The sequence below is a fragment of the Brassica napus genome, chromosome C3, assembly GCF_020379485.1.
Source record: "Brassica napus cultivar Da-Ae chromosome C3, Da-Ae, whole genome shotgun sequence".
Classification (NCBI taxonomy): domain Eukaryota; kingdom Viridiplantae; phylum Streptophyta; class Magnoliopsida; order Brassicales; family Brassicaceae; genus Brassica; species Brassica napus.
In genome coordinates, this window is record NC_063446.1 from 66,517,849 (window position 1) to 66,578,796 (window position 60,948).

Here is a 60,948-nt window from a genome sequence, read left to right on the forward strand (position 1 = left end):
CTGATGTTGTCCTTGGTAACAGGGATCATCTCACCAGCTACGCTCCTTGCATATCCAAACTCATCTCTGTAGACACCATATTCATCCTTCTGTTCCCATCTGAACTTTCTGGCTCCATAGATGTCATACGCGCGATGTCCACATTCGTAACGTCTGTCGATCGATGGTGAAGGTGCCCTGTCGAACGATGTAAGAGCATCCTTGGCGATCGATGTTTGGCCTACTGGTTGGCACGATTGGTGTGAACCAATTTCTGTTGTGTCGGCCCTTGGATGTTCGTCTGGAACAGCTGGGATGTTGTCTGGAATGCTGCGTTGCTGCATAAACAAGTTATCTAGTCCATTGGCCAACTGAAGAATATCTGCTATGATCTCTCTGGATACTTGTAGAATTCTCCCATCCATAGCTCTTGCATGGCCATCTGGGTCCCTGAAAATACCAAATTCATCAGGAGTTAGAAAACCGTAATCAATACTCATATTCTTCTTAGTAAATAAAGAAAGTTTAGGTTTAGAATGAGAATCGATCGATGTTGATACTGGAGTATCGATTGATACTGGAGTATCGATCGATACTCCAGTATCAACATCGATCGATGGTAGACGTTTGTCTGCTGAATTAGGGTTTTTGGATCGAATGCTCTTCCTTGATGTTCTTTCTGATTTGTTTGTGGGAACATTCATCTTTTCTGCTATGGTGTCGTGAGAAGTAATCTAGGGTGCAAAACTCCTTATATAGGTACTGGTAAACCTACTTGGAATTGGAATATTCCCTTTTTCCTTTTCAAAGGCGGCGGCTTTAATATCGATCGATGTACCTGGTGTGGTATCGATCGATGCATAAGATCGTTTTGCTGGATGGGGGTGGGTATCGACCGATGCTGAGTAGACTCTGTCGATCGATGGTGGAGATGTGTTGTTGAAGGAATGTCTTGAATATCTTTCATCCTGCATAACAATCTCTATAACTCTTTCCTTCCAGTAATCCTCATCATACTCCTCAGTAGGATCCTCATTGGATGAAAGAATTATAGTCTCTACTGCAAAACTTTCATGGAGTCCACTGTCTGCCCAACTGTCTATGGAATAGTCATCACGTCCTTTTTTGTTGGGTTGTTGAAAGGGAAAGTCTGGATAAAACTAATCTGCTAATGTGAAGTGGTCTACTGGATGCTTCCCGTCGAGCGACGTGGGATAGTGTTCATCGGTCGTCGGTGACTCATTGAAATCGATCGATGATGCAATGTGAATATCGATCGATTCCGAGTACTCTATTTCGTACTCTGCTCCACAATGGCATGCTGCAATGTAGCCAAGATCATTTCCAAGCTCCATGAGGTTGACCTGTTGTCTCACAACTCGAACTAGGTCATAGTGGACGTCTGGATTTATCAGTGTCAGACACAATCTGTTGGTGTTCATGTCACATACAGCTCCTACTGTAGCCAGGAAAGCTCTTCCAAGCAGAAGTGAAGAGTTCCAGTTAAGCTTGATGTCCAGGACATGAAAATCTACTGGGACAAGGACATTACCAATCTGTACCTCAAGGTCTCTTATGATGCCTCCTGAGCTTCTTTCTGAAAGGTTCACGAAGGTGAAAGATTCTGATGAAGGCTCTATTTTAAGACCCAGCTGGTTTGCCATAACCCTAGGTAGTATGCTTACTGATGCTCCTGTGTCACAAAGTGCTTGGGGAAATTCAATACCCTTCACCACACATCGTATTGCGAACTTCCCAGGACCACTCTTCTTCTTCAATGTGATTCTTAGTTTCATCATTTCCCTGACATGATGAAACATTCTCCTAATGTCCTCCTCAGTCTCCGTAGTCTCTCTGAAGAATATCCACAACCGGTGTGTTTAATAAACTTCATCAAAAGGTTTCTCCACTGGGATTCTGAGAACTCTCTTAGTGAAACCATCCATCTCCTTCTCACTAGCTTCCCTCTTAAGGTTCTTAGGAATCTTCTCCTTTCTTTTCCTTAACCTTCTTCCTTCAGTTGCCTCATCAACTTTCATAGGCTCTGGTGTAGTGTCTGAAGGGTTCGTTGTAGGTTTTGGAAGGTTTAGGTGGTAGTCTGAGTGCGTTGATTTGGTCACTATCAATAGATGGTAATCGCACTCGGTAGGTGAGAGGTGCCCGTCGATCGATGGGAGGTGAGGGGGGTCGATCGATATCAGTCTCTCTCTGTCGGTCGACTGCTGGCTCATGCCGTCGATCGATTTTGACGTAGAAAGGATGTTTTTCTGCGAATTCCCCATGAGTCATGATCCGAACTGCACTATACTCCGCAGTCGATTCAGCAGATGACGTCGATCGATGGTTAGAGTAATCCGTCGATCGATCTTCGTCATGGTCTGTCGAGCGATGTGCATCCATTGACATCGGTCGACACCAAAGTGATCGGCCAAAACTCATGGAGCTTTCAACTTCAATGTCTCCTTCTCCAAGCTTCTCATGCTTCACCACTTGCCAGAAATCATCATCTATGATGCCATTTACGTGGTGTTTTGCTTTCTCAACTCCTGCCTCTCTAGCCAAGGCTTCTTGCCTCTTTACAGTGTCTCCAGTCTAAACCACTTGCATTTCAAGCTTCCTCACCTGAGTCCTTAAGGTCTCAATTCTCGTGTTCAGACTGTTGTAGGCGGAATCTATCTTCCCATTGAAGTCCACAGTGAGTTGTTGCTGTCCTCCCAGAACTCTGTCAAGCATTGCTTCAATTTTTCTTTCCTGAGTCTGTGGTGGTGGATTCTGGTAAAATGAGTTTCCATAGCCTCTGCTATTGTTGCTGAAAGGTTTCTGGAACTGTGAACTCTGGTTACTGCTCTGACCATTGCCATAGAAGTTTCTGTTTCCACCCTGGTATCCAGAACTCTGAAATCCAGTACCTCCAATGTAGTTCACATCTTCTTCTCATTCCATGTCTACAACTACTTCTCCTTCAGCTGAGCAGACATGCTTCCTAAGAAGCTCATGAACCACATCTAACTTTGCTCTAACTTCGTCCATCTGCTCTTTTCCTAGGGATGCAACAGACTTCTTCCTCCTAAAGTCAGTGTTCTTGGTGCTGCTGCTGTTTGCTAGATTTTCTATCAGTCTCAAAGCTTCCACCAGATTCCTGGTGTTGAAGTTTCCCTCGCTAGCTGTATCAAGAGCCATCTGATACCTCAAGGCGATACCTCTGAAGAAAGTGCTCAGCAGTTGCACTTCGTTGAATCCGTGGTGTGGACAGTCTCACTGGAAGAACTTGAATCTCATCCACGCATCTTTGAAAGACTCTCCAGTCTCCTGCGCGAATGTAGCAATTTTGCTCCTTAAGTCTTCAGCGCGTGCCTCATCGAAGAAGTTTCGCAAGAAAGCATTCTTGATGTCGGCCCAGGATGTTAGAGATCCTTTGGGTAGCTGCTTAAGCCAATGCATCGCTTCTCCAGTCAGAGAATACTTGAAGAGCTTGCACAATAGGTAGTCCTCGGGGACTCCATCCATACGAATAGCAGCGATAAGATCGTCGAACCTCTCTAGATGGTCCATAGGATGCTCGTGCGGTAACCCAGAGTAGGGTATCTGCGACACGAGTGTGTAGTACTGGGGCTTCAGCTCAAAATTCTGCTTCTGAATCTCTGGAAGTCAAATAGCTGACCTGTTCGCGTAGTACTCATCTGGACGATTGTAGTCAGCTAGTGCCCTAGGTCGAGCAGCCTCTTCTACAGGTTGAGCAGCTCCTGTAGCATCAGTATCAGGGATTACATTCCCCTGAGCGTCTAGTTTCTGACCTGTTGCATTACGCAGATGACCATCCTGGTCATACATGTTTCCATTCTCGTCCTGTCTGAGAATAACAATCGCAACCATGTTTCGCGACTGATGCTCGATCGATGTACGCGGTGTAGTATCGATCGATGTCGAACGATGCAGATCGGTCGACGATGAAGGTCGGGTGTCGGTCGATGGTTGGGTGTGAGAATCGGTCGACGTGAAAGCTGCTGCGTCGAGCGATGTGGAACGTTGGTCTTTGCGGATCGTTCGTTCCAAGTGAGCAGGATCTTCTGAGAATAGCAGGTGTTTGTCCTTGTTGCTTCTGGTATTGCTGGGCATGCACCTGAAAAGACAAAAAAAAATTTTGTGTAAGAATGGGGATAGAGAAAAGAATAAGAATTAATAACACTAAATCTAATGGCGATCAAAGCTCCCCGGCAACGGCGCCAAATTTGGTACCACTCAAATTACCCTAAGGAGTGAATTACTCTCTCAAATAAGAGGTTCACTTGCCATACTTAGGGATCGAATCCACAAGGAGCTAGGGAAACTATTAAATCTAGTCAAATTATTAATTCTAAGTGTTTGTTGTTTTATGGTTTAAAAGTAAATAGCAATCCTAATTGAGCAAGTCTATTGCTCGACTAACAAGATGATTGGGGGTGTAACTTACTGGAAGATATTACATGCATGGTTTCTATTCAGGTGTTGGAGATTATAATCCTATAGATGCATAACAGTTGCATGCATGATATATTAGAGCTCAACTCCTTAATCACTGTGATCAGCGATGGCAATGTTTCACTGGTTAACTAACTAGATCTTGGATCTCAACTGTCGTCTTTTGATCACAAGAAAGTGTCGATCGATGATCCTATAGGGATATCGATCGATACACCTTTCGCAATATCGATCAATTGTCAGAAGACAATATCGATCGATGCTTCTAGCTAAGCCCTAGGCGCCGGTTGATAATGCTCACTAGTCTCCTAGATCAGCGGTTAGCATCTCTCTAGCAATCCTAGCATGATAGATTAGATTCAGGACATGATGGTCAAGGATGCTTGACTCATGCTAATTCCTAGGTTCATGTTCTAGTTAGCAAGGCTAAAACAAGCATTAATGAACAATCAATCAATGAATATCACAACTTAGCAAATCTATAGTTGGGGGTAATCCCTCTAACCTATTTGAACCCTGAATCTAACAAGTGAACTACTCAGACATAGCTAAGCAATTCATGACACAAAATATAGATAAAAACTGCATAGAATAGAATGGATGAATCAATGGAGTTCCAATCACAAATCTCTCTATGATTTTCACTCCTAAAACTCTCTGCTGAAAATAAGAATACAATGGTGGCCAAAAGCTCTCTTGCCTCCTAACACTTAGGCAAGTATATAGCTATTAGGTTAAAAACTCGTCAGGGGTAATCTTGTAATTTGGTGAAGCCTTGGGTTTAAAGTTGGGTGGAACCAAGTCGCGCATCTCGCGTCTCGACATCAATCGATGGTACAGGATGTACATCGATCGATCATAATCTTCAATCGTCGAGGTTTCTCTTCTGTATCGATCGACGACACTGGATGTGCGTCGAACGATTGCTTCTTCTTCGTAACGACCTCTAATGGTCAGCTCGGATGAAATCTCTTTTAAGCTTCTAAATGCTCCACAATCATCACTTTACTCCAAGATACTCCTGAACCTGAAAACATACCTATTAGGATAGAATATATAATATATAGATAGTAAAACACTTATATACCATGGATGAAAATGGGTCAAACCCATGGTATATCACTTTGTCACTTGATCCCAGCTGACCCTTGCTAAGTGATGGCTCTCAATGTTTCCTTTCCACAGAAAAGGTAAACACAGAGAATTTATTCTCTTTATGCACGCCTTAGGAAGCACAGAAGATGAGCACCAGAAGTTCGTTATTCCAGCAATGACCGTCTTGATCAGTAAGAGACGTCCCGCAAAAGATAAGGCTCTTACACTCCAAGAACTGAACTTCAGTTTCACTTGTTGAATTAACACTTCGCAGTTGGATAACAGCAGTTTCTTTGTGCAGAGTGGAACTCCTGAGTAACGTGCAGGCAGGGTACCTTGTGGCATTCCAGTTGTAAACTGTATTAGCTCACTTTCAGCATCGGTTAGTCCAGACGAGAAGAATTACGACTTCTGAACACTTACTGCCAAGCCTGATCGAAGCTCAAATCCTTGAGGACCTGCAGGACGGCTTAAAGAGACTCAATAGATCCATCTAGGAAGATTAAGAGATCATCAACGAAGCAAAGATGGGTCATTTTGGCAGCGCCACAGCGGTGATGATAGTTAAACTTCAAGTCTGTTGCAGCATTGTTAAGCATAAGGGAAAGGTTTTTGAGAGCAATAACAAAGAGATATGGAGATAGGGGTCTCCCTGACGCAGACCTCTACGGCCTTTGAAGAATCCATGCACTGCTCTGTCATGTCCCCGATCCTAGATAGGATCGTCCAGACAGGCCATGGTCCGAGGAGACGCACCAGTCAGGTCTAAAAGACCTTAAGACAAGCGTATCATGGCCAAACTGAAGGTTAAGGAAGGCTAACAGCTGAGACTTAACCAGGAAACGATGGAGACAAGTTTAAAGGAGCTGGACGAGTGATTAGGGAGCTGGACGAGTTCTGGTTCAGGCTCAAACAGCTGGAAAGAGTGTGAATCCAGCTCATTCAATCTTGGCCAGCTCACGGGAGCTGATTAACTAGCTCACTCAGCTGGGTACAGTTGGGGGCCAGCTCATCTCAGCTTGTAGGAGTGTTCCGGTCTGGACCAGTGTGGCAGGGTCCGAGCGGTTACCGGGCCGTGCCGACGGCTCTGGTGGGACGATGGGGCCATGTGCTTTGGCAAAGGGCCTGGGGGATGGTTTTCGATGGAGGAAACTGCCAAGGGAGCAGTTGGAGCGGTTAGGGACGGTTCTGGGCGGTTATGGACGAAAAGGCACAAAGGGACAAGTGTCAACTCCTTGCCCAATCGCTTGTAACTGACCGGCCAGGGCAGTTATTGGCTCTCTCTCTCTATATATAAACAGACCCTTGGGGTCGATTTTGGGCATCAAATTCCCTAGGGAAAACCATGAAGAAATCGTGAGAGAAAGAAGAAGAGAGAGGGGCCGGCGACTTGAAGAGGAACCGGTTGTGGTGGTGTTTGATCTGTTCCGGCCAAGCTCTGATCGTGTGAAACAAGTTCTGGAAAATGGATACCATACAGAAGGAGAAGGAGAAGGAACCAGCGCCTGGAAAATGAACCCCTAAGGTTAGTGGCTTGGTTGCAGTCCATTGGGCATAGCCGGCGCCAAACCGCCTGAGTCTATGGCCTGATCGGATTGTTGGTTACACCCATTTCCACTTTCTGATTAGTTATCTTATATCCTATGTGATTGTGGTATAGTCTGATGGATCAGACACTATGGTACTGAACCATGGCCTTGGCCGGTTTAGGAATGAAGCCCTTGGCCTTGGCCGGTTCAGGAATGAAGCCTTTTGCCTTGGCCGGGCTGATCATGATCAAGATCTATATGTTCTGGATCGATTCCTTGGAATCTGATTATGGGAATCTCTTAGTTGAGAATTATCATGAGTTTTAGTGAATTTTATTTAGTTTTTAGATCACTTTTGAAATCGGCCAGAATTGGGTCTAAAGAGAAATTGAATGATTAGTTATGGAACCAACCATGCAATGATAGATTCTTGTGTTAGGTTATCTGATCATATGCTTGTGTATTGTGGTTGTGTTTGGTTCAGGTACAGACATGGACCGTGGTAAGGGAAAGGCACCGTGAGGGCTCCAGCCATGAGAAGATGTGTGGTGATTGGGTCATTATTGATAAGTGTGAAGTATTGATAGCCTATTGTGCAAACTGTGAACTTATGATTGATTAAGTATTGTAATGTAGTAGTATGGACGAATGGATGATGTATGGATCTCATTTACTATCTATGAAATAACTATTTGCCTTTATTTGAACATGATTGTATAAACATCCGCCGCGGAACCTTGATTAAGTATAAGTAAATTGTTACACTTGAATTGAGAAGTAAAGAAATCAACTACGTAGAATGGATAGGTAAGCCGTGGTCTGATTGGATTGAGGAATCCAGGATCGGGTCTTACAAGTTGGTATCAGAGCATGCTTGATTCTAGGATTTGTTTGGGTTATTGGTTCACCACACATCGGCTGTTGAGACTCACGGTAAGGTCGTTCTTGTTCCTTGTGTTGATTGCAGGGTTTAGAAGACTTCCTAAGAAGTTTTCTCTTAGTCTTCTGTATCAAAAATATTTCACATAATTGGAATTTTTGTTTCCATATATAAAGAAAAACTACATATTTTTTTCTTGCTGTCAAATGGCTGCAACAAAAACACTAAACTTTACATATTGTTTTCTTCCTGTTTCTCATTCTAAAACTCTCCAACCTCTCTCTGATCTCTTTGAACATCAAAACACTAAACTTTAAATCCATTTTTCATTTTTTCTTATGTCTTCTCAGTAATTTATCTTTTTTCTGCAGGTTTTTTATTACATAGTTCTCATCTTTCACTCTTTCAAAGGTAGATCTATAAATTTTGGATATTTATTATTGTGTGTTTTACATATTAGATTCTAAAAAGTTATTGAGTTAACCTAATGTGACTGTTTTGTTTATTATTTAACAATACAATTATATTTTTGAAGTTTTTCACTTTTTTGAAGCCATTTGAATGTTTTTGAACTTGCAGGTTTTTCAGATCTGAGACAGACTTTGAAAGACTTTTCAGAAGACTCTCGGAAAACTCTTCAGAATACTTCTAGGCAAGTCTTCTAATGAATTATATGTTAGAAGACTTTCCACAAAGTTTTCAGAAAGTCTTTCCACAAATTTTGGATATGTATTTTGTGTGTTTACATATTAGATTCTAAAAAGTTATAGATTCAGTCTAATGTGACTGTTTTGTTTATTATTAAGCATAAATTTTTTTTTTTGAAGTTTTCTCGGTTTTGAAATCATTTGAATGTTTTTGAATATGCAATTTTTTCAGATCTGAGTCAGACTTTAGAAGACTTCTCAGAAAAATCTTGGACGACTTTTGGAAGACTCTGTTCTAATGCATTTTATGCGAGAAGACGTCCCACCAAGTCTTTTGGAAGTCTTCCAAAGCTTTGTGCCCAAAATGGTACAAATTTTGGATATGTATTTTGTGGGTTTTATATATTAGAATCTAAAAAGTTATAGATTTAACGTAATGGATTTGTTTGTTTAATTTAAGCATTAACATTTTATTTTTGAACCTTTCTGCGTTTTGAGGCCATTTAAATGTTTTTGAATATGCAGATTTTTTTCAGATCTGAGTCAGACTTTGGAAGACTTCTTAGAAAACTCTTGGAAGACTTTCGAAAGACTCTTGGAAGACTTCTTCGAAAGTCTTCTAATTTATTTTATGCTAGAAGACTTCCCACGGAGTTTTCGGGAAGTCTTCGGAAGTCTTTTGCCCAAACTGGTACAAAAGAATGATGTCAAGTGGAGTGGAGTCCAAGTTATCTAGGTTGAGGAATGATATCTAGCTCCATGTGTAATATTTTGTTTTTGCTTTGTTTTATGATTTGTATGTGTACTATTTTAGTTGTGAATTCTTTTGTAAACTTTGAAGTGATGTTAATCGAAAGAATTTGGTATATATGTTCATGTTTTGCAAAAAGTACTTGACATTATTGAAGTTATTGATAAAACATAACAAAAATACTTTTAACCATTCTACCCACCCATAACAAAACACAACAACTCAAAAAATTAGTCAAATTTATTAAAACTAAGAGAGAGAGACTTCATAAAAAACTTAGTCAAATTCACAAAAGATCAAACTTGAATTTTATATGAAAGATGAAATTTTAAATCTCATGTAAATTAAAAAGTATATCTTACGATCTAATAAGACACATTAAACCACATGACTTGATATTCTTGAAATTATTTAACACTTTTGAACTTGAAGTTATTTAACACTTTTGAAAGTTAAAAGCATACATCAAACCAAAAGATCTAACATAGAAGACTTCCCCATATTAGTTAGAAACATTAGTAAACATAAATATTTGAAATCTCATAATTATCACCAAATAAGTTATGGATTTTTCATTCAGGAGCCCAAATATAGACTAATACACATGAATAAAATCTAGAATAAAATCAAGAAGTCTTCTCATTAATATTAATTTTTTACTATTATTTTTTAATTGTAAAAATAATCCACGCGGACTTCTTGCGACAGTGAAAAGACCTCGGGAAAACTTTCAAAAGACTTCTATAGAAGTTTTTCCCGAGAAGTCTTCTATAAAAAGTCAAATTTCTGACAAACTTTGGTCAATTGCAAAACTAACATGTTTATCTGAGAAGACTTTTCAAGAAGTCTTCTTTGAGTTTTTCAGTTTTTTCTTAATAAAGGAAAGTTAGAAGACTTCTAGGGAAGTTTTTTTGATGAAGAATGTTAATGCAGTGAGGCCAGAGTAAAATGTAGAAATAAACAAGACACAAGTTTTTCTCTTTTCGAATTCACTAGAACAAGAGAGTCTTACACCAATCTTTTCTATTACAAGAATCCTTTAGGATTACCCCAATCCTAAGCTAAAACTCACCCTAGAGCCTAGACTTTTGTTTATCAGAATCTTCCCGATCCCGAGCTAAACTCCCCCTGAATCTAGACTTCAATCTTCCAACTTCTCGAAAGTACTTCACCAACTACGTCAGCACCTAGCACAGAGCAGTGACACCAAAGGCTTGATCACACAAGCACCAAACAATGATCTCTCGACTTTTTTTTTCTTTTTTCACAGACGACTCTCATCATAGAGGCACGTCCTCTATGTATACATAACCAGAACTTGCTCTCCAAGTTTTTCCAAAAGCAACTTAAGCAACTTTCCTTTTTCTCCCAAGGAATAACTCTCTTGCCTTTTTCTCTTCAAGTAATATCCATTACACTTAATGTAAATCTTCCAATAAACATATTGCTTCTTCTCCAAGCTTAACAAGCCCACGGACATCACAACATACAAACTTCAACTAAGCCCATCTTCATGACACACGCATGTACTACCTCCTGTAGTACTTCACGAACTGATACAGAATATACATATTCAGAGAACACATTTATCGAAGTCTTCTGAAATTCTTCCCGAAGTCTTCTGAAATTCTTCCCGAAGTCTTCTGAAATTCTTCCCGAAGTCTTCTGAAAATCTTTCCGAAGTCTTCTGAAAGTTTTCGCAAACAGATTTGAGATAAAAAAACAATTTCATACCTTGAACATGTGAGATGACTTGCTTAGCTTTTCCAAGCACCAAGAACTTCACTACAAAAGCTACCAAATCGTTAATGACCACGAATCATGAGCTTCAACGTCTCTATGAACCTTACAAAGCTTGGAATCAAAATCTTGGTTTTTTGGATGAATTTGAAGATAGGGTGAAAGAGATGTGATTTGTGTGCATAAGTAATGAGATATGCAGAGTAAAAATTGAAACTTTGGTGCATTAAGAACTTCAAATTGTTTGTTCATTGTCGTTAGTGTATTGATGATAATGACAATATTGTAAATACTTTGTGAAGATGAGGATGATAAGGTAAAAAACTTATTTAAGAAAAAATAATAATTATAACGGCATTTTCGTGAATAGCTCTAACTTCTAGGGTGAATAGGAAAAAAAAAAGTTTCAAAAAAACATGAGTTATTTTTGTGTTTGACTTAAAATTTTAGATCATGTTTCAAAAAAAAATTAAATAAAATATTTGAAATAGTATAAACCAAACATTCTAAAATTGAAAACAGTATTTGTGTTACAAATGACTTAAAATATATATTTCAAACTATGCGAGATGTGAACTTGAAAATTAAAATTATTATTTTCTTTCGATCATGACCAAATTGATAGAATCAAACTTTTCAATTTTTGAATATCATGAAGTTTTGAAAAACTAATTGATCAATGAACTTTCAAAATATTAATGACTCGGTTTGTTTAGGAAACTTTGATTCCTCAACACTTTTTCTAAAAAAATTCTTAATTTTATCAAAAATAGCATATATAAATTTTACAAAAATGTTTTTATTTTACTCGAAAAAAACAAAACAAAATAAACTAATCTTAGTTTAGCATAATTAGAACAAAAACAGTTCAAACTAAATGCAAAAAGAAATGATGTAATCAAATATACCTAAAATATAATAACTAAATAATCTAAAATATTATATTTTATATTATTCAAAAAAGGTTTTTTTGTTTTAATGAATACAAATTAAAAATGAATATAATTTATAAAAAATGAAAACAAAACTATAACCAACTATGAGTATTAATTTATTTGTAAATATTTATAAATGTGTGTGTGCTTTTAAAAGATTAATGATCATGTTTATTTATGCAATTTCATATTAATCACCACATTAGAATTTTAATTTTTTTTCTAAATAATATAAATTAAATTATAAATAATTACAAAGATATATTTTAAATCTAAAAATAAGAACCAAACTAAATGCAATAAAAAGTTACCATGTGTTAAGTATTAGATTAGTATTGTGAAAGCTTGAGTTTATTGATGTCTACAGCTCTCTATTTATACAAGTCGAGATCAAGAGATAGAGTCAAGTCGACCTTATCTAATGCTCGTAGTTATCTACAAGATAAATACAATCAGTTATCTTAAACTATGGTTATCTTGATAATGATACATCATTATCCTAACATCCCCCCTCAAGACGGAGCACGGTTAGTGAGTCTGATCTTGGAAAAGAGAAGTTGAAACCGGTTCCTTGGTAGCGGTTTGGTGAGTCCATCAGCGAGCTGGTCCTTTGACGACACATGTGACACTCGGAGAGTACCATTCTGAACTTTTTCCCTGATAAAATGAAAGTCAAGGGCAAGGTGCTTCATGCGAGAATGGAAAACAGGGTTTGCACTAAGATAAGTGGCCCCAACATTGTCACAATAAATCGTCGGAGTGGAGACGAGTGGAATGTGAAGCTCTCGAAGTAACGAATAAAGCCATCGAACCTCCGCAGAAACAGCAGAAATAGCTCTATATTCAGCCTCAGTCGAGGATCGCGCTATGCCTGTTTGTTTCTTTGCAGACCATGATATTGGGTGTTGGCCAAAGAATACCACGTATGCACCAGTAGAAGTGTAATCATCCTTGTTGCCACCCCAATCTGCATCGGAATAAGCATGGAGGGAGAGAGAACTGTGGCGTGAGAGAAAGATGCCAGAGATATACGTGCCAGCCAAGTACCGTAGTACTCTCTTAGCCGCCATCCAGTGAATGTCTGAGGGTTTGTGCATGAACTGAGAGAGTTTGTTGGCAGCCAGGGCAATATCTGGTCGTGTGAGGAGAAGATACTGCAAGCTGCCTACAACGTTTCTGTATTCTGAAGGATTATCCAAGATGGTGCCATCTCGTATAGAAACGATGTAGAAGCACACATAGGAGTTGGAACTGGCTTGGCATGTGTCATGTTGGTGCGATGAAGGAGATCAGCAATGTACTTTCGTTGTGAGAGGTGGATGCCCTGAGACGTACGCATTACCTCAATGCCTAAGAAGTATAGCAAGTCATCAAGATCTTTAAGTGAGAATCGCCGAGACAGGGTGCTGATGATATCACAAATTCGTGAGAGGGAGTTGCCAGTAACCACAATGTCATCAACGTAAATTAGTATGAAGATGACAATGCCACGATCATGCAAGAAGAACAGGGACGTGTCGGCCATAGAGTTTTTGAATCCAAGGCTAAGAAGATATGTTTTTAACTCTGTGTACCAAGCACGAGGTGCTTGTTTGAGGCCGTAGAGGGCTTTGTTGAGTTTGCACACATGATTCTGTTTATCTTTGTCGGAACCCTGATGGCTGAACCATGTATACAACTTCATTAAGAGTGCCCCGAAGAAAGGCATTGTTGATGTCGAGTTGCTTGAGAGGCCAGTCATATTTTGCTGCAAGACCAAGGAGAAGTCGGATTGTTGGAGATTTGATGACGGGGCTGAAGGTCTCATGGTAGTCTATTCCTGGACGTTGGTGATATCCTTTTGCTACCAGTCTGGATTTCAGTGATTTCTCAGTCCCATCAGGATTATATTTGTACCTGAAGATCCATCTGTTGCCAACAAGATTTGTCGCTTCTTCAGCTGGAAGTAGATCCCAAGTGTTGTTAGCAACCTAAGCATTGAACTCTGCACTTGCAGACTTGCGCCAGCGGTCATCAGCCAGAGCCTGAGTGATTGTCTGTGGCTCGACGTATGGAGCAAGTTCCGTTGTCAAACCATACTTTGGATTCGGCTTCACAATGTTGTTTCGAGATCTTGTTGTCATAGCATGTTGTGTTGGTTGAGAAGTTGCAGCAGTGGGAGCAGCAATGGAAGTGGCCGGCTCTGTTTGTAGAGCAGGTTCAGTTGTTGTTCGAGTAGCCGTTGTTGATGCCGGTCCAGTTTCTGGTGAAGGCTTCTCCACGAGTACTTGTTGCTGACCCAGAGGTTCCACCGTAGGGACCCACGCCAGCTCCTCTGCTGCTGGAAAAGAAGAGACATTGGCACTTAGAGAAACAAAGGGAAACTTATTTTCAACAAAAGTTACATGTCGTGAGACAAAGACTCGAGAAGTGGAAGGATCCAAACAGAAATAGGCACTTTGAGTGAGAGAATAGCCAAGAAAGACACAAGGAGTGGAACGTGGTTCCAGTTTATGTGATGTGTACGGTCGCAGCCATGGGTAGCAGAGGCACCCAAAGATCTTCAGCTTAGAGTAGTTGGGTTTAGTTCCAAAGAGCTGAGTGTATGGAGTGTCCATTGAGAGTACCTTTGTTGGCATCCTGTTGGTCAAGTATACTGCTGCAGCAAACACATATGTCTAGTATTCAGTGGTGATGGAAGCATGAGTAAGGAACGAGAGACCTGTCTCGACAATGTGTCTGTGTCGTCTCTCAGATAAGCAATTGTGCTCCGGTGTGTGTGGTGGTGTTGTGAGGTGGGATATGCCGTGCTGCGCAAGGAATGGTCGGAGTGCAATGTATTCACCGCCATTGTCACTGTAAAGTGTTGTGATTTTTGTCTGGAATTGATTCTCGATAAGCTCCTTAAACTTGATGAATGTGGCTGCAATCTGGGACTTTAGTTTCAACGGGAATAACCACATATATCTGGTATAGTGATCAACCAAGATTAAGTAGTATTTGTAGCCATCAAAAGAGAGAGTGGGAGAGGACCAAACATCTGAGAAAAGTATTTGTAATGGGCGAGAGGAAGTAATAGAGGTTTCATGGAATGGCAATTTATGACTCTTATTAATGGAACAAGCATTGCAATGAAAAGAATTTGAAGAACGACAAGAAAAACCAGGAGAAAAACAAGAAGAGATATGCTGTAAAATCGGAAAAGCCGGATGTCCTAGTCTGTGGTGCCAGTCTGAGGACGATGATTATACAGCAAAGAAAGCAAGAGGAGTGCTGATAGACCATGGATTTTACCTATTATTGGACATGGTTTATAAGTGTTTTAAGATACATTTACTACTATATAGAGTCTATTTAGAATATTTACAGGTCCAGGTACTATTTGCAAGGAAATGATATATTTGGAGCTATTTGGAGATCTTTTGAGCTTCGCTGGAAGCAAGAGATGGTCGACGGTCGCAACTCAGTATCGACCGACAGTTACCACCAAATATCGATCGATGTTTGGTCCCTCGTATCGATCGATTATGAAGCCATCCGAGAATTAATGACAAATGAGAAGATTTCAAGTTTCACAAAAGTCTTAATAATTACATCATTAGTCCATGGCCGCCTGTTAGGCTATTTATTAGAGTTTTGTATTATTTTAGAGGCAGATTGGCCTAGGGACCTTTTTAGACCTAGTTTGGAGGAGGCAAGAAGCTACCATTGAAAGATGAGAGCTTAGGATTGGAGAGATAGACCATCTACTGCAAAACAGAGAAGATCTTGAACTCCCTTGCTTTCATTATTTCTGTTACTTTTACTGTTTATTTTATCTAAGTATTATTCAGACCATCATAACTATGTGTTTCATGAATATGTCTGAGTAGTCCTTACTGTTAGATTTAGGTTTCTCAATATGTTGATAAATGTATTACTGACAACAACAATTGCTAGGGTGTTTAGAAATATAATTCTTTCATCTAGTTATGCTTAAAGCTAAGTTTAGGATTGATCACCCTTTAAACTTAGATCTTAGGATTAATTGGGATCAAGTCATTGCTTGACTCAATAACTGAAAATAACTAGAATGATCTAACTGACTAGATACAGACGAGAGTTGGTCTAGTGAGTTAGAGAATACAAATCAAACATGTATGTAAAGCTTTCTGGAAGAAGTATCGATCGACGCAGCGATAGCCCTGTCGATAGATATTTTGAAAGGTGTATCGATCGATATTCACAAAGAAATATCGATCGACCCTTTCCCGTGATTAAAATACGAGAGTTGAGATCCGAGATCCAGATTAGATGATCAAACAGATTATACCTTTGTTTGAATTCAAGAACAATTAATATTAATAAACACCTAAATTTCCTAAATTAAGTTTTACTTAGCATACCTGAGAATATACATGAATCTAGCTACTTCAACCAACTGTTAACAACCTCAAAACAATCAATCGAGCAATAAACTTGCTCACAAATCCATTTACTGTTTTTAAAACCTATAAATCATTCAATCTAGATTTATTTCAAGACCATAATCTATTGTGTAATCCTAGAGTCTCTGTAGATTCGATCCCTAAGTACTACATCCGAACCTCTTATTTGAGAGAGTAATTCACTTCTTAGGGTAATTTGAGTGATTTCAAATTTGGCGCCGTTGCCGGGGACTCTTTCTTATTACCATTAGATTAAGTTTAGAATTTAATCTAGATTTTGTTACTAAATTTGCTAAAAGTTTTTCTCTCTTTTCCTGCTGACACAGGAGCTTCAAGATGAAAAACATGGATTTCGGCCGGACATTGATCGACGAAGCGAGAGCAATATCGAGCGACAAGTTGACAGAAATATCGGTCGACGACGAACATCAAACATCGATCGACAGCACCCCTCCAGAAGCATGTAAGTATTCTCTTACCGATGATGCTAATGAAAGAGTAGTCCTAGGAGAACCTAAAGGTCAACTAAGCAACGCAAAAAACCAAATTATGAATGAACAGGGGACTGAAATCCCTGTTCAAATTAAATCTATCTCAGAAAGAGATAATGAATGGAAATTGTCTTTGCAAGACTACTTAAACCCTGGAAGGACCTATTCCAAAAGGTCCGCAATTAGACTGCCAAAAGATGATACCAAGAAATCCGGGAACAGTCCCGAATACTTAATTATGGTACGTCAAAATCCTTTCCGTGGGACCATCCCAGAGCGACCACACGATCACATCGAGTATCTAGAAGAATTGATGAACGATGAATACAATTGTTGTAAACTCTTTCCATTTTCCTTAGAAGGTGACGCCAGAAAATGGCTAGACCAAATACCAACAGGATCTTTGATCTGTTGGAAGGAGATAAGGAGTGCCTTTATCAATCAATTTTTCGATGAAACGCACTACTGAGATATAAGGAAGAAAATATCCACTTTCCATTAAGGTCCACGGGAATCATTCAGAAACGCAAGGGAGAGATTCAAGAGCTACCAACTTGAATGCCCCCACCATGTCTATTCAGAGCCACAACTAATTAATACCTTTTACGGAGGTATTAATCTTCATTACCAAATTACGCTTGACACAGCCAGTGAAGGGAACTTAAGTACCCGGAACCCTGAAGAAGCGAAGCGTTTGATCAAGAATATAGCTACGGGTAGATCCTCTTAAATGATGGACGAAGAGTTAGGAAGGAAAGTTGACTCAGTTGATGAGTCACCCTTACTCGAAATTAAAGAACATCTAGACTCACCCCATCCTGCTCTTGAGGGACAGAACCAATTTGGGATTTACCAAATTGATGATGATACCCTATCTGAACTCGAACAGCAAATAGATTTCGTAGATAGCCAAACCTTGAAAAATAATTACCTTAACCCCGATAGCTTTACCCAAAATTATGATGCTACTGTTGGATCACGCCGAGGCAGAGCAAAATTTAGGCTAAACCAAGCTTTCTCGGGAAATCGCAAATTGGCCACTGACCTGAACGGAAAGATAGACATAATCTTCAGTGAACTGATGAGGAAGTTTGACGTTTTAAATGAACACATTAAGAGACTGGACAGTCAGGTCGCGGAAAACGCAACCGCTATCAAAAGAGAGACATGACGTCTCCCTGGGCGGATTGACGCGAACCCGAAACGCCAAGTTAATGCCGTGTTATTAAGAAGCGGAAAAGACCTCATTTCGAGGGCGATAAAAATCAACAACACAGAGAAACATGTTGTAGTTGAGGAAGCCGGTGAAAGTAGGCCACGCCCTATAATCCTCGATGATCCCAACACCAAGTCAGAAATACCTCGAGAAAAAGAGCGGCCAATCACTGAGAAAGAGGCCATCGACCTCGAGGAAGAAGAAGGAGGATTGGAAGAAGATGTCGATATCGATCGACAAACCACGGTGAATATCGATCGACACTATGGAAACAATGTCGATCGACTCTCGACTCCTACTGAACCAGCCGTAGAAAGAGTGTATAGGACTCTACCACCCTTCCCTCCTAACAAGACGCAGACTAAGCGAGAGCTAGACAGAGCGATCTGCACGAAAGCATTCGATAAGATCACGTTGGAAATGCCATTGAGTGATGCGATAAAAGTATCTCCTTCGATAAAAAAATATGTAAAAGATATGGTATCCAACAGTTTTCCAGCCGCTGAGCTCAGCGTCATGATGGTTTCAGAGGAAGTAAGTGCAATAATCCAAGTCGAGATCCCAGTCAAGAGACCCGATCCGGGTAGTTTTGTCTTGGATTGCAATATACTAAACAAAAATTTTCCTCGATCCCTTTGTGACCTAGGTTCTAGCGTGAACCTCATGCCACATTCTGTCGCAATATCCCTAGGATACGACAAGTTCAAACCTACCAAAATAACTTTGGTTCTGGCCGATAGATCCGTTAGATTGCCTGAGGGAATGCTTGACGACGTGCCAATAAGAATTAACGGCTGTCACGTTCCAACGGATTTCGTAGTATTGAAATACCAGAATGAACCAAAGGATCCCCTTCCTAGCTACTGCATGTGCGATAATTGATGTCAAGGAGGGTAGGATATGTCTAAACAATGGAAACATTCCAATGACTTTCGACATTGATAACCTGATAAGGCGACCCTTGATCGATAAACAGATTTCCTGCGTGGACGATATCTATGAATTGGCTGAAGAATCTTTTATGAACCTGTGCTCAGACGACGCCCTGGAGAAAGTACTCACAGCTAGTGAAGAAGAAAGTTTCAGTGTCGTTAGTAGAGCTGAAGAGTACACGCGACTAATGGATGCGAGCATGGAAACAGCAAGCGTTGAAGACATAGAAGATGACGCTTCGGAAATCAACGTCGATCGATATTTAATAAAAGTTGTCAGTCGACAACCATCCTCCTTGAAGGAATGGGATCCCGAAAAGGCACCAACGCTTGAGTTAAAACAGCTGCCCGCTGGACTCAAATATGTTTTTCTCTATAAAGATTCATACCTAGTAATCGTGAACGCCAACCTCACAAACGGAGAACTTGGGTTGTTATTAAATGAACTACGCAAATACAGGAAAGCCCTCGGGTACTCTCTCGAAGATATTCCTGGCATTTCTCCAGATCTGTGCATGCACCGGATTCACCTAGAAGACGGTTCGAAATCGTTAGTGGAACACCAGAGGCGACTGAACCCGAACTTGAAAGAAGTTGCTAAAAAGGAAATAATTAAACTTCTGGATGCTAGAGTCATTTACCCGATTTCGGATAGCAATTGGGTTAGCCCCGTGCATGTTGTACCAAAGAAGGGCGGAATCACTGTGGTGAAGAATGACAAAGACGAACTCATTCCATGCGAACCGTTATTGGACATCGAATGTGTATCGATTATAGAAAGCTAAACGCTGCTACTAGAAAATATCATTTCCCTTTACCTTTCATTGATTAAAAGTTGGAAAGATTGGCAAATCACCAATACTACTGTTTTCTTGATGGATACTCTTGATTTTTCCAAATCCCTATACACCCTGACGATCAAGAAAAGAGCACCTTTACATGCCCTTACGGAACATTCGCATACCGCAGAATGCAATTCGGTCTTTGTAATGCACCTGCCACCTTCCAACGATGCATGATGTGAATTTTTACTGATATGATAGAAGACTTCATGGATGATTTCTCAGTATATGGATCCAGTTTCAAAAACTGTCCCGATAACCTATGTAAATTTTTGGCAAGATGCGAAGAAAAGAATCTCGTTCTAAATTGGGAAAAATGCCACTTTATGGTTAACGATGGAATCGTCCTATGACATAAAGTATCTGCCGCTGGTATAGAAGTAGATCGGGCAAAAATTGAGGTAATGACCGGTCTGCCAGCACCCACAAACGTCAAAGATGTGAGAAGCTTTCTCAGACATGCCAGATTTTATAGGAAGTTCATACAAGATTTTAGCAAAATCGCTAGACCTCTCACCTCCCTCCTCTGTAAAGAAGTTAAATTTGACTTCACACCACAGTGCGTAAAATCCTTCGAGGAAATAAAGAAAGCCTTGATAACCACCCCCATCGTGCAAGCACCTGACTGGAATTTTCCCTTCGAAATAATGTGTCATGGGAGCGATTTCGCTGTAGGAGCAGTTCTAGGCCAAAGGAAAGACAAAAAGCTGCATGCAGTTTATTATGTCAGTCGAACTCTCAACGAAGCACAAAGAAATTACGCGACAACAGAAAAAGAATTGCTCGCCGTGGTTTATGCATTCGAAAAATTTCGTCAATACCTGGTCGGTTCGCGAGTCATCGTCCACACTGACCACGCCGCAATTAAATACTTGATGCAAAAGAAAGACGCAAAACCACGACTCCTGCGATGGATCCTTCTACTTCAAGAATTCAACATCGAGATCAAAGATTAAAGAGGAGTAGAAAACGGAGTTGCAGATCATCTTTCCCGGATAAGAATAGAAGACGATGTCCCTATCGATGACTTCTTACCAACTGAAAACGTTTACCAAACGGAATCGTTCATCGGGAATGTATGTCTCACTCAGAGGATCTATCGATCGATGATAACGATCCAATGTTGATCGACTACGACAATACCAGGTCGATCGACGACGACGATAATATGTCGATCGACACTTCAAATATTCTGAGCAAAGATACTAATCCCAAAACCCACACCTTCGATATAAAAGTTAATGTAGCACACAACAAGCTGTACCCTGACCGTGATTCCCCCGTAGATAAAAGTCTGCATCAAGGAGTACATGTAGTCGGACAAGGTTCAAAGGACAGACCATGGTACGCTGATATAGTAAACTATTTAGCTGCCGACATAGAACCCGAAGAGTTGAGGGGGTACACAAGCAAGGAATTTTTAAGAGAAGTTACGAGATATCACTGGGACGAACCATATCTCTACAAACACTGCTCTGACGGGATGTATAGACGCTGCATCGCCGATACTGAAATACACGATGTTTTATTCCAATGCCATGGATCCGATTATACTGGGCATTTTGCAACCTTTAAAACGGTATCAAAAATTCTTCAAGCAGGATTCTGGTGGCCAACCATGTTCCGCGATGCTCATGCATTCATAGCACAATGCGACAGATGCCAACGAAGGGGAAAAATCAGTAAAAGACACGAAATGGAACAGAAAACTATTCAAGAGGTAGAAGTCTTTGACTGTTGGGGAATATATTTCATGGGACCTTTCCCTTCTTCGTACGGAAATAAATACATCCTAGTCGCTGTTGACTATGTGTCAAAGTGGGTCAAAGTGGTAGCTTCCCCAACAAACGACACATTTGTAGTCACTAAGCTTTTCAAAAGCATTATCTTCCCGAGATTTGGAATACCCTGAATAGTCATAAGTGACGGTGGTTCCCATTTCATCAACAAATTTTTTGAAGGACTACTCCGTAAGAACGGAGTACACCATAGAGTTGCTACACACCCGCAGACAAGTGGGCAGGTAGAAGTCTCAAATCGACAGATCAAAGAAATCTTAGAAAAGACCGTGGGCACATCTAGAAAAGATTGGTCTAGAAAATTGGACAATGCACTCTGGGCCTACCGGACTGCCTTCAAAACCCCTTTAGGAACCACTCCATTTCACCTGCTATATGGAAAATCATGTCACTTACCAGTTGAGCTGGAACATAAAGCAGCCTGGGCCATTAAATTATTAAATTCAACATCAAACCAGCTGCCGAAAGAAGGTTCATGCAGCTTAACGAACTGGACAAGATTAGACATTTAGCCTATGAGAGTTCATAGATATACAAAGAGAAAATTAAAGCGTATCATGATAAAAAGATCATTTCCAGACACTTCGAACCAAATGATCAAGTGCTACTGTATAACTCTCGGCTAACGTTGTTTCCCGGAAAACTCCGATCTCGTTGGTCTGGTCCTTTTATTGTTGTGAATGCCAATCCTTATGGAGCCATTACGCTTACAAATAATAAAGGAGATGAATTCACGGTAAATGGCCAACGAGTAAAGCATTATTGGGCTAAACCGCCAAATATCAAGCCCATAAACTTAGGCCCCCTTCCCGATAATTAGAAAATTCGAATATCGAGTCAAGCTAAGGACTTAAAATAAGCGCTGAATGGGAGGCAAACCATTATTTTTAATTTTAGAATTTTTAGAATTTTTAGGATATAAAATATATTAAAAAAAACACACACACACACAAAATTATCGGAAAACAAAGCCTCTGTCGATCGACAACGACAGCTCGTAATCGCTCGCCATCAAATGGAGAGACACAGGCTCACTTAAGTCGACACTTAAGTCGACATTCGCATAAACCCGAAAACCCTACGAAAACATTCCCATCTCTTTTCTCTCTAGTCTTTCACCCAAATCCGACGATTCTTGCACTCGATCCACTCGAATTTCAACCATCTCTCCGTTTAGATCACTTAACTCACGCTTCATCATGGTATGAACACGAAATTTTCTAAATTTTTGTTCTTCCTAGGGTTGAAATAGAAATTGGATTTGAACTGAGATTTTAGAGCTTATATCGATCGATTTGTGTTTAAGGAACAGTATAATAGGGAATGATGATCGATTTAACGGATTTTCTGAACCATGCAAATCGAATTGCATAATTGAGTTTTTGCAGGTTTTCACGCATGAGATATCGATCGACAACTATCGGTCTTATCGATCGATTTTCTCAAAGGCCTGTCGATCGACATCGAGACATCTCTGTCGATCGACAACAACAACTTAACCATTGAACTTCACTAATCTATTCTTGTCAATGAACTTTGTTTACAGACTGACGAGAGCCGAACGAAGAGGAGATTCGACACCAACAGCCCAGCTCCTGTCCGTGACAGAGACCTTGACCGAGACAGCCCGAAGATGACCTATTCCACTCTTTGACCACTTCGAGGACACACGAAAAGCGGCGAAGAGCTTAGCATGCCACAACCGTGCGATCGAGGACGCCTGGGACGACTACGACAGCATATTCTACAACGCGTGGCGGAAGGTTTCAATAGAACCAACGCGATTCGTCGATCCAGACGTGGTCCGAGCATTAGGTATCCGATCGGACCTCGAGGACTTGTTCGTTGAGTTGGGTATGGGAAACTTTGGTACTCACCCACAGGTTCTCTACCCGGAACTGGTCTGTCAGTTCATGGCCACCGTGAACGTCTACTATGCCAACAAGAGGGCAAAGAAGGCTAGCGAGGGCGTCCTGACTTTATTCATCCGCGGCATTCGCTACAGAGTCCCTCTTTTGACTCTCTGTATGCAGCGCACCTCACGAGCGCAAAGTGGCTCAAAGACGACCGCGACTGGTGCTTCAGGGATGTGGACGGCATACACCTGGTAAGGCTCCCACTTCAGTCACTTACGGACTTCGCCCATGGACTTAGCAGCATTCATTTCCGACCTGACCCTCGCCGAGTCCGAGCGCCAGCAGCCCAGCCGCGCCGCTACACGGTCCAGCGCCCTGGGGGACCACAGCCGCATCGGCCCAAGGAAGCACCACTGCATTTCCCTCCCATGCCAGACATGTCTACACGTCCTGAGGGAGACTTCCAGTGCGTCGTAGTCGATGCTCTCACTGCCATCTGGGCTAGAGTATCGAGATGTCGCTGTTCGAGCAAGAGGAGTGTGCAAGCCAGCTCACCGTCAGCAGCAAGACCGTCCCGCCAGCACAGAGGAACCTCCAGCGACGAGACCACTGATGAGGACTAGTCATCATATCTCTATCCCTATCTACTTATAATTTCCTTTTATTTTTGAACTCTCAGGATTTACTTTCGAACTTATTATTCTATGTTATGACTTGAGTTTATTTATTTTGCTAATCTTGCATGTGTTTGGATTGTCTAACAGAGCTAACCTAGCTGACTGATGCTAATTCTATGATGAGTTAGACACATGGATACGTTGCAGCTAGCTGTGGGAACCGAAATTTGCAAAGTCGATTTCTGTTTAAATAAGGAGACTAGGAAAACCCTAATTTCCCAGAGGTCCCGGATATCTGCTAATACCACACGCCAAGCAATCAGAACACGAAACGAGAACAGTAATAAAATAAGAAATCGAAAAAGAGAGCAAGATAGTTCTTATTCCGAATCTGCATTTGTGCGTTTACAACAAGGTAAGTGCCTGGGCTACCAGAGCTGTCGGCGAGATTCCTAGTTCTAAAACCCTAAGACGGCAAAAACCTAATTGAGTCGCAGCTCGAATAACAAAAACGGAAAATTTCCTAAAATCGCTCTAAGTGCTAAGTTTTATGTGAAAAAGTCCTCTTACCATGCCTCTCGCCTAGGACTCTTTATATACTGGGTCCAAGGTCGGTTTACGCTTTTCCCCTTCTTCCCTTAAGCCGCCATAGCATAAAAATGGAGATATTCCATTTTTTCCGATCTTCGTAATTATCCTCAAAATTTCGTATTTATCCGCGGAAACTTGACATTTATCTTTCTTTGCAAACCAAGCATAAACCGTCATGCGGCATACGGGCTGTTGGTCAAGAAATCATAAGTTGGGCCTCGAGTCATGTCTTAGGTCCCTTTGGGCCGTCTTCCGACTCGAAGCGTTTATTACGGTTTCTTTCGATAAAGAACTAACTTTCCGCGGTTTTTACGGTAAAGTTTGATCGATAACTTAGAATGGCGGGGGGCGTGAAATGGGTTCGCTACGGTCTTCGGGAGATAGCATCGAAGGGTAGTCGAGAATGCATGGACTAATGTCGTATCGACGTTTCAGAAGAGCTCGATCGCTACGTAGCGACCGAACGATCGCTACGTAGCGACCAAGCGGAACATGCGTTCGGTTGCTGCGTAGCGACCCTCTTTGAGCTTTTGTCCGATGACTCGCGTTTCTTCTGCAAATCTTTTCGTAAAGAAGAATCTATTTCGAAAAAGTATTTGTCGAAGAAGGTTTCTACGTTTTCTTCTTCGGAGATTTTGACGTTAACTTTGTTACAACCGTTTATAATCCCAACACTAGCACAGACGTTTTCTGTCACTGCACTGTCGATCGATATCGAGATGGTTACGTCGATCGACATATATGCAATGAGATCGATCGATTATGGGGTGTACATATCGATCCTCGAGACAGAGGGTAACACATTCTTTTCTCTTGTCTAACATCTAACCAATATATATTATTTTCTAACCAACCAATCTTAGACTAATTATCACTGGGGACATTGAGATTTAAGTCTGGGGGTTTACTGATATTTATTTATTTATTAGTCTTATTAAAATATTTTCAAAATTAAGTTATTATTGAGTCAAGAAGGAGATTATGAACTTATAGATTTTGCTAGATATCTAACCACTCTTTAGCACCATTCTAGACTTACTGATTGCAAATAATACTAAAGATACTAAAGTTGATCAACCTGTCAACTTTCTACTCTTGCTGAGATTGTTTTGAAGGAACCAAAGCTGACCTCCAACACTAAACTTGACACGGCTGCTTGTCTTGTGGTTTGGTACACATGGGATCGGATTCTTCAAACAAGTCTGGAAGGTAAAGCCTTGTGTATATAGATTTATCACCCTTTCTCTCTCTAATTTTTCTTTTTAAAATTATAATATATATATATAGAGATTTATTAGGAAGGAATTCGAACAGGACTTGGTGGCTACAACCATTAAGGCTTGCTTCATAAGAATTTCATAGGTAAAGGATTAGAACAGGACTTGGTGGCTACAACCATTAAGGTTTGCTTCACAAATAATCCTAGGATATAGGTCAAAAAGAAATGAACAGGACTTGGTGGCAACCACCATTAAGGCTTGATTCATGGAAGTCTGTCCAATCTTGGTCAATGATCTGCATATAAGCAGATTTTGACCAAGAGAGAAATTAGTAGAGAGAGAGGATATGAACTAATGTTTACCTGCAGGTCCAGATACTTGTTTGAGAATTCTTCCATCCTGTGATCGATACTCCCAAGGTAAAGCATTCACTTTTATTTATGCTAAGAAATGAGGTTGGTAGAGGGGAATGAAAGACAAGATTTGCTAAGTTGTTGGTTAGATGAACTTGGTTGTTAAGGTATGATATGGTATAATGTGCTTGTGTGATTAGGATTTCTCAGATGTGGATTGCAATATTGCAGAAGTGGTGATTCTAAGTTTTAAATCATGTGAGTCTCTGCTGTTTTTAAACCTCTTTCAGAGAGACTGTCTGTTTGTTTTGCTTGAGGACAAGCAAAAGGGTAAGTCTGGGGGAGTTGATAGTGAATTTTACCTATTATTGGTCATAGTTTATAAGTGTTTTAAGATACATTTACTACTATATAGAGTCTATTTAGAATATTTACAGGTTCAGGTACTATTCGCAAGGAAATGATGTATTTGGAGCAATTTGGAGATCTTTTGAGCTTCGCTGGAAGCAAGAGATGGTCGGCGGTCGCAACTCAGTATCGACTGACAGTTACCACCAAATATTGATCGATGTTTGGTCCCTCGTATCGATCGATTATGAAGCCATCCGAGAATTAATGACAAATCAGAAGATTTCAAGTTTCACAAAAGTCTTAATAATTACATCATTAGTCCCTAGCCGCCTGTTAGGCAATTTATAAGGATTTTGTATTACTTTAGAGGCAGATTGGCCTACAGACCTTTTTGGACCTAGTTTGGAAGAGGCAAGAAGCCACCATTGAAAGAGGAGAGCTTAGAATTGGAGAGATAGACCATCTACTGCAAAACAGAGAAGATCTTGAACTCTCTTGCTTTCATTATTTCTGTTACTTTTACTGTTTATTTTATCTAAGTATTATTCAGACCATCATAACTATGTGTTTCATGAATATGTCAGAGTAGTCCTTACTGTTAGATTTAGGTTTCTCAATAGGTTGATAAATGTATTACTGACAACAACAATTGTTAGGGTGTTTAGAAATATAATTCTTTCATCTAGTTATGCTTAAAGCTAAGTTTAGGATTGATCACCCTTTAAACTTAGATCTTAGGATTAATTGGGATCAAGCCATTGTTTGACTCAATACCTAAAAATAACTAGAATGATCTAACTGACTAGATACAGACGAGAGTTGGTCCGTAAAGCTTTCTGGAAGAAGTATCGATCGACGCAGCGATAGCTCTGTCGATCGATATTTTGAAAGGTGTATCGATCGATATTCACAAAGAAATATCGATCGACACTTTCCCGTGATTAAAATACGAGAGTTGAGATCCGAGATCCAGATTAGATGATCAAACAGATTATACCTTAGTTTGAATTCAAGAACAATTAATATTAATAAACACCTAAATTTCCTAAATTAAGTTTTACTTATCATACTTGAGAATATACATGAATCTAGCTATTTCAACCAACTGTTAACAACCTCAAAACAATCAATCGAGCAATAAACTTGCTCACCAATCCATTTAATGTTTTTAAAACCTATAAATCATTCAATCTAGATTTATTTCAAGACCATAATCTATTGTGTAATCTTAGAGTCTCTGTGGATTTGATCCCTAAGTACTACATCCGAACCTCTTATTTGAGAGAGTAATTCACTCCTTAGGGTAATTTGAGTGATATCAAGTGTGTGAGTCATTGGTGGGCCATTCATATAGATTGCCATTAACTGGCGCGGTCAGAACCGGTGTCCCCGTTGGAAGGTCCTTCACCTGAAACATATTTGGAAAGAATTCCACAGAGGCATTTTTAGTTTTGCAGAACCAGTTAACAGAGATCAAATTCTTTTGCATAGATGGAGCATAAAGAACATCATTAAGATTAAAGTTCTTAGATGGAGTTTGAAGAGAGAGTGAACCGGTGTGTGTGATGGGAAGATTGGCTCCATTCCCAACCACTATGTTATCTGATCCTATGTATGGCATGTGTGCAGCCATGTTGTTGAGGTCAGTCGTAACATGGTGTGAGGCTGCACTGTCCATAAGCCAAGCATCAGGGTGTTGGTTTGTCATGTACGTTGCATTGGCAAAAGGTCGCCACTGAGATTGTTGGGCGTTTTGCTGCATTGGGTTGTTTGCTATGACTCTGAATGATGGACACTTTTGAGCACTGTGTCCTTGAACTCCACAAGCCTGATACCGTCCCAGGTAAGGACGAGATGGACGAGGAGAATTACCGCCTTGTCTTGGGACAGAGGATGGTCGCCAGTTGTTGTTGTTGTTGCGATTGTTGGTGTTGTAGTTGTTGCTTTTGCTCGCGTTGTTGTTGCTTCTTACGGTGGTGTTAGCAGTGACTGGAAACGCTGGTGTTGTTGGTTGATCACAGACAATCATAGCTTCGTGGTTGAGAAGTTTCTCTGTGAGTTCAGAGAAGGAAATCAGGTGATCCCGGCCGTTGATCGCATCAACTTCAGCTTTGTATTCCTCTGAAAGACCCGCTAGAATTTGTTCTATCAGATCTTCAGGGTCAATTGGCTTGCCAAGGAGTGCTAGTTCATCTGTTTTAGTCTTGATGAGACACAGATACTCACTTATGGTTTTTGTACCTTTGGTGCAACTCTTGACTTGAAACTTTAATTGTTTGATGTGTCCTCGAGTTGGTGTGCCAAAGATGAGATTGAGTGTGCTCCAAACTTCATGAGTGGTTGTAGCACCTGCAACGAGTGGTTGGACTGGAAGGGATATAGCACCAATGATGGCACTGTACAGGAGCCTGTCTTGACGTCTCCACGGTTGATACGCCGGGTTAGGTTCTGCGAGTCCATTGTTGATGATGACTGCCTCTGGAGTGGATTATGTTTTCTCGAGAAAGGTGTGAAGTTCGTGCCCTTCAAGGAGTGCTTGAATTTGTCTGCTCCACATGAGGTAATTGGTGTTTGTCAAGCGTGTAACGTTTGACATGTTAACTGCAAGTAGTGAGTTTGCAGGATTTGCTGGATCATAGACTGCGGTGCGTGTAGCAGTGGCAGTTGTGAGAGAGCTGCTTTGATCAGACATGTTTATAGTTTTTATGTTTGCGTGAAGAGAAAGAAAGAAAAATTAGGCGATTTAGATCGAGAATTGTTCTGATACCATATAAGATTAGTATTGTGAAAGCTTGAGTTTATTGATGTCTACAGCTCTCTATTTATACAAGTCGAGATCAAGAGATAGAGTCAAGTCGACCTTATCTAATGCTCATAGTTATTTACAAGATAAATACAATCAGTTATCTTAAACTATGGTTATCTTGATAATGATACATCATTATCCTAACTTTAAGTGTCTAACAACACTAAATCAGTCATGGCTCATTTGAGAGAAATATATTCAACTTAATATACTTAAACAATCTAAATTTTAAAAATAAAACAAAAATTTTTGAAATAAAACAAATGTTGTACCATAAGCAAGAAATATGATCGTAGGATCATACCAGCCTCTGTCGAAAACAAACTTCCGGTTGAGAAAAATATTCCTAATTGAAAATACGAAGATCTCACTTCAAAAATATATAAATTACACAATTAATATAAGAGATTTACCCAAATCATTTAATAAAAAATTTTCAACTTAAAACCAATTTCCGGTAAATAGATTGGCTTAAGTCACTTATATATTACTTACATTCCTTTCATATTTTGAATGTGATATCTTTCTCTAACACTTCTTTTACGAACAAAGCTTAGGTTCACCATTAGGGTAAACCTTTAAATTCACCTCAATTTCTAAAAGACCAATCAACATGTCATGTAGATTATTAAATAAAAATAATAATTTTTTTTGAAAAAAAATAATTTAAAAAAAGTGACGTCAATTTTAACGACGCTAACGCCGGTAGCTAAACCCTAAACTCTAAACCCTAAATTTTAAATTATAAACCCTAGACCCTAAATCATAAACCCCAATCATAGAAAACTCAAAACCTATATCCTAAACTCAAACCCTAGACCCTAAACCCAAACCGTATACCCTAAACCCAAACCATAGACCACAAAACCCAAACTGTAAACCCTAAATCCAAATCCTATACCCTAAACCCAAATCCTAGACCCTAAACCCAAACCGTAAACCCAAACCGTAAACCCAAACCTAGACGCTATAGGGTTTACGGTTTACAGTTTGGGTTTAGAGTCTATGATTTGGGTTTAGTGTATAGGATTTGGGTTTAGAGTCTATTGTTTGGGTTTAGGGTATATGATTTGGGTTTAGGGTACATGATTTGGGTTTATGGTACATGATTTGGGATTAGGGTTTAAGATTTGAGTCTAGGGCATATGGTTTAGGTTTAGGGTCTAGGATTTGGATTTAGGGTATAGGGTTTAGATTTAGGATTTAGAATCTAGAATTTATTATTTAAAATTTAAGACTTAGCTGCCGGTGTTAGCATCGTTAAAATTGACGTCATTCTTTTTTAATTATTTTTTAAAAAATTAATATTTTTTATTTAAAAATCTATATGGCACTTTAATTAGTCTTTAAAAAGTGTGGTTGAACCTAAGTTTTGTTCTTCTTTTATATATCTTTTCTTACCTTGAAATACATCAGAGACAAACATGATGAGAGTAGCAAACGTTGTAGCACAGTGTACAGAACAAGGACGTAGATTCTGAGAAGTATTCCGACACAAACCATAATCTGTGAGACCAACAGAATTTGCTTGTGAACTTTGGAAACTTGGGAGACAATAGTAACAAACCAAAAATGTTGGTAGTATACAAGAGGTTTGGTTATCTTGTGCCCTGGATTCAAACCACCTTTACAATTAAAAAGTTAATTTTTTAAAACTAGAATATCTAAAACGCTGACTCCTCGGCCTAGAAATAAAACAATTCAAAAAGGGGAAAGTTACATACCGGTCTTCGAACATGTTACCGATATAGCTTCCAGTGACCATGTTTAAAGGAAGAACTATGAGAGAGAGACAAGCCAAGAAGATCGCAACCGAGCTTGTTGATCAACCAAAGTAGTAATGGTGATGACAATAGATTCAAAGAGAAGAATCTCCATTGCATACTTCAGCATGATGTTTATCAATAGTTGAACCTGAAACGTTCAAAAAACAACAACAATATTGCACAATTACATTTCCAGTTTCTCAGAGGTTTCTTTTTACCTTTAATGAAGGTGTACGTAACCTATTAAGCAGCAAGTTTGCAGGTGTACGTGAATCTTTAGAAGCTTTTTCACTTTCATCTTCATATTCAACCTGATCGTCTATGTCTTCCTGATGTAATCAGCAATGGCTGTTTGATGCCTCTCTCTATATTCACATCCAGTACCAGAATTATTAGAATCCTTTGAAGTACTATGAATCTCCTCAGGCTCAAGTGCAGGTTCAACAAACGAAATATGTCATAATAAATAAAAAGGCAATCCAAGTCTCACATCGGATATTAGACAGAATAAAGTCTAATATATATAGCTGGTCCAATTCCACTTAGTATGAGGCCTTTTGGGAGTAACAACCCAAAAAACAAATCCGTGAGTGCTTAGGCCCAAAGCGGGCAATGTCATACTACGCGAGGGATTGGACATCTGGTGACGGACATTTGCTCTAGTTGAGCGTCTGGCCTCCAGCACGGGCATCCGGTCTGGCTCTAGTAAAGCATCTGGCGCAGGAGTACATCTGGTTCGTCACAATAGATTGGTATCAGAGCCAAGGTTCTGTGGTCCTTGGTTTGAGGGGAGGATTGTCATAATAAATGAAAAAGCAATCCAAGTCCCACATCGGATATTAGACAGAATAAAGTCTAATATATATAGCTGGTCCAATTCCACTTAGTATGAGGCCTTTTGGGAGTAACGACCCAAAAAAACAAATCCGGAGGGCTTAGGCCCAAAGCGGACAATATCATACTAAGCGAGGGATTGGACATCTGGTGACGGACATTTGCTCTAGTTGAGCGTCTGGCCTCCAGCACGGACATCCGGTCTGGCTCTAGTAGAGCATCTGGCCCAGGAGTGCATCTGGTCCGTCACAACAAAATAGGTAACCAGACTAAGTACATAAGCCAAGCAATGGCCATAACCCAACCAGGCAATGTATCTTGGTTAAACGTCAGCTTATAGATCTCGAAACTGGTCTGCAACAGACCAGCAAGTGCAGGACCACATGCAATCCCTAGAGCACTTGTACTAACAAAACCTGCTGAAGCCTGCATCCTGATCTTTAACGGTACACAGTCACTTATATATCTCTAGTTCACTGCTCTTGCTGATCCCAATCTGAAAGATACAACAAAACGGTAAGAAGCAAATGTCAAAAGACATTCTAGAAGCAGGACCCGTCCAAAGATTTTGGGGGCATAAGCAATTCAGGAAAGTTTGTAATATAAAAAAAATTAAACAATTTTGGAGTTTTATGTTTATGTAAATTATCTCTAAGAATTCAGAAGTCATATGTCAATGTTTCACTTGTTTATAGTCAGGACAGACCCTGTAAAGTCTTAAAGACTTACTTACCCACAGAACAGCCGGCCCAAGAGCACAGCTATTGGAGTCAAGCCAAAAGCCAATGCATATAACAAGTTTCCAATGAAGAGCTACTGAATATAAGTGGTTTGAAGTAGGATATATTAGACCAGGCGCTGAAGTAAACCGAAGAGAAAAGCTGAGCCACAGCCATAGCACCAATCACAACACCACACACCCTTGCTGCTGCACCGAGGCTCATGGGATAGTCATCTGCTGTAGGGACAATAGGGACAATGATACATGTATTGACCATATAGAGAATTTTTTTGACTATATTTAACAAGAGAGACATGACGTGACATCTCCTATCTTCTTCGACCCCTTCTTCCTCGTCTTGTGGATTTGGTAGTAACTCTTTGGATTAACAATCTAAGACAGATTGATTTGCATCTGTATTTTGGATTAACAATCTAGGACAGAATTTTCTTTGTTCCTTTCAAAGAAAGCAAAATGGATCAATCTACTGCAATTGTGAAAAGGCATAGAGAAGCCTTTTGTTTTCCGAGGAGTGGATTTCAAAAGATAGCAACAAAAGATGTTGTTTTATCTCACGACATTGAATCTGGCACAGTACTTGACTTCTGAAGGACCATAATTACCTATAGAAGGTGATATTCCTAATAGACTCGTTAAAGCTTTAGAGGCATGGATGCAAAACGAGTTTTTGTGCAAGAAATATATATTCTTTAACGCTTTGGACGATTCTCATCATATATTTCAAACTTCAAAACAGTTGTGGGAATCATTAGAGAAGAAATACAAGTCTGAAGTTGCAAGCGTTAAAATGTTCATCGTGGGAAAGTTCTTACACTTTAAAATGAGTGATATTGTTTCTGTGGTGAAACAAGTGGGAAAAAAAAATCCAAATCATTGCTCATGAAAGATATGAGATTGGCTGTTAATTCTTGGGATTATAGTTAAACAAGAGTCATATGGTTATTCACCTACTCAATCTCATTATAGGAAAAAAAAAAATTACAATGGCAAGTCAAGACGTATAAGACATATACATGCATGACAATTGCTTTCCAATGGGGTGATAGTATTGGATTACATTAGATCAAATGATAACTTGGCTGATCCTTTGACTAAAGGCCTATCTAAAAAGCAAGTTGTTTTCATTTCAAAGGGAATGGGTCTTAAGCCAACATAATGAGTCATCACTTGATGGAAACCTAACCTAGCAACATAGGAGATCCCATGGTCTAGGTTCAATAGGCAAATTAGTTGAGGAAGACTCAAGACGTTTTACACATTTCTCATTCCTACGAAATAATAATGTGTATCCATTGATGATTAAGGGTTGAATAATTTATTCTTAATAATGTTAGTATCTTTTGTAGAAGAGAGATAGGATGGACTATCTTTAACTAACGTTACCTATATGGGAGTGGTGTCGGGTCACACCTATGAGAATTGATATGGCTAAATTCTCTAGAGCTCTCACGAAGTCAGGATATGTTCAGGACCAAAATGAACACAACTGTATAAACTAGAAATGAGCTGATGAGATATGTGTTTCACTTATTGTCTAGGTTTACTATGTGGTTAATTCAAGACTATAGTTCATTACCCACAAAGTAAATCCGATAAGTTGTTACTAGGAAAGGTTCAAGTCCAAAAGACACCTTTTCCGATGCATATTGATTCTACTTTCTTAGAAATATTTGAACTTATTTTATATTCAAATGTGGGGTATTGTTGAGTTTGAATAGAAAATGTGGGGTGTTGTTGGACTTTAATTAATTAATGGAAGCAACGTTTCAGACAAAACGTGTCGGTTATGAGTCAACATATGTGTTGATTAAAAGGCACCGCTTGAGTTAATGTATGTGTGGATTAAAGGCACTACTTGAGTCATTATATAAAGTGATCAAGTGCAATACGAGAAGAGGAAAAGAAGGAGAGAAGAGAGAAGATTACTGAGAATCAATTGGATTTAATCTTCTTCTTTCCTATAACAAGTTTCTGAAGGAAAACTCAAAATAAAGTTTGCTAGGATCTCGGTACGGGTGTGTTGTAAGGAGATCGATAGTTGTATCCTCAAGATAGACGCCTACAAAACTACACACACCATTGTAGGGGCAAAATTCTGTCTTAAGATATTGCTTAGGCAGCCTCTATCAAACCACAATCGTTAAGTTGTGAGAAGAAGAAACATAATCATTTCATAACTTTTTATAACGGTTTATAAATCGAGTAAGATTTATAAAAGGCTATAAACTCAAACGTATTGAGTATGTGAGATTGATTTGCATCTGTACTTTGAATTAACATAATGTTTTAGCCTATGAAACAAATATTATATAAGCAATTAATATTATATTAGTAAAGCTAAATCACACATAAAAATAATGGTTTTTGGGGAATTTTTAAACTTTTATAAAGTTTATCGGATATTCCCTTTTTCTTTCTCTCAACGTATAATTAAGAACTTGATTAAATCTCTCACGTGCGAACTAAAATGAGTATTGCAATAAGAACAACAAAATATATCACAATTGGTATCAGAGATTTGTTCTTAACAAATACTTGATTTTGACATGCGCTTAGCGGATTTCTTGGATTATAAATAAAAACACACTTTGATATGAATTAGTATTTTGGGTGTTGCACATTATTATGTTACAAAGTTGTATATATGGATGAAGAAATTTTATTTAAACTTAATTAGTTTATTTGAGATTTTGTATGTACACTTTTATGTAACTTTGTATCAGAAATAAGCATTTTATCCGAACATAAAAAATCAAACCAAAACTGACACGGAAATACATATTCAATTTGTGTCCAGGTCCAAGACAAAGTACCTATTGGGTATATTTTTGGACCTGCGGGTTTCAGTTTGGTATGAATCCTATCTGAGAACCGATCGGCTACCTAAAGTACCGAAGTTTTTTTGTATCTGGGTATTTAAGATATGTTTTCGGTATTATGGATATTTTTAAGTTAAAAGAGTAAAGCTATCAAAATTTTACTTATATAATTTGGGTATTTGAATAAAATTTTTGGTATTTTTCAATTCTTTAGTTTATTTTGGGTAAAAGATTGGGGTCGTTTAAGGTATTTGACTACTTTCGGGTATTTGTTTGTGTTTTCGAAAAATTTCGTGTTTCAGATATTTTTTTGTGTTTTCGGGTATTTAGAGTATTTTCGTATCCTAAATATCCAAACTAACCCGACTCGTCATATACCCAAAAATTATAGTTATTTAAATTATTGATGCGAACTGATCTGGACCTGAAAAGAACTGATCTGAATTGAAAATATTCAAATGCCTAGTTGGTCTAAATGTCTGGAATCCGAAAGGAATCGTTCCATACATGGTCTGAGACCCGAATACTAAAGCTCTCTCTCTCTCTCTCTCTCTCTCTCTCTCTCTCTCTCTCTCTCTCTCTCTCTCTCTCTCTCTCTCATACGATGTGTTCATTTTATAAGAGTTATTGTTAAGTTGATGAGATTTAAGATTTACTTGGCACATTTTCTCTAATTTAATATTTCAATCCCAACAATAATCTAAGAACATAATACAAAACCTTCTACATTGTCCACAATATCTGCTATAATTTGCTTTTAATAGTGTTGATATTGGTATATCATTAATGGTAGATGTTATAAGTTGTAAATACTATAGGTAGGTACTTTTGGTAACCATTAAGCATTTTTATATGTAGATAAGATAAGTGGGTCACAAAAGAAATTGAAATTAAAGGAGAGGTTACATATATTTATAAGGGTGAGATTGATAGTGGCTGTAGATGCTGTCCACAGCCCCATTTATTTGTTCAACACTAAAATCACAGCAATCAAGCTTTAATAAAAATTTCAAAATTACAGCTTTTGGAAATTGTACAAGTGCTCTGTAGAGCCAAAAATCTAGAGCAATTTTTTAGAGCTTTCCATAAAATTCTACAGCAATAAAATCTAAAGCCACAGCAAAAAGTCTACAGATTTTTTTCTACAACAAAATTTGGTTGCTATATAGGGGTTGATTGGCAAGTGCTTTAGAAGTCATGTAAGATCTCTCTATAGCCTAAATTATTTCTACTGCTCAAATTTTTGTCAATCATGGTTTGTAAAGATTTTTTAAAGCTACAGATTTTTCTTTCCTTTTTATTTATTTTTACCTGTGGAAAGCCATAAATCTATAGCACTTATTTTTTGCTTTAGAAAATTTATATGTAAGTCACTGAATCTTTTTAAACATACAGCTGAAATTCTACAGCAAAATTATCTACAGCCACAGCAAAAAAATCTATAGTTTTATTTCTAATGCAAAAATATAAAGCTACACCTCCTTCCAATCATCCTCATAGTAGGGGTTGGTTATAATATTTGATTGTATATAATAGATTGGATTAAAAATGAAAGGGTGCAACAACATTTTTTAAGTAGATTTTTTAGGACTTCTTCCCTTTTAATAGTATAAATATTTGTATATTAAGTTAATTACCACCATACAGTAAAACCTATGTAAATTAATAATGTTGGGACTATGGTATTTGATTTTATTAATTTACAAAAAATATTCATTTTTAGTTTTTTTTTAATATTTTTACTTATAAAATATGAAATAGTTGATTTTACTGTATATATATTAATTAAATTTCATATTATTTTACTATATTATATTGTATATATTTTTATGTTTTATTGACATCAAATATGGTTTTTGATATACTTTTACTAAATATTATCAAATATATTGATTTTTTAAAAAATAAATAGATATAATTTTATTGTGAATTTAAAAACAACAATAGAATGTTTAGTTTGTATTTATATAAAATGTATATATAGATAGATTATTAATTTATTATTTTAATGAGACCATATATTTATATAAAACATTCTAAAAATTATTATTTTATTATTTTATCGATTTGTGTCATATTTTGAATCGGCCTAACTCGGGACTGGAAATATTTATTAATTTATAATATTTATTAATTTATCGGATATTAATTTGTAGAGTTTCTACTGTACCATCATTAACATCTTCACTGAATCAGCAATGACAAAAATCATAACATTATACTAATTCTTTGTCGTTATCGCCATTAAAACAATATGAGTAAAACTTTACACACAAACGTAAATACAAACAAAATTAATTTGACAAAGTGGGTGAAACAGCCTTCAAGAATCAAGAGAGTCCAAATTAGCCTTCAATGACACATAACATAATCGCCAAGTAAATTATTTTCGCTATTAATCATTCTCAATTACTACATATGAGTATGTTGCGCCAAGTTCCTAGCTTACAAATATATTGTAACCAGTGGTACGTGCACTTGTATTACATGAATCTGAACTTAATCTCCTTAACCACACAACAACAGCACAACTATTAACATGTCAAATAGAGAAAAAGTGGTATAATGCGCCATAACCTCTATTTTACCAACTAAAAGCACTTTAACTCGATCTTATCATCGACCAAAAGAAACCACGCGTTAAAAGCCCATACACAACTATACTTAGGATGATGGTATGCGGACTACAGTAATATAAACCACACATACGGACGTCGGACCATTTATTATGATAGCATAACTATATCATAAAAATGTAATTATAATACATATAGAATTAATGTAATGAACGATGAAGAACATGTGACAAAAGTATTGTCCTCACGGACCTCACCTCATAATGATAAACCAAGAATAAGTTCATCAATCAAGACAGTGACGAAATCATTCCCCAACTCTTCAACCACATAATCTCTCTCTTCACCATTGATACAACCCCATTTCATTTCCTTTACATAAATCTCTCTCTTTTCTCTCACTTCCCAACTCATAAACATACATTCTTCTTCTTTTCTCCTCAACACCCATTCTTCAACTGTCATCACCAACTTATCCTCGTCTCTTGTCTCATTATTATGCCCTTTTTTGAAAAAATATAGCAAGAGACGGTCTACCTTCTGAGATGCAAGCAAATGACTTGGTTCCTCAAATAATCTAGACTTCACTAGAGCAAACAAACGGTGTGCTCGGCTTTCCGATTGTTCTTCTTCGGTTGCTACCAAGTGAGAGTTGTAGTCTTCTCTCTCGACATATTCCTCTATGCGTTTCTTTAAATCCACAGGCTCAAGTCGTACGAAACTCTCTAATCTTCTGGTTTTTCTCAAGAGATTCTTCTCGTCGGTTTCTGTGTATGGTTATGGTAATCGGTGATCAAGTTAATTTTCCTTTTTATTATTTCTATAATCTTTTAAATTTTGATTTATGTTTGTAATGGCTCATATATAGGGTTAACGGTTTATTTTTTGAGAAATTGAGAATTAGGGAACTTTTTTATCAAGGGCTAGTTGGTTAAAATGCAGCGGTTGCAGTTGTGAGAGTTTACGAAAACGGTTGGTTGCGGTTTTAAGCGTTATTAAATATTTCATATGACTGGCATCTCGTTTGAAAATTGTTGCATTTGCGGGTCATTTTTTACTTGTTTACCTATAGATATAAAATTTTATTAATTAAAAATTATTTAATAGAAAAAAATTAATTAAAAAATGATAATTTTATAACCCAATAAAAGAATAATAAATATAAAAATTATATTTATAAATCATATTATTATAATAAATATAAAATTATATTTATAAAATCATAGTAGTAAACTTATATATATATGTATATATTAGTATTTATTTCATCTCAATTTTGAAAACATATTTAAAATTATTTATTTTGATATTTATATAAGTTTTACAAAAAAGAATTTACTCTTCCACGACTGCCTGCAACCGCAAATACCACCTAGAACCAATTTTTTTTTATTTTAAGAGGTTATAGAACGGTGTAAAGTGGTTTGTACCATTTTAGGTGATTGTTATAAACGCAAATAACCGATACCACCCGCAAATATGCAAGAAACGTTCCGTCACACACTAATGAAAAGGTTATATTTGTTCTTATACAGCAAAATTTGAATTTTTTTACACATTAGTTTTGTCACGGGAAAATTCCTTAAAAATACACGGACTAATTTTCATTTGCTAATAAAATACACTAACTATTTTGGATCCCCGTTTAATACACGAACTAATTTTTGTTTCCTATTAAATACACAAACTTTTAAAATTCGCAGATTTTACACATCGTTTTAGACGGCGTTAACTATATTTAACGGCGTTAGTGTTTAATTAACACGTGTTTAAATTTTGGAATTTTTTTTTAAATACACAAACTAGGTTTCCAATCTTTTCAAGGTGATGTGTTGTAGTCTTTGGTGGAGCAGAGGCTCAATGGTCTCTATGACGTTCTTTGAGATCCTCTGTAGTCGATGTTTTTGTTTGACGATTGAGAGAATTTATCGGAAAGTTGGAGATGGGTTTTTGGGGGTATAAAACATGATTAGTGGTAGTATCTCAGTATGTCTATCAATATTAAAGTAATTAAAAGTAAAAAAAGAGAGGATAGAATAAAAACATTTTTCGTCGGAAAAACTCCGAAAGACTATACCTGTCTTTCTTTTATTGGTTAATTTTTACAAACAAAATTACACTATACTAAATTTAAATATCTTTAAATAAGATTATATTTTGTAAACTACACCATCTTTTAGTTTTTTTTTAAAACTACACTTATTCTTATAAACCAACCCAGACAAAGTGCTATTCTTTTCTTTACATAAAAAACAATCCATATAATTTATGTTGAGAATCAAAGATTGTGTTAATGTATTTCTCCTCTTAAAACTTTTTATTTACTGAAAATTTATAGAAAAGATTTGTGCGTATGGAGCACAAGGGAACTCTTGCAGATAATTTGACGTATGTTTTTACAATGCGACAAGGATGAACTGCTAAACAAGGAGATTTGATCTATTTTTATTTCTCTGCAGCGAAGACACCATCTTGTAACAACTTCAGCGGTGGAAATAACAACAAAGATCACATAAAATTCTCACTAAATAGGATATCTTTAATTATTCCAAATTTTTAAATTTTATATTTTCTAATCCAAATTAGGATAAAAATGTCTTATTACATATAAGAAAGTGTAGTTTTCAAAAAAAAAAAAAAAATATATGCATTTTTCAAAATTTAAATCATAAACAAGGTATTTTTCAAATTATCCCAATTTTTTATTAGTTAGATGCTTTGGAAAGAACTCCTACCACTAATAACGCTATTAGTTAGATGCTTTGGAAAGAACCCCTACCACTAATACATATATTAGTTTGATGCTTTGGAAAGAACTACCACTAATAACGCTTAGAGCTGTGATTTTGTTCCACTAGTAACATAGTTTGTGTCTGTTGGCAGAAGCGTTTACGGTGACCAACGCTTGTATTTTTTTGGAGTATGCCGCCGGTTCCTTCAGGTGGTGTGGTCAAGTTGGTGGGACTGGGATCGACCTTTGGCTGGATTGAAAATTGGTTGGTTGTGCGCAGCGAAAGAGATTTGTGTGTCAACAGAATAGTTATTCTAGATTATTCTAGACTTGGGGTTGGAAATTTTAGGGCCAGTTATTGTCTTGTGACAATTAAATCTTTTGTGGTCATGGAGTTATTATAAGAGAAAGTGATTCTTTGAAACTAAAAGGGGCTTATTGAACTGAGCATTTGAGAGAATTTTAATATATACTAAATCCTAGGGATTTTTAAAAATATTGGGATTTGAGCAAGTTTTTAGGAGGTATTTACATTGGAATTATAGAAAATTTGAGAAAAAAGAATTATTTTAACTTCAAATTCTCTATATATTAACACAATCTTTACCCGATAAAAAACAACGAAAAATTAAACCACATAATCATAATGTGGAAGAAGAAAAACTGGGCAAGCGGAACAATGTTGAAAAATCATGCCATTAGCACTAACTCAAACCCACAACATCTATATCTTCATCTCCTACATGATTCAAGGTTGAAGATAAGATGTTCTTCTGCTCAAAGGATCAAGATATGATCGATAAGGTTCCTTGGTTGATTATTAAAGCTTTTACTTCGTTCCATCTCTATGTTTAATCCAATTTTTCAAACCGGACTAGAGCAGACGAGAGACTTAAAAACATGTTTTCAACGGCAACGCAGGATATATACAAAACGTCATGGACCAGGTCTTGTCATGTACACAAAGAAAGAAGTTATTATCTCAAGTAGCTGCACAAGAAGAAACAAAAGTCAATGTATCTCAAACTTAGAAAGTTATAGCTGTTCTTGTCACAGTTCATAGGCTCATCAAGATGGTGCATGATCACCTCTATAGCCAGATTCCTTGCTGCTTTCTTTGAACTTGTTACCGAAGCATGTTTGGGCAGTAATAATTGTGATGTTTCTGTCATAAGTTGCTTATGTGATATGGATTCACTTATCCCTTGTGTTTATGTTTCTCGCTTAGCTCTTGCTGCAGCGAACGTTTTAAGCCTCTTTGGTTGTTTTTGGTTTGTTGAACAATACGTCCTTTGTTGAGGTTTAAGCTTTATTTATAAAACTTTGTTTGATAAATAAAAAAACTGTTCTTGTCACATCTATATATCCAGAGTACTCTGGTCACTTGAAGAACATGTTCTGAACGCTTTTATCAAAAAGACAAGTTGTCAAAGCAAGCTAGATCAATAAGAGAGATCAAAGTTTATCAACCCAGTCGAGAAAGGTATCAACAAATTGACGAGAAGATTCACGACCAAAAGGCGCTAACAGAGATGTATCTTTTGAGTTTAGCAGATAACGTTGTCACGAGTGCTAGGTCAACGTCTGGATACGTTGCTACTTGCTCCTAGTTTTTGAGGATTAGAATCATGGTTACTGTATCATCTAAGGGATGCCTTCGCTCCTGATCCGCCGTGTATTCGATCCACGTCTATTGAACCTTGTCACCTTACTTCTCCTTCCCAAGGATGTGATGCAGAATGGGGAATTGACTCGGGGAAGGTTGAGCAAAACACAAATCAACACTCACAAAAACAACCAACGATTCAATTGGTTTGATCACTTTTCTGGAATGATGGTTTAAACAAGAAGGTAAACTTTTTTTTAAAAAAATACCATCTCATTAGGTGTTATTCTGGTGGAGTTTTTCTCCGTTGAATTTTAAGCACAAATCCATTTTTAGATAAATCTCAACTAAACTTTGATAAATATTATTGATGCAATCCCAATATTCCAATAAGGGGGGATTTTATAGAGTTTATATAAATGATCAGTTCAATAACCTTGAATTTATTAGAGTTTTTATAAATACCAAGTTCAATAAGAGAAGATTTGGAGAAAAAATTGAATTCTCTCAAATCATCGGTTCAATAAGCCCCGCTAAAAGAATAGACATAAAAAAATTCAAATATAAATGAGTGATTGTACTTATGAATGCATCATAGTACAGTAAAACTCTATAAATTAATAATGGTGATACTTTGAGATTTTATTAATTTATAAATATATTAATTTACAAATTTTTCTTATTTAAATTTTTTATTTTAAGATATATTTATTCTAAGAGAAGAAAAAAATATTTGTTTTTAGTGTATAAACATTAATTGTTATTTTTTGAAATTTGACATTTATATTAGTTTTATAATATTATTTGTTGTATGTAATATATAAAACATAGAACTTAAATGTGGTTTTAGATATAATATTACTAAATAACATCAAAAATATATGAAGTGTTAAGAAAATATAAAGATAATTTCATTGTGAATATAAAATAAACAATATAATAATAGATTCTTATTTATGTAAAGTATGTATACATATAAGTTATTAATTTAAAATTTTAATGGGACCATATATTTACATAGAATTTTTTTAAAAAAATATTACCTTATTATTTAATCGATTTGTGTCAAATTTTGAATTCTCCCAAATTAGAACCGGCAAAATTTATTAATTTATATAAATTAATAATTTATCGAGTATTAATTTATAGATGTTCTACCGTATATAGAATCCACATAACATAAAAAAAATTAACAATCTAAGTTATTTTCAAATATATATATAAACATATAGAATGAACATATATTATATTTTAATATAGAAAACCACATTTTTTTACCCGGAGCTGCTAGTTATTTTTGTAACAACCTGCTCTTGTGCTTAGTCCAAAGGGATTAAGATTTTAGGCTCAAAACTTTTGAATTAAAAAAAAAAATTTGTTTAACAATTATGATCGTTTTTAAAAAATAAAACCAAGCTATATATTTACTACATGTACAAGTTTGAAAAATTGAAACAAATAAGTTAAATTGAAAGTTGGAAAAAAACACAAACATGCAAAATGAAATATGATAAACTTGTAATAACACAGTTGATAACATATCCTCTTAAAAGTTTATATCGCATTTTATAGAGTTTTTGGTTATCATACATGCTAATTTTGAAATATATTCCATACATATAAATTTACTGAAAACTTATAGTCTATCGGGAAATCATTTTTAGTATTTGTCCAGCAAGAATTCGCATTAGAAATGTATTTGCCGCAATGGAGATGTTTTCTGGTTAAACCATGCATGATTCTTCTAGTTAACAATATCGTATAAAGTGCCACTATTTCTTTTCTCTTTTACACAAAAAGTTTTTCTTCTCTTTGTTTTTGTTAAATGCACCAGTGGAGGCGGACCCACGTGGTTGATAGGGATGTCAACTGACACATATTCAAAAATATAAAATTCAAGTTTAGGCTAAATTATGCAAGTGTTGATAGCATAGCTGGTTATAGTTCTTTCAGTCGACACATATAATCTTGGTTCAGTTCCCTCTATTTGCACTTTTTAAAATGATTTTTATCTATTTGCATCTGGGTTTTGCTTAAGCATTATTATTTTAGACTTTGACCCAGATAAAAAATATCCTGGGTCCGCCACTGTGCACCAGAGATTTCGCTCAAGAGATCGACTACTGGTGCTCAAATTAGTGGAACCTTTAAAAATATCTAATGAGGCTTTTTTTTCTAAGTTACGTGGAATCAGAAGCGGATACGTGGAAACGTTGAAGCGATTTTTTCAAAAAAATAGAAAGCGAATACGCGTTAGAAGCGTATATATATTCATATATATATAATGTAAATCATCAAATAAAATAAACTTCCGAAAAAGTAAGAGTGTCTAAAGTAAACCACAAATAAATAAAAATACAAAGTCTTGATAATAAGTAATTCAACTTATATTTACAAGAGACATTAACTTCAGTTTCATAATCCAAATTTAATTTACACCAACCGTTCAATCATTGAACCCATATAAAAAAGAAAGGTTCATGTTTTGTAAAAGACAAAAATAGAACAAATAAATAAAAATTAAAGAGAATTACTTTGTTAGATCTTCTGGTCCAAGTAGAAAGAAGAAGAAAGATAACAACCATTTATCATCGTGTCTCTCCAGCTCCACTTTTTAAGTAGTGTTTGGTTAAGGAAATAAAATGAGAAGTTTTAATGTTTCCTCTTTATTGTTTATTTACGATTCCAATTTTGGATTTTAACGCTTCCAAATATGAATCTCCGGTTCCATCACGCTTCGAAAACTTGTTTTTTGGAATTGCGATTCTAACACGTGTCCGCCTAGTTCTGTGCGCTTCCGACTCCGTTTCCTCTTCAGAACCAGGAACCATGACCGAGGACACTCTTCCATGCAACGTAGCTTTTTCTGACGAATTAGGCTTATTATTACCGTGCCTTCTCGGCAAAGAATTGTTATCTCTTTAATTGAGCAAGAATAACTAAGGGTCTAACCGATTTCTCCGTTAGCATTTGCAAAAGCAGTTTTTGTGGTTGATAGTAGTTGTTGGCGTTTTGTAACAATCGTTAAAAGCACTACAAATCGTTTCAAACCATTCTAAACCTCTTAAAATCAAAAGTTGGTTTCCGATAGTATTTGCGGTTGCGAACTGTTGCGGATGGATAAATAAACATAAAAATGTTTTTAAATTTAAACTTTAAAATTAAAATATTATAAATAAAAGTATATGTACATTGTAAATTTTAATTTAAATTAGTATCATAATTTATTTTATAAAAAGTTTAAACCAAAATTATTACCAAAATTATTCACTATAATTTTTAAACATTGATATATATACATACATAAGAAAAAAAACTTTTAAAAGTTCTAATATAAATCTTCAAAACAATTCTTACTGACATTGTAACTTTCATTTAAACTACAAAAATAAATAAATTATGTAATACTGTTATTAATTATATTTATTAATAATTATTATATTTTATTAATAATTATTATATTTTATTAATAATAGTTATTATTAATAATTAATAAATTTATCATAGTTATTATACTTTTATTAATAAATATTACATTTCATCATTATAGTATGTTTTTGATATTATTATAATCTTCACAAATATTCCGCAAACGCACCAATTTCTAACCTCTCTACCAGTCGTACAAACTGCTTATTAATGCAAGAAACCGCAACAACCCACATGCACAAACTCTCGCAACCGCAACCACAACCGCTGCGTTTCAACCAGTCATACCATAAATAAAGAGCCGTGAGCCAACCACCCATCTTCAATTTTTTATTAGGAATTGTAAGATCAAAACAAAGACATAAACTCAAAATGAAAATTTGAACAAACTATTTTTCATCTAATTTAAAAATAAAATTTTAAAAACTCACACAATGCAGCTCAATATTCTCTTTAAAATTCAAAATTTTAGTCCACTTAAGATTTAGAATATATAATATACATAGATTTAAATATAATTTATATATATAATATTAAAATTTATAAATTATGTACAAAATTATAATTTCTTAAAGAAAAAATTTGTAAACCAAAAATTAATTTTACGCTTTTAAGACGCAAATCAAATTTCATTTTAGGTTTAGTCGGGACACCAATATAATGTCAAATGAGTCGGAATAAATCATATCTAGCTGCATAGTAATATTTAGTTAACAAACACATGCTTGTGACTTACACAACAAACTTGTTACAAAAAAAAAAAAAAAAAAAGACTTACACAACAAACTTATAGTTATAGGTTCTACATCTTGCCTTGTATGTATCTCGTAGCATTTCAATTGAAATGATCTTTACATTATGTAGTGATTGATTGACCGACAGCGTATCTTTTAGGGAATACTACCTCAACGGAATTTAGTGATTGCAATGTGGACTTGACCACAACCTACCGCATTCTCGGGCTGATACTTGATACAAACCAAAATCATTTCGTACGTAATCGCTTCTTTGTTGGATCTATGGCCATCTAAACCATTATTTATTTGCATGGCATGAAAGGTTAATTTGAATGCAACCACTAACATGTTCTAAACTTCTAATACTACTTAAAAATCCTTTACAAAATTTTTTTTTAATAATATTGGTTAGAATTATCCTAAACTTATAATCTCTTTAATTATTCTTTAAGTATTAAAGCTTGGATCTTTGAGAATGACAAAGTGAAAATAGATAAGAGGAGTACAATACCAAAAACACGATAAGAAAACAAATATTCAAACTTCGTTTCTGTTCTTTCTTTTGGTACCTTCTTACTCTATGATCATTTTTCTCTCTTTCTCATGCTTGTTCTTTCTCTTCTTGCAGCTCTCTCCCTTCTTGGTTGCTGTTGAGATTTTGTTTACCTCTCTCTCTAAATGTGTAGTGTATGACCTATGTTTTAATCTGCCAATAATTAGATTAGGAAATTTATAGTGTCTATAAATCATTGGACCCAATACCATTCACAACTTGCAAGATATTCAATATTGTTCCAAAACTAAACTAGGCAAAATTGACTCCGTGAAATATAGGATCGATAGATCTGACCTACAAAATCTCACGAGAACCATGCTTCAACGCTTTTGGGGATTTCTGCCATGCATCGATCGATTTGTATCTTGCGATTTGATCGGTCATGACTCATGTTACCAAACACACAAAATCAACAACGAGAATCTCAATCAAGTTTAAGATTTCCTATAGCAGTCTCATAAATAATGGAAAAGTGATTGACTAAACAACATTGGATGCTTCATGTTAGGGTTAGTCATAAGATTTGTTATTAGGTGCGCCTAATCGTGTTAATAAATCATGATTGATCAACTTGCATTTTATTATCATACAATATTCATTTTGACATTTATTAGAAAATTACTGCAATTACTTGCAAACAAAATGTTCTTTTTGGGGGAAACAATAATTCAGCTGATAATTTTGACTATAAATAATTTAGAGACAGAATGCGAGAGGCGTTGACAACACGTACGACGAGTTCATGCACGAGAAACGTTGACAAGTCAACAACCACTGTCCACTCGCAGTCTACTGTATATGACTAACTAAGATTCATGTGGGCTCCACATTATACACGACATGTGGCAAAATCAAATGACCTTTGGTCTGATGCCTCTTCGGGCTCTCTGAGCTCAATGTCTTTTTATCAGTTGCTAAGATCTACTCCCAGAATAATAGCCTGTGAAATTTTTTTTTTTGAACTTTATAATAGCATGTGAAATTAATGTTTAAAAATAATTATTTTGAAATAGAATATTGAAATTACGAAGAGATTAATGAATTATAAACCTTTGAAAATTTGATAAAATTATTAATTTCTGAAAGATTCAATGAAACACAATTAATCATTTATAAGCTTAGACCAAATTCTTTTTGATCAAAAAAAAAAGCTTAGACCAATTCCTAATTGTGAACTAATTCTATTTTTTTTTTAACTTAATACTGCCAATAATATTTTTAATTTAAATATTTAGCTTACATCTAATTAGATTTTAGTTTAAATACAGGGGTTAGTAACCCTAATAAGTTAAGTGTTAGTTAAAAAGAGAAATTGTAACCCCCGATGGTGGTGGGCTAGTGGTTTTGAGGGAGTAATAGCTCCTATATGGACCCGGCTTCGAGATTCCGTGTGATCATCCGGACTAGCGTTAAATCGCAAGAATACGTTGAATGCCGTGGATCTCGTGGGACTAGTAGGTTGACTGATCTCCGCGGTTATCCAAAAAAAAAATTACAAATAAATAATGTTCAAAAAAAATTTACAAATAAATTAATAATGGAGGTAAACAAAATTTCCCGAGAAAAGAGTATAAAACACACGCAAAGTGAGGAGCGTGGTACTTATCAAAAACACTGTTTTACACTCGTGCGACTACTTAACTCTTGACAATCCCTCTCTCATACACACTCTCTGCAAATGAGCAAACTCGGGCGAGAAGAAACGCCGACATTTCATTCTCCGAGATAAGTTTCGAGGATGAGAAAAGCTTCACGGTGGTTTAGGAATCTATTTGGACTCAACAAACCCGACCCGGGTTATCCGGATCCATCCATCGTAACACCTTCTCGCTCTTTTCCAAAACGTCGATGGAGCTTCGTCAAGTCCAAACGCGAAAAAGGAAACGCACCGCCGAATCATCATCCTTCTCCTCCGCCTCTACGGAGTTCCACGCCTCCACCGTCGTACCTTCAATCTTCTCCGTCTGACGGACGGCGGTGGAAACAGAAGCTGGTACGGGAGGATGAAGGAGACAAGGAGTCCGACGACCACGAGGTTGCGTTGGCCGCCGCGACTTCCATTGTTACTGAAGCTGCCGTCGCTGCCGCTTCTGCCGCCGCTGCGGTCGTCAGGCTAACGAGCACGGCGAATTTTAACAGCGGCTTCAACGACGTTGTAGCGCATGTTAGCAGGTTCGACCGATACAGAAGCGGTCGCGACAGTCTTGCGGCTATTAAGATACAATCTACATTTCGTGGTTATTTGGTAATTTTCTTTCTTTCTCTTTTATTATTTGTTTTGCTAATATTTATTTGGTACTCTTTATGGAAGTTTAATTTACAGATTATCAAATATCAACTTTTGGAGAGCGTACATAATTTCCTTTTTAATTTATTCCATTTTTACATATGATGATATGATAGACGAAAATTAACTGGTTATAGATTTCTTAAAAAAGTTACGGGGATGAATATTCTTCGTATAAATTAAACATCAACAATATGATCCATTGGAAGCAGTTGCAATTTTTTTCTATTGCTTTGTGAATTTTTTTTTTTTGCACATGATTAAGTTTTAAGATTTTATAGGTTATAGACAGTTTAGTAAAAAAAATTAGAAAATTATAATAAAATTATGAGCCTATCTATGGTTTACATATATCAACTCTTTAAAAAAGTTTTAGGAGAATGTTTTACTTGCATTGCATCTATGCATCGGTCATTACCGCAGAAGTAGGCTATATTTCAATTCAAGATAGGCTAGTTAATATATGTATATCAGTCTTTCGATTCATGCTTAGTGTTGTTGGTAAGCCAATTCAGACCCACATGTTTGCTCATCGACCTAAAAGTCGCGTTGTTCATTAATACTCGATTCATGTTTCCTATTTTAGAGAGGTTGACAATTCATGTAATGATGTAAATGTCTTCCTCATATTTGAAAGTTCAATTTCCTGACGGGTCAACTTTTTATTGTCCTTCTTTTGGCGCCAACTTCTATCAGAAGTGGTCCAATCCATAATGAAAGCTTGTGGTCAAGACTCACAGGTCTTTTTTGTAAGAATTTAGTTTTTTTTTTTAATTGTTTGATTAATGTTAACGAAGGCAAGGAGAGCGTTAAGGGCACTCAAGGGATTGGTTAGGCTTCAAGCTATAGTTAGAGGCCATATCGAACGAAAGAAAATGTCAGTTCATCTGCGTAGGATGCACGCTTTGGTTCGAGCTCAGGCTCGAGTCCGTGCCCATCGTGTTATTTTAACGTCTGAATCCTCTTCTTCTCAATCAAACCACACCAAATCTTCTCACTTCCAAAACCCCGTAAGCCTCTCGTTAAATCCTTTTAAGATTTTGTTCTTATATAACCGACAACATATCTTGTAATTCAAGGTTCCTTTTTAACATCTATATATATTGACAAGGGTCCACCAACGCCGGAAAAACTAGAGTATTCGATCTCTTCTCGCAGCTCCAAGCTCGGTCATTCTCATCTTTCCAAGGTATTACATTTTCAATTTCTGTTTGAATTCATGTTAGTTAGGCTTATTCCTTTAACTAAAAGATTGTGGAATAAAATTTCAGAGGAACGGTTCAAAGGCAAGGCGCAACAGACCTGACATTTTCTACTCATCTCACCTCGTCCTAGACAACTCAGGCCGGTCTGGACCAGTTTACGTCATGCCATTTAGCCCATCCTCGTCACACGAAGAGACCGTAAGCAAGTTTTGCACTGCAGAGAACAGTACTCAGTTATACTCAGCTACTTCTATAAGTAAACCCAGTGTTTTCACGACTAGCTCTATTGCACCGAGTGAAAGCACCAAAAGCTGCTGCTACACGGACCATCCAAGCTACATGGCTTGCACAGAGTCCTCTAGGGCTAAGGCACGCTCTGCTAGTGCCCCAAAGTCGCGACCGCAGTTATATCATGAGCAGTCTTTGTCTAAACAGTTTGGTGATGCTCTGCACACAAGTTTTATGAACAAGACTTATCCCGGTTCAGGTCGCTTGAACCGGCTCGGGATGCCAATTGGTTATAGGTACTAAGAATAGTTGTTGAATCCGTTTTGTACTATATGGTTCGGGTTGTGATAGTAATCAAATGAAGTGGATGACCGGTTAAATCTGGTTTTGTTGTAGTCCAGTGGATTGATTTATGCATAAAATGTATCAAGGTTAAACCTTGGAATGACAAATATTTCGTATTAAAGTTGTCAAATTGGTTAAAAAAAAAAGAAAAATGGGTGATTTATTCAAAGATCCAAACACCTGAACAGCAATGCTTCAATATCTAAAAAATAAATCAGTCCTTAAATCCGATTACAACATATATATTAAAAAAAAACCTTATTCCTGAGACTCGAGTTCTTGAGATAACATAAACACACACCTTAAGGTTCAGTCCTTATTGTTCTGGTCTCATTCTTTAGTACAGAAGTTCCTGAAACACAGGATCTACGCTTTGTCCCCATTCTCCATTGTACATGTCCAACAGATTCTCCGCCGGCGTAACTCCTGTTCTGACCACTTCACCGACAGCGTTCAAGAAACCTACTTCCTTATAGCCTCTACGCTCTAAACCGTCCTGAGAGAAAAAACAAGCCAATATATATTTGTTGTTAGGTTACTTAGGTACTGGGCGAAAAAGAATACAATGAAGCCAATATGTACACACACACCTTTGCGAGTTTTAGGACGTCTTCAGCGACATGTTTCAAAAACCCATCTCTGAACGGTGTCTTCAAACCAGTTACTGGAACCTGTTCCAAATCAAGTACACGTTTAAACGATTATATTTTCTAAACTGTAGAAGAAGAGGAGAGTGTAAATGTGGCTATTACTTTGTTCCTTAGCATCTCTCTTTCCGCGTGAGTCCAGTCAGCTGTCAGATCCAAGATAGCTTGGAGAACGTCCTCATCATATAACAAACCCACCTGAAGTTTTCAGAAAGTATCAAATCAATGGCCGGTGCATCTTGAATTCAGAGAACTCATTGAGTAAGAGTTTATAATAAGCCAATAGATGTATAATTACCCAGAAAGCTGGAAGGGCACACAATCCCCTCCATGGACCTCCATCAGCACCTCTCATCTCCAAGTATCTCTTCAACCGAACCTGTTAAGGTTGAGGAACGTCGTCAGTCTTCAACGTAACACAGGGAACTGAAAGCCATTGCTTTAATTAAATGGACTCGTGAGGTAGATGATAAACCTCAGGGAAAATTGTTGTCAGATGATTCTCCCAATCATTATATGTTGGTAGTTCACCAGGGAGACAAGGAAGCTTTCCAGCCAAAAATTGCTGCAGTTTATAGATGGTTCAAGAAGATCCTCCGGTTTTCAATTTGTCAAAGAGTTAAGGAATCTAGCAGGAAAACAAAGGATAGATTTATGACCCGAAATGTTGTCATTCCAGTACAGGACATATTCGTTGTTTCGGTAGGCAAAGTACATAGTCAACATACTGCTCAAACCTATACCAGATAACAACAAAAGACAGTATCATTATATCTTAACACATAAAGATACGAGGATCCGTATAATAATGTCAAACAAGAGTCTTTATATTTTTTTAACAAGCCTTCCATATTAAATTAACAGATGGTTTTTGTAGGATAAACAATTTCATACTCACCCAAAAGAGTCATCGAAAACAAACGGTAGCATTCCTGTGCGGTCCTTGCCAGTGTCTGTCCATCTGTGGCTGTGGAAACGTACCAGAGTTATAACGTGTAAAGGAAACAATAGGTAAATGAATTTTGGGGATAATAACAATTGAGATCTAGAAACCTTCTCATACTGAGAAACCCATTTGGCTTTCCTTCGGTAAAAGGAGAATTCGCAAACAAGGCCGTCGCTATCTGTTGAATTTGGATAAAATGAGGCAATGGTTAGTCATAATCGTTGATAAAAAAGTTTCTGGTTACGCCAGAAAAGAGCTCGAGCTTCTCACAGGTTGCAAAGCAAGACTAGCACGAAACTTCCTGATCATATCAGCTTCTGAGCTAAAATCCAGATTAACCTGTCAAGAATGCATGTTAGGCGGTTTTATAAGTTTATTGATGGAAGCTGAGAGTTTAGTTGAAGGCAATTCTGAAGACACGGAAAATCAGCATATTCATCTAACCTGAACAGTACAGGTTCGAAGCATCATGTCAAGTCCAAGGGAACCAACTTTGGGCATGTAGTTTCTCATAATGTTGTATCTCCCCTGAACAGAACATACTAGGTCAGATCTTGCGGCCAGATCCATCATAGCTAAAAACATGATCAGACAAAGCCTCATACCTTTGGCATGATGGGTATATCCTCCCTACGCCATTTGGGCTCGAAACCGATCCCCAGGAAACCAATCCCCATTTCCTCAGCGACAGCTTTTACCTGTTAAACATCAATAGAGAGTTAACTGTTGTTTAGGATAAGAGTACTAGCAATTATTATCTCTCAAGTTTACCTGATAAAGATGTGAATTCACTTCACCACATGTTTGGTGCAAAGTCTCAAGAGGTGCACCACTAAGCTCGAATTGACCACCAGGTTCAAGTGAGTGCAAAGTCTCAAGAGGTGCACCACTAAGCTCGAATTGACCACCAGGTTCAAGTGAAATGCTTTGTTTCCCCTGATCAACAAAAATGAATTATCAAGCTAAGAGGCTAGAAATGTATTTTAAAGAAAGAGCAGCTCAAAAGATGAAGCACAGAGGAATGCTTACCTGCTTGAGACCAATGATCTTGTCACCTTCCATTACTTTTTCCCATTCAAATCTTTCAGCGATACTGTTAAGCAGCTCAGCTATTTGATCATACTTCATAGGGCGCAGAGTATTGACCTCAAAACCAAATTTCTCATGTTCTGTACCTATTCTGCGAACTCAGAATGCTAAATTACCGAAATGGAAAGCAGATCAAACAATCTGGATGAGCTCAACACAATAGCCAAGGTAGCAGTAGATCAATAACAAAGAAACGATAGTTAATAAATAAAAAAAGTACCTCCATTTATCTTTTGATTTGCATCCAGAGGCAAGATAGGCAATGAGATCCTCTCTCCTCAGCGGCTCATTGGCAATCACAGGCTCTTCAGTGGGAGGGCTTGCCGCAACAATTAACTGATGCCCTCTCTTGGTCCTCTTAACAGAATGACTTGTTTTGAGGAGCGAGCAGGAGGCTGCTTTCATCCGCAAAACATCCACACCACCAGAAACAGCTTTAGTTCCGGTCTTGGAGCAAACAGGTCCAGAAGGGAGAGTGTATGATCCTCCTCCTGCTTGAGACAAGAGCGCCGTGGTATAGGTCCTGCATCTATTACAGTATTCATAAGTCATAAGATGTAAACCCAATCACATACATATATCATTTCACATGACTACTAATCAATAGCTTTCTCACTTGTTACTTGGTAAGGCATCATGTTACTAATAGAGACTAAAGCTAAACTATTTTACAATGCTCTAGCAAGTGATATTAATCTCACAAACATGTAATTGGAATTAGAAGCTTCCACAGTATCAACTGTGGAAAAAAAAACCCTGTGTATATAGATTACAAATCAAAACGTGAACCATGTGGATAATCCAAATAAGGGCTAAAATCTTAAGACACTTGATTCCAACCAAACATATCAATCACTGACCGGCAAAAATCCTCACGAAGTCTATGACGCGACAAAGATACACGAGAAGAAGGAGACGAGAAACTCGCAAACCTGAATACGTCGCAATCGAAAGAGAGGGGAGAGGGAGGATGAAGGAAAGCTTCTCAGCGAGCACGCATCGGCGTCTCCATTAATTTCTCAAAAAGCAAAAATTAAAATAACAAAATGAAGAAATGAAACTGTTGTGTTTACTCTGACTCTCGAGCGTGAGCCGATCCGTGGAGCTGATAAAAATAAGAACAAGACTGAACCAATCAAAATACCACCTGCGTTAATAATAAAATATATTAATTTTATTTAAACAAAACTGAAATAATGAAAAAAATAATAACGTCAATTTTAATGATGTTAACGTCACTAACTAAATCCTAAACTTTAAATCTATACCCTAAACTCTAAACTGAAATCCAAAACCTAAACCGTAAATCCTAAATCCAAACCATATATCCTAAACCCAAATTCTAAACTCTAAACCCAAACCGTAAAACGTAAACCCAAACCCTATATCCTAGATCCAAATCATAGACTCTAAACTCGAACCATATATCCAAACTTAATCCCTACACCCTAAACTCAAATCGTAAACCCTGAACTCAAATCCTATATCCTAAAAGTTTGGATTAATGTTGATGTTGTTTCTTTAAAATTTAAAATTTGGGTTTAGAGTCTAGGTTTGGGTTTAGGATCTAGAGTTTGAGTTTAAGGTCTAGGGTTTTGGGTTTAGAATTTACGGTTTGGGTTTAGAGTTTAGGATTTGGGTTTAAAATATATGGTTTGGGTTTAGGGTTTAGAGTTTGGGTTTAGAATTTAGGATTTAGGGTTTAGATTTAAGGTTTAGGGTTTAGTTAGTGGCATTAGCATCATTAAAATGAGCGTCATTATTTTTTTTCAATTATTTTAAATTTTTTAAAATAAAAAAATAATGTATTTTATTATTAATCTACTGGGAATTTTGATACCTAAGTTTTGTTCGAAAAATAATACTCTAACCATTTCTTAAGAAAATATCATTTTCATATTTTCTTTTTTTTTTTCCACTGAAGGATTTCATTGATTATAAACTTAGACAAAGACTTACAAGTTGTGATCATATGCTAGCAAGTTATAAAAACTTCTAGAAACTAAGCCAACAGGAATAACATTCCTTTGGAGTCATTGGCCGGCAGATGCGAACTGAATCTCCGGAAACAAGAGAGATATAAACTAAACCAAAAGATCAAGTACACACAATACATGAATCTAGATCAAATGAACAAAAACACCCATGCAAGAGGAAGGACCGAAGGAAGAAGGATAATAAAGAACGCATCCACTGTCAAACTTTATTTGGGTAGAACCGCACCTCATTATATTGCTTTGAAGATTACTTCACAAGCCACCGAGGATGAAGCAGTAGAGATAACCCAGGAAGATGATGAGCACAGCTTTTAACAATCAACTTTCATATTTTCATATGGATTAAAATAATCGAAATGTATTTATGTTTTTATTAACTATATTAATTTAATTAATAAATTTTAATTCCAATAAATTCTATAATAATATTCCTTATGTAATAAAATATTACAATAACATTTTTATGAAAGAGAAAGAGAGTATTATTTTGCGTTTTGACTCCTACTTTTCTTTTATTCGTACCGTTGACATCATTTGTATATATAATTCTTAAGAATTATGAAAACATCTAAAAGTATATAATTAATCATTTTTGTGTAACATACATTGTTAATTCCTTCTCATGAGCAATGGACTCCATGCTACCGTTCGATTGTAAATATCTAATCTCAACGATTCAAGATTTCGGAGCATGTCTTAACTTTTCAATTGAGTTGAAAAAGCTGATAAAACTGAAAAGTAGATTCATAGAGTTCTCGATTATTTTTATTCTTTGTACTGAAAATGTAATGTCTGATTCATTAGCTAAGATAGCAAAAAAAAAATCATAGGAACATGTACTACATTGATTATTTTGTTCCGATTTGAATCTCCAGACCACATCAAATTTGAATAATAAAATAATCGTTCGACAAAGAAAAAAAGCACATGCATTGTTACTCTATATTTATTCTATGGGTTGGTTAACAAAACTCGAAGAACATAATTTACGAAACTAATATTAATCTATAGTAATTAGTTTATTAATCTTGCACAATGTAGTTTATGTTTTTTCTCATATGTATATGTGTGTGTGCGTGTGAAATATGATACACATATTTATTTAAATGTAATGAATAAAAAAAAGTTAAAAATATCGGAGTAATCATTGTTTTGTAACATTTTGTCTACTTTTGTAAATAAATTTTCATCCGTCAAATATATTAGCAAGCCTGTTTGCGACGCATGAATTTAGAGTAATTCACTAATTTGTACATCAACGGCGTAAGCTAGTGGTTTGTGTTTGTATTTTTTTTAACTAATCTGTGTCGCAACGGTCAAAATAATAACGCATAATACATGAATTAGTTTTATTGTCACAAACCACATGAATCATGATACTTAACTATAACTCCAGGTGGTGCATTTAATTAAATATTCGGAAAGAGGGGCGAAATTTATAAAGTATCAGAGATTGATTTATCGATTTTTCTATTTTCAGTACTGATACTTTACAAACTTCGCCCCTCTTTCCGAATATTTAATTAGAATAAAATAATGAACAGAATGTGTCACTAACCACATGATTTCAACTAAATTCTCAGAAACAAATAACTATCATAAAAGAAAAAGACTAAAGAAAGGTAACATCTACTTGGTTGAGGTTGGATACACTTGGATTCCCTCTACTTGTGTGAGGTGTGGACAGTTGGGACATAAAGAGAAACAATGCCTTCTACCATCAAGTTTTTCAAAGGCTACGAGCGAGCCGATAGAAGTTTGCAAAGATGGTTCGAATGTACCTATGGTTAGTATAGATCAATTCGGGTCTAATGATTCATTTCTTAAACCGACATCTTCTCAGGACAACTCTGCTACAATTGGTTCTATCCCTACTACTCATGTGGAAATGAGTAACGCTCTAGAAAAAATGAATGATGCTCAAGAGGAAATGAGGTCATCTACAAGAGAAGCATCCACTCTTCAAAAAGAAGATCTTTCACCAGTTAAAGAGGTACCTCTTTCACACTCTAAACAAACTTTTTCACCATTAATATAGAATTCCTCTACTTCAGTTAGCGAAACCATTATGGAGGAAAATCCATCCACAATGGTCATCACCGTGGTGAACAACCCAAAAGATGACGCCTTAATTGATCCACATCTTCCTATATTCGACCGTTCGCAAGAGTGTGAACCCACAACTCATCTGAACACGACTAGGGGAGGGAGATCGATTAAACCAACTCAAAAAGTACATGAAATGGAGGTGGATACTTGTCAAGGGAAGAGGAAAGCATATCTCGAGAGGTCGAGGTAACCGCAAATGCTAAGACGTGCGTAGGCTTTATTTCATTATCTAGCTTAATGTGGTATTAAGCTTTTCTTGGATTGTAAATGTTGTAATACTCTATGGTTTCCTATGGTTTCCATCAAACTTGTAACAAACTATATAGCCTAAACGCGGCCCCCTAAACGCTATATCAGTTACATTTATTTTAATGCATCAAATTAGTTTAAAAAAAAGACTATAGAAGTATCATTAATCATAATGCTATTAGGTTGGTTCTGTCGACGCCAAATGATTTTTGTTTGCTGGAACAAAATTGGCGTCATACTTTCCTACTTCCTAAAGGTGGAATCAAACCACACTCTATAGTCTTCTATAAACAAATGAATGAAAACACATGTAAATGGTAGATGAATCACCCGAAAATATTGTGGTAAACATTCGAATTAGATTAAATAGTATCAAAACAATGATAAATATTACAAGCGTATATATATCTTTTATTTAATTACTCTTCGAGAAAAGAACACCGCTAAAGACCCACTATACATTTTAATGTAGACCTCAAATGAATGATGATTCTATATTTCTATACATATTTAGAGTTTGTCTATTAGTTAGAACCAGAGTCTGTTACTGCGCTACGCGCGGAAAATGCGTTTAAATATTATTTCTAAGTCAATTTTTTTCTTAACAAAACAAAAATATTTGCTCTATAATTTTCTAATTTTTACTTATTTTAAAAACATCTTCATGAATTTAATATTGATAAATCAGAAAATATCTAAAACACTAAAACATACGTAGATAGGTTGAGTTATTTTGATGGTATATATTGTTGCTTTTTGAATTTGACATTAGTCTTCCATATAATATGTGTTTTTATTAGCTTTTCAGTTGATCAATGTGACTCATATTAGGTAAAGTACGAATAATATGTTGTTCCATATGTTGAGATGAATAATAATTTTTTATATATGTTAAAAAATTAGTTATCAAAAATCAAAATAAAATTATTTTTTGAAAAATTATATTTACTCTCAAATGCTTTGAAATTGTATAAAATCTGTCTTTTGGCGATTTCATATGAAGAAATGTACAAAGTTACATGTGAGATATTTCATGATTAAAACATTTTTTTTGTAATTTTTTCTTTCTATTTATATTTTTGTGTGTAACTCAAGTAAGCATATAACGAATTATGTTTTGTATTTAGATTTTTGTGGTAAAATTTTAACGATAAGTATTTTCCCAATAACATTTGGATGGATTTTTAAAATGAAAAAAAAATATTTTGAAATTTAAATAAGTAAACACAAAATTTATTTTAAAAATTACATAATAGGAATGTGTTTGTAAGTGGCTAGACGTAACATTTGACTGTAAGTTTGACCATAACATGTATGAATGTATTTTGGGTATATATTTAGAATTATTTTTGTTGTTTGGGTGATTTGAATGATATGTGAATACGATGTTAGCATTATTCTTTAATTATCATTTGTAAAAAGATACTACTATATGCATAAAAAATATAGAATCCTATATCATTTTAATTATATACATATATTAATGTTTAATTTTAAATTTTAGATGTGTAACAATATAATTAATAATTTATTTTTAAAATTTAATGAATTTATTGTTTATTACTTGGTTCAAACTTATTGACGTATATATTGAAGTAACATAAAATTTGCGTTTAAATTTATGTGTTTATTTCCTCTTTAGTTTTCCATTTTATAATCTTCGATGTTTTATTTTTTTCTTACTCTTCTTTTTATATTGATATTTAATAATCATTTTTTATTCATTTTATATTTTATTTAATTGCATCATCAAAGGTTAATACAATTCCTTACGCTTATGTAACACTAATTTGCTGCCTTTAATTTTTATTGATAATTTATCTGCATATATATATATATTATATTTAATAGGTTAGAAATGTGTAAATTTAGAATTGGACATGAGTTTGAAAACAACATTATCTTGGCCAAATAAATCAATTTTATTTACCATATTTAATTTACAATTTTATTGAATAAATCACATGTCAAAATAGAAATATGAGATCGCAAATTTATAAAATAAGAATCTTAATCATGTAGATAATAAAACATTTTGTGGAAGTATATAAACAAAGAGAGTGATAAAGAAAAACACTCTCTTTTAATCATTCCCATAACCATTTTACGAAAAAATAAAGAACACAAAGAGATCAGCCATCTGTACTTATGCGACAAACTTCAACTTCTTAGTCACCGGTTTCATCATGAATTTTAATTATACACAATGAAACATAATTTAAAAAGATCAACTACAAACCTATTTACTACCATCCTCACCCTCAACTTCATAATTAATCTCCGAAACTGACTTGTTAGCTTCTATCCTCCTTTAAACATCCCTACTAAATATCACAACAATTCAAATAACAACCAATCATTAGAAGATGAAAGAAGAAAGAACAAATTATAATTTCGTGATGCCCTGGTGAAGCAAATTAAGAAATATATTTCTTATCTTATCAATGTAATCTAATAGTAGTACATAAGGAAAACTCCCAAGATAAAAAAAAAACCCATGCGTTACATCCAATACTTCAAAATGTTGCTCTTGCCGTTCATTTCTTGGAGTGCTTT

General features: G+C 36.5%; 1 protein-coding gene, 1 long non-coding RNA gene, 1 other non-coding gene and 2 pseudogenes across 3 annotated transcripts; 3 read left to right on the forward strand and 2 right to left on the reverse strand.

Annotated features, from left to right (window-relative positions):
• The first annotated feature begins 3,214 nt into the window (after positions 1 to 3,214).
• Positions 3,215 to 3,322, forward strand: LOC125584832. Its single transcript, XR_007321739.1, has one exon. It is a non-coding gene; the product is annotated as a small nucleolar RNA R71 (small nucleolar RNA).
• Positions 3,323 to 30,645: 27,323 nt separating this feature from the next.
• On the reverse strand, positions 30,646 to 33,432 carry LOC106404240 (annotated as a pseudogene).
• A 4,262-nt stretch (positions 33,433 to 37,694) lies between these two features.
• LOC125584434 lies at positions 37,695 to 41,475 on the forward strand. The gene is made up of 2 exons (XR_007321369.1): positions 37,695 to 39,013; positions 41,115 to 41,475. It is a non-coding gene; the product is annotated as an uncharacterized LOC125584434 (long non-coding RNA).
• Positions 41,476 to 48,521: 7,046 nt separating this feature from the next.
• LOC111204746 (protein IQ-DOMAIN 22) lies at positions 48,522 to 51,471 on the forward strand. Its single transcript, XM_022700119.2, has 4 exons — positions 48,522 to 49,535; positions 50,375 to 50,587; positions 50,689 to 50,766; positions 50,849 to 51,471. Exons 1-4 carry the CDS (start codon positions 49,029 to 49,031, stop codon positions 51,311 to 51,313), a joined length of 1,263 nt encoding a protein of 420 aa, XP_022555840.1. The 5' UTR covers positions 48,522 to 49,028; the 3' UTR covers positions 51,314 to 51,471.
• A 28-nt stretch (positions 51,472 to 51,499) lies between these two features.
• LOC111204745 lies at positions 51,500 to 55,250 on the reverse strand (annotated as a pseudogene).
• Between the last annotated feature and the right edge of the window lie 5,698 nt (positions 55,251 to 60,948).

What these genes read in the sequence shown, in the direction of transcription:
- LOC111204746 (XM_022700119.2), top strand. Translation starts at nt 49,029, where the DNA reads ATGAGAAAAGCTTCACGGTGGTTTAGGAATCTATTTGGACTCAACAAA. An exon ending in CTACATTTCGTGGTTATTTG is followed by an intron (nt 49,536 to 50,374) that starts GTAATTTTCTTT and finishes ATGTTAACGAAG; the next exon opens with GCAAGGAGAGCGTTAAGGGC. An exon ending in GTCATTCTCATCTTTCCAAG is followed by an intron (nt 50,767 to 50,848) that starts GTATTACATTTT and finishes ATAAAATTTCAG; the next exon opens with AGGAACGGTTCAAAGGCAAG.